At 32.0% G+C, this 71,459-nt stretch overlaps 1 protein-coding gene across 2 annotated transcripts; it reads right to left on the bottom strand.

Annotated features, from left to right (window-relative positions):
• Window positions 1-11,617: 11,617 nt before the first annotated feature.
• LOC110031878 (V-type proton ATPase subunit B 2) lies at window positions 11,618-62,001 on the bottom strand. 2 transcript variants are annotated; one of them, XM_020735304.1, is made up of 16 exons: window positions 61,815-62,001; window positions 61,621-61,723; window positions 60,424-60,495; window positions 27,454-27,509; window positions 27,226-27,324; window positions 26,693-26,752; window positions 17,584-17,695; window positions 17,292-17,500; window positions 15,983-16,111; window positions 15,710-15,847; window positions 14,542-14,692; window positions 13,962-14,044; window positions 13,491-13,538; window positions 13,331-13,384; window positions 12,499-12,582; window positions 11,618-11,959 (listed from the first exon to the last, which is right to left on the bottom strand). In XM_020735304.1, the coding sequence occupies exons 3-16, from the start codon at window positions 60,479-60,481 to the stop codon at window positions 11,774-11,776; spliced, it is 1,467 nt and encodes a 488-aa protein (XP_020590963.1). In that variant the 5' UTR covers window positions 60,482-60,495; window positions 61,621-61,723; window positions 61,815-62,001; the 3' UTR covers window positions 11,618-11,773. The 2 variants fall into 2 exon arrangements, with proteins under 2 accessions (XP_020590963.1, XP_020590962.1); XM_020735303.1 differs by lacking the exon at window positions 61,621-61,723.
• Between the last annotated feature and the right edge of the window lie 9,458 nt (window positions 62,002-71,459).

Genomic DNA, 71,459 nt, shown 5'->3' with positions numbered 1-71,459 from the left:
AATGTGATGGTTTTTACTTGCACTTTATTTACATTACAATAAAGGTCTGTTGTAGTGTTAAAATTTATTGTAATTTCATTGATCCAAAAGGACGGTGTAATTCTCAACAAAGTAGAACCACATTCAAATTCCATGGATGGTTAAGTTCATGGGAGTTGAGTGCAAATAAATAAAGAAATATACTTTGATGGGTGTAGAATTGGAGATTTTAGGGTGACCGATTAAAATCCCCAATTCGGTTCTATTGTTTGAGTACTGAAGCGGAGATGTTAGCCCTCAGGTAAGGGGAATGTGGGAGCTCCGAAGTGAGAGCCGGTATCCTCCCAGCCTAGCCACAGATTCAATAAACAAGCATAGGATTAGTCAGTGTTCTTTATGCCTGGACCAAAGGGTAAATAATAAGATTGCTCCTATTTGACACATACAATATTTAATGCATCTCATTCCTTTACGTTATCCGACTCATTGCATAAGAATACTAGTTTTTATTATCTCAAATTCTCCAAACCAAGTCCTCTAGAAAGGTGTCTCTTTAGAATTAATATTTGCATCTAGTTATAGTTATTATCTTTACATTTAACACTTGCATTTAGGAGCATTTGCTAAATAAAATATCATCTTAATCGACATTCCAAACTAAGGACTAATTGTAGTAGACTAGAATTTGACTATGGACCTCTTACCTCGCTTACCTATATGATCGATAAATGGGACTCCGCTAGAACCCTGTATTACTTGAGCGATACGTATACTTGCGTTTGAAATTGTGACTTTACAAAATTATTATAAATATATAAGTCTGGGTTCATAAATTCTTGCATATTAAAAGTTGCATCAAGTTTTTGGCGTCATTGCTGGGGGTTTAAATCTTCTAGCAGTGGTATCAAATTCTTATATTTTTAAGCATATATAAAGTCGTTGTCAGTCATCACCTTTGAAAGAGCAGGGAAACTAAAGGAATTTATTGTACTAGAAGCTATACTCGAAGGCAAGGAAAGACACCAGCCAGAATCAATCATGATAAACCAGTTCCTAGTATGATCAATCATATTACTGATGTTGTACCCATGATCTTCAGTCGGTATGGACCTAAAGTCACTAGAAGTTCAAGTTTGAAGCGGATGAAAGCATGATACTTTCATTATGCTAGCTTGACCAGAGTTGGCACTTCCAATTACTCACTGATAACTTTCATGGGAACTAACTTACCTGAGAGTGGGAACCCTTTTAATGACATTATAGTTATTATTTTAGTCATACCTCTTAGATTGTCCAAGTAAGGGACTCGAGCCTTGGCTCTTAGGCGTCTTGCGCCGCCTAGGCACTAGTCCTTAATAAACTCCTTTACTCCAAGTCCCCTCCACGTTTCCTCACTTCCATTACCTATTGTTTCTGCATGAAAAATAAAAAATATTTTTCTTTAAAGAGCAATCTCATCCATGATAATGTGTAAATCAGAAAGAAATATTAGCATATTTATCTACACATCACCCACTCATGGGACAATCATGAGTTTTCCCACTTCTAGGATAATTGTGATTTTTCTAGTTATCTTTGGTATAAGAAACTCTCAGGGACATTACATCTTACCCAAATAACAACTAAGACAGTTTAAGGATAATGTTTTAAATATTAAAGAGTTTTTAATTTTCAATTTTATTTTCTTTGAAAGTTTTGGACGTAGTGTGCATTTCAAGAGTTCAGATTTTGATTATTTTTAGTTGGATGATGTTTGAGATTTTAAAGTTTAATTGAGGTCGATTTCATTCAATTTTCACCCTCAAATCAAAAAAAATGATAATTCAAGTTTTTTTTTAAAGATTTAGAGATTCAGTGATTATCATACTCTTGTTAGGACCTTGAAAGCAAATTTTACTTAGTGGAATATCATCTTGTCTGGGTCTCAAAAATATGTCTTAAGGATTTTCCTTCATAAATTGATTTACAGTTGATTTTATATAATGAATGAGATGATTGAAACCAAATTTGAATTATCACAAGTGAACCCAGTGATAATGCAAGTTAGTTTTTTTTTTTTCACGAATGAAGTCAAGTAGTACTGCTCTTTAATTTTTTCTATTTTAATCAGTTTAAAATTTATGCTTTTTCATCATTTTAAATCTTAAAAGGACTTTTAAATTTTGTCAAAGATTAGAATGTAGAATATTGGTAATATTCTTGAGAAAAAGAGTAACCAACACAAGCGATATTATTTAAATGCTATTCAAACCTTAAAAGGAGTAATGGCGATATAGATGACAGACACCTATCACAAGAGTTTGGGATAAAATATTTTTCTTAAGAACACCAACTGATATTGAAATTATTTTTAAAAGAAGTTAAACTATTTGAACACTGAGTTTCTAATGTTATTTATATCTGAATAGGATCAACTTTGATCATACAGTGATACACTCAAAATCCTATAAACTTCTATAAGGTCAATCGTTGAAGGCATATTTTATGGAGTTAACTTTTGGATTTTAGTGATAAAATCGCTTTGCAAAGAGTTCTAAAATTACTAAAAGATGGTTTCCCTTCACATAAATTATCGATGAATCTTTTAATTTGATATGAACAAGCATCTCGAGTATTCAAGTCTTGGTCTGTTGGCATTTGAAAATAAACATTTTTAAGGCCCAAAAAGTATGACCTTAAGGCTATAAATCTTGATAAGAGTTTAACATTTAATACAAATCTCATCCTCTAGCATTAAATGACTCATCCGTGAATGAGCTTATTTTGTTCAATCTCCAAACACATACATTAAGGAACTTGCTTGTATTACAGTACACCATGTTGTATTTTGAGTTTAGGGACTATCATTTTTAGAGCAGTCTCGACATATTAATGAGAATTATATGATAGATTTTTCCAACTTTAAAAAATAACCTAACGAGTTTGTTGACTTCATTTTCACTTAAAAAGTGAATTAAATGAAAGGTTCGGGATTGTTTCCCTCCTTAAGCTAATTTATTTTAGCTCATTTCACTGTTGACATAGTTTTTTATTCAATAAATTTCATAGATTTGAAAAAGCTCAATTTTGAATTTTGAGATTAGGTTCAAATTTCAAAAAAATTAAGGGATAAATTTTTTTGGCATTCATTGGAAATATTATTTCATGGGAGATTTTAATTTCCAATCTTTGAAAAGGATTTGAAAATGATGAATTTGAAGAAAAAATTATCATATTGAATAATCCCATGAACATGAATGACTTATATTTGAACTTTTTTCATCCACAGGACCTTGTCTTTATTATCATGTATCTTCAGATATATATTTATCATTATATGATCAATGAATTAATTAAGACAATTTCTTTTCTCTTTTGTTTTCTTTTTTTTTTCTTTTTCTTTCTTTTTTTTTTTTGCCTGATTTTTTTTTGTTTTTTTCTCTCTTTTTTTCCTTTTCCTTTCTCCTTTTTTTATTTTCTTTTTTTATATATCTTTGATGAAGACGATTAATTTCAAGGACCTTTTGAAATGATTTCAAAGGATGTTTTTTAATCAAAATTTATTTTTAATTTAGTTCAAGAAACTTCAATTTGACTTGATATGTGAATGGATAGGTTCAAATTCATAGGAATTGAAGATAGCTTATGTGAATCATATTTATAGGAATGTAAAGTGTGGCAAATGGATTAGTTATCACAAAGAAGTAATTTTATTGTCAAACGAATAGGATTCCAAGAATTGTCATAGAAAAATATTATCACAATTTTATGAGTTAAATCATTATGTTTGACATTTATCTTTTGTAAATATATCTTATAGAGGAATATTTCATAAATATATAAGTTTTCCATCAAATAACAACCTTATTTTATATTTTAGCTTCCATATTAAGTGATAAGATGTTGTCTGACACTGTAAAGTTTGAATTTTATAATTCTCTATTAAGAGAAATTTATGTTAGATTTATTCAAAGCTAGCGGTACTCGAAGCTTCTCCTCAAGTATTATGATTATGATAATTAGTTTGCAATGAGAGATGTGTTTGATATATATACTACTTATAGAGTTTATACCATCTCATACTTATCTCATATCTCCTTAAATTATCATCAAAATTTATGGATTAAATTGTAAAATAAGTGCCTAAACATATTGCAGAAATCTAAACGGAAAGGTTTCAAACTTTATCATGGATATTATAGGTGGTTGTTCTTATTTTAATAAATATTATCTAGATAGTTACAAGTTTTAAGAAGAATAAAGAACAAATTTTAGTCCATTAAATGCCTGAAAACAATCTTATTCTTATAAAAAAACAAAAGAATTGTCATAAATTATATTGCAATTAATAAAACCTCAACCCAACTTAATGATAGAGTCATTAAGAAGATGTGAGCTAAAGTTGAGTTAAAATGAAGGATTTGGTTATGCAAAAGATATATTTTTTGTAATTGAACTAAAAATAGAATGCCAACAACCAACCAATTAAGATTTTAATTTTTTGGATTTATTCCACTTTCAAATCATCTTATAGGACGACATCTTTCATGTAATTGTGTTACAATGAAGATGCCAAAAAAAAGTTAACTCTTGAATCTTTTGAATCTTAATTAAACTAAGATTAAAATTATTTAAGATAAAACTCGATTATAGATTTTAAGGTTGGATGTTATCCACAAGCTGAATGGAGAAAATTTTTATTTTTTTAAAGATTTTACAATTTTTGTTTAAAGTTTTATTTTAAATTTATTTTTCAGAGAGTTTTGTATTTAAAGATATATCTTTACAATGGACTAGTAAAAAATAAAGCAAGATTTGAACAACTAAGTCAGAAGACCCTAACCAATATTAAGCTACAGAACCACTCACAAGGATGTCTAACATAGAATACCTCAACATGCTCATTATTTGTGGTCTAAATGAGAGATTGGAGGCCAATTCAAGGATGTTGGGTGGACCGATTCCATGACTTGATGAATGAATAATCCAATGAGAATGATGGGAAATTTTAGACAGTGAGGGGGACAAAAACATTATTAATGAAGAATAATATAAGCCAATACTGAAAATGAAGAGAGGATTCATCCCAAGAAGTTGCCAAAAAAATACTGGCGAGATTTTTGTCGTGTATTCACCAAAGATCTTGAAAGGTTTCTTTCTAAGTTATCAGATGTGTCATTCAAAGAAAAACATACTACCCCAAAGAATAGAAATATTACCTTAAAATGGACCTAAGAACTCGTATAAGGATAATCTTTATGATTTAGGGGTCAATGAAAACATGTTTTTCCCTTACCTTATGGGTATAAGATAAAGTTTACATTTATGGGATATGGATATCTCTATGAGAGGAAGCCCTCATAGTTAATTATATCTTAGGAGTTTTGGCTCTTGAGAATACTCTCAATTAAAGTTTTGACTTATATCATGCACGATTATCAATAAGTATTGTGAGATGATTGATATTAAGGACTCAGATTGATGAATTTGAGGTTTGGAATGATTTAAGTGGATTGGAAGTTTTGAATAATCTTGATCAATATTGATTCAATTGAGCTAAGAATTTGAGTTGGTTGAGTTTAATTTCATTTAAAAGTTTGAGTTGATTTGTTTGTTTTGATTAATTTAGCTTTATTCTAGAAGTTTTTTTGTTGAGAGTATATTTAAATTTATTTGTGGTATATTTGTTTAAAATTTTATTTAAATTATTTGAAATTGGTTTTTATGTTAATATTGGTTAAAATTATTAGGTTCGTTTTAAGTTCATTTTAGAATTTACTTTAAGATTATTTAATTTGTTAATGAAATTTGTTTGTGTTTAATTAAAGATTTAAGATTTGTTGATACAAGTTATAATTAGTTAAGATTTATTAAAGTTTGTTGAACTTAAGTTTGTTAAAATTTGTTAGGATTATTAAAGTTTGTCAAAGTGTTAAAATTTATTAAAGTTAATTTAAGTTTGTCAAATTTTGATAAAGTTTGTTGGGCTAAATCAAGGATAAAGTTAATTGAAGTTTATCAGATTTGATTAAAGATTATTAAACTAAAATTGATTAAAGTTTATCATATTTTAAAATTTAGTTGAAGTTGATTAAATTTGATTAAGTTTTATTTAAAGTTAATTAAATTTTATTTTATGTCATTAAAATTGAATAAATTTGGTTGAAACTTATAGAGTTTATTAAGAGGCATTTAAATTAAAACTGATTAAAATTTATTATCTTGTATAAGATTGGTTGAAGTTGATTAATTTTCATTAAATTTGAGTTTGAGGTTTCAAATTTTGGGTTTGAGTTTTAGGATTTTGAAATCATAGGGTTTAAACCCAACAGTTAGAGTGAAAATGGAAATTTCATGTTGACTTTGAGTTTGAGTTTTGAATTAAATTCTGAATTTGAAATTGAGTTTTGAGTTTGGATTTTGATTTAAGGAAATTGTATTTGAGTCATAGTTTGGATTTAGATTTTAGACTTGGATTTGAGTTTTGGACTTGACCCTACACTAAGGGTAGGATAGGTTAGAGGTTAAGCCTTAACCTAAACTAAACCTAACTATCAATGAGACTAAATAGGTAGACTACCATAAATTTTAGGAATAATGCCCCTAGTCAGGATGTTCAAGGATTTTCATCATTTCGAATGAATTAAGATCTCTAAACTATCAACCAACCAGATAACAAAAGATCTTCATTATTATCATGGCTAATGTAGACCTTCCTGCTATTTAGTGGTTTAGAGTGTCTTCATCTGTAAATATGAGACTTCATCCTAGGGCGCCTACATAGTCTTATGGGGCAAGGTTGTTTGTATTAAATGTCCTAGTCCTTTATACTAGCAATGGATACCTAGTAAATTATCCTAGGATTCGAGACTGGACTACTTTATAGTGTGTGTGGCCCTCATTTTTACTCCTTTGTTGGCTAACCTAGGGTTCCCAATTTGGTTCTACGTAAGTGATGGTTGTGATCATTAGAGTTAGTGAATTTTAAACTTTTTGGGATTTTTAATAATTAACATCGTAATTTTTTTTATTTATAATTTGTCGGTTATAATGAAAAAATTAGGGTTTATTTTAAGTTTAGAGTTTTGTTTCTCTTAATTTATCGATCGGTGTGATAAATTAGGATTTTCTTCTAAGTTTAAATTTGGTTTTCTACTCTGAGTTGATGTTTTTTTCTTATTATTTCTCCAAGGTTTGACTTCTAATGTTATGTTTACTATTATATGTTTGAGTTTATATTACATAGTACTTCATCTCTAATATTCATCCACATGCTTACAAAATATATTTTTATTTTACACATGAGAAAACTAATTTCATAAAATATTTTATCAAGTTAACAATGTTAGTGATATCACTTACTTACATATCTAATGTGTATACTTGAAATAGCTAAAGCTCTATGTGTTTAAGGGCAAAGCTTATGAATCACATGATCCTGGAAAGAACATGCTCATTTAGAAAAATTTTGGTTAAACTAATTTGTTTCAAAGGCTTTCCAAAGCTTATTTAGTCCTGATATTTTACTTGGTAAGCTCACAAGAATGGTTGCTTAGGATTAACAAAGAGTTCTTTTAAAGGACTTACTGAGGTTAGATATAGGATGGTTTCTATTAATAATTGTATTAGATATATTTCTTTAAAAAGTTTGAATTTTAGAAGATTTTAATTTATTTGGAAAAATTTTAGTTTAAATTTTTAAAGTATGGTTAAAATTGTTAAAGGTCTTGGTTTAGTATTGGTTTTTTTTAAAATGTTTGGTTGAGAATTTTGAAGTTTATTTAGAGTTCAGCTTTAGGATTAACAAGAAGTTCTTTTAAAGGACTTGCTGAGGTTAGATATAGGATGGTTTCTATTAATTGCTGTAATAGATATATTTCTTTAAAAAGTTTGAATTTTAGAATATTTTAATTTATTTGGAAAACATTTAGTTAAAATTTTTAAAGTATGGTTAAAATTGTTAAAGGACTTGGTTTACTATTAATTTTTTATAAAATGTTTAGTTGAGGATTTTCAAGTTTATTTAGAGTTCAGCTTTTATAAAAAGGGTATGTTTTGTTAAGTTTGTTAAAAACGGTTCATTTAGTTATTAGATTTCTAAAGGATTTTCTTATTTATGTTTAACTTGGGTTTGTTTTCAAAAGACGTTTATCTTGGGTTAAGTTTTATTTTAAAGAATGTTTATTTTAATTTTTTTTAAAAAGAGATTATTAAGTTTTATTTGGAAAAGAGGTTTGTTTTAATGTTACTTAAGTTTAATTTTAAAAAGGAGGCTTTAGTTTTGATTTTAAAAAATATTATTAAATTTAATTTAGAATTATTTTCAAAATTGTTCAAAAATGTTATGTTGAGCTAATCTTCATAAAATTTAAAAATTAATATCTTTCGAACTCATTTATTTAATATAGAAAATATGTTCTTTGGGGTTCGCATACTTTTAAAAAGGAAATATCATTTAGAGAACATTTAATTTATACATATTTTTTATAAAAATATTTCTTTTGTTTTTTTTTCCTTTTTCTTTTCTTAAGAAATTTTCACTCATAAGCTTGTTAAGCTCTCTCTCTCTCGCTCTCTCTCTCTCTTATACACACACACACACACACTTAGTTTAAGGAATTAAAGTATCTCTTATGTAAACAACAACCACAGATTTTTGGTTACCCAAATGCAAAATATTTTGTAAAAATAGTGTCTGAGTACCACCCAACTGGTTTGCATGTTTTTTATATGTTATTATGAACATCATGAAACTTAGAGAATATAATTGTGATCACGAGGTTGGTCTTTGGAGAAAATGATAATTTCAGCATACATGGAGAACTCTTCATGCATGGAAACTTCAAGAGAAGAGTTTTATGTGAAATATATATCATACAATCCCCAAACTTATTTGCATAGTATTTATATGTGAAAATAAACATTACAAAACTTTCATAATGAACTTTCAGGTTTGGAAAGAAACGATAATTTCAAGGTGTTTGTTTATTAAAACTGATTTTTAGGTCAATTTTAGGGTTTTAGGTGAAGTTGGTTGTATTGATTATGTTTTGATTTGTTTGATTCAATTTTGCTTTATAAGATTTTAAATTAGGGTATAGCTCAAGTTTTAGCTCCAAGGATGTTCAATTGGATATAAGTCAAGGAAAAAGATTGATAGAAAAATGAGATCAACATTAATTGAACATTAACATTTGCTAACATTTTGTCAGTCTTACTCGATGCCCACTTTTCTTAGTCTTCTAACAATGACCAACATTCAAAAACCGCTTTTCTTATTGTTAGTCTCTTATCTCATAAGAGGAACAATTAGCGAACTCTCAACTATCACTCACAGTCTTTTATTTATAAGTGACCTTGATAGAGCAAACCATTAAGTGTTCTTTAATGTTTGACATTTTCAGTCGATTGTTGTGTGGCCGCCAATAATTAATTGCTTAACAATAACTCAGGTTCTCAAATCTCTTACTTTCCACAATGGAAAGATTGTCTTCATAATTATGTCAACTGCACTTTATTAATGTTTCCCAGTTGTGATAAAATACATTCTCTTACAACTTTGTCGACGAAATCATTTCAACCGAACTAAGTCTCGAGATTTAATTCTTATCAGAATTTTTATGTGAAAACCACATACCTCATTTAAGTTGCTCAAATTTGTGTGCGTAAAATTTTAATTCAATGCTAAGAAAAATTCTTTCCATCCTTTTAAATATTCTATTAAACATTTAAAAAAAATGAGTAATAGTTCCACAATTAAAAAAGAAAGTATGCTAAAACCTATTTTATAAGAGTGACATTTTATTGGCTTAAAACCTTAATATCTAACTAATTCAATTAATACATGTTTAAATGCAAAATCACATATTTTAATAGTTTATGGAGTTACATAATTTTTCTTTTTTTAATGAAAAAAATGTAAATTTTTTTAGCTAAGTAAAGCATTACATCTTAGCTACCTATCCATCAACTCTAAAAATAAAATAACAGATTTTAATTACAAACTTGAGCTTTTTTACCTTAAAACAAATTAAATCATAATTCTAAGCCACATGATTAACATATCAAAGGCAACCCTCTTGCAACTTTTAAATTTATTTATTTATTTTCGTTTTAAATTCAATTAAAGGTTAAAAATACCCTAATTTTTAAAAACTAATTTAAAAATTATATGCTTATCCCAATAATGGTCAAGCTTATCAAGAGTAAAGATATATTTGGCATTTTTAATTTATACATGATTATATCACTAAAAAACAATTAAATTTATAAATCTTGATAAATTTGATACAGTAAACTAAATATTATGCAAGTTATGAGATGAAAATCAAATATTCATAAGAAAAGACATTTAATTGTTTATTTGATGTTCCCATCAATAATTAGACCTTTAGGTTTTAATGATCCTCATAATTTCTACATGTATATATAAATTATGCATGATTAAAAAATAAACATTTAAACCATAAATGTTTTATTAAATAAAAGCAAATAAAGGCCCGTTTGGGGCTACTTATTTGGTGCGGTGGCATCTTAAAAACGCACATGACCTGTTTGGGTAAACTGCATTTTAACAACTTATGCATTTTCAAAATGTTAAAAACCACATTTTTACGCCACACCTATCTAGGTGCAGTGACAGCTTTTTAGCAACAGTTTGACTTTTCCAAAAAAAATAAAAATTTATAATAACCACCAATCTTATCAATAAATTATTTTTAATCAGCTTATCAGCAGATTATTCAATAAGTTGCAGCTGCCCTAAACAAACCCTAATATATAAAAGAACGAGCAAGCATCAAACATATTCCATCATACAATAAAAACTCAAAATTGATTTAAATTTATTATATATAAATAAATAAACAAAAATAAATCTTAATGAATAAATATCAAATTATTCGTTAATACATTTTGCCAACAAAACATTTTTACATCTCAAAAGGTCCAATCAGCATAAGAAGCAATATAAAACAAAAGGGGCATTTTCATATATATACCAAACAATTCTTATGCATTTTCAAATCTAACACCTAAACTTTCATGTTTACATGCATGCCGCCCAAATCTTTAACATCATGTCCAAAACGTCACCTCCATCATCAAAATGGGTGTTAGATATGTAAATACATAAAAATTGTGACATGCAAGTAAATTTCCAAAAAAAAACAAATGTACTTACATCATAATTAAGGGGTTATCTGATTTTAACTATGAAGTAATATACAATAAATTGGGGCATTTACATACATATTACCCAATTTCTATATATTTACATATCTAACACAAAATTTACCTTTTACATTTATACCATCAAATCTTTCGTATCACATTAAAACTATCAATCGTTTTAACTTTTAAAAAGTGAGGCATATTTTCATGCATAACTAAGATGATATATGAATACATAGATTTTGAGTGGTATATATGTAAATCTTCCAAATAAATTCTTACAGAAAAAAAATACATTCAATGTAACAATATTCATAGTACATTAAACTGAAAAAAGGCAATATAAAACAAAATAAATCTACTGCAAATTATACAAACAATTTATTTCAGATTAATTTTTCACCAAACCAAGCCTACAACATAATAACATTTAACACAACCAAACAAATATGTTTCTAAATACCTCTAAAAAACAAACACATTTTAATAGCCTAACAAAAAACAATAATAATAGAACTCAACAGCTTGAAAGGGTAAAATAACTGGCTGTGTCAAAGGTTTGAAGAACAGCAACATGAGTTATTTTACTTATTTATGATTCATAATAATAATATTATTATTAATTAAACAATGTTTGGGGGCCTCAGTGGGATGATTCTCTGCTGTAGTATTGGTCCAAAGTCTTCGCAGGGATGCGGTGAAGAAGCTCTCGGGGGAAAATGCGCAGAAGAGTCCAAGCGAGGTCCAGTGACTGGAAGACGTTGCGAGTGTCATAAGCCCCTTGGGACACAAACTTCCTCTCAAACTTGTCCAAGAACTCAAGGTAGAGCTGCAATTCAAATATTTGAATTAGAGGGCATTTACATAAATACAACCAATTAATATGTATTTACAAATTTAACGCATAAACTATACTTGTTTACATTTGAGCAGTGCAAAAATAATCTCTTGCCTATTTACATGGGATCATTTCAGTTCCAGAGTCCATAAAAGTGTCAAACAATTTTAGGTCCCATTAGAAGAGTATGATGACTAAATTGACAATTTTATAAACTTTGGGATTAAAATGTTCTGACTAAATTGACAATTTTATAAACTTTGGGATAAAAATGTTCTAAAAAGAGACGGGATATTTTGACAATTTCCTTTTTTATATTTATAACACTTACATCCATATCACATAAAAAATAACAGCATTTTAACTTTCAAAAAAATGAAATGCACTGTTTCTAGCATAGGTAAGGTGATATGTATGTGTAGAAGTTGGAATTAAGGTGTTAGATATATAAATATATAAAAATTGAGTGCTGCGTTTGTAAATATTCCTTTGAATTAATATGAAAATAGGAGAGAGAGAGAGAGAGAAACCAAATCCTCGGATGAAAGAGCTTCTTCTCCTACAACAGCTTTCATAGCTTGAACGTCCTTCCCAATAGCATAATTAGCATACAGCTGTAAAAAATGATCGAGGATGAGAGATGTCAGCTTTGTTTTGCAAACAGTTGTTCACAATTAAAAATTTAGAAATTCTTTTGATGGGGGCATTTTTTTACGACTGGCTCTGCTCGAACATCATGCTTGAAAGATGTGAGATGTATTAAGTTCAATTTTCACAGCTTTGTTTTCAATTTTTTTTAAAAAAGCAGCATTTCTTTATAACTACTCTAACAGACAGCAGCACCTGTCTCAAACGGCAAAAGTTAGTTTGCATAGCAAATAATATTATTAAGGGTGTTCAGAATACAAATTGTAGAAGTATATGACAAAAGCAAAGCTTTTAAAAACTACCCTTGAATATTATATAAGCTCTCTCGTTGTAAGATGTTTAAAAACAACTTTTGTTTTTCCTTTCTTTTTTTATGCCAACCACGTTCTAGCAAATCTACTCATGAAATGCTCTTCCCACCATAAAATTTATAGAAAACAAAAGAAAAGGCGACAATAAAACAAAAATATGACCGTACAATAAGACTAAAAAATGATTATTGATCAAATACTGTGTATTAGGCATGATACCATCTTGGTTCAATGAGAATCAGAATCTAATAATTTAATTTAATCCATCGGAAATGTAGGGCAATTTGTATGATACAATGAGTCTCAGTAAAACAGCTCCCAAGGAGATTGCAGGTCAACATTAGTAATTAAAGGTTATCAAAATCAAAAGATGAACCTTCTGCCCAAAAAAAAAAAGGTTTACCTGGTTTGACACGTCAGCATGATCGCGGCGGGTCATGCCCTCCCCAATAGCACTCTACAAGAAGAACGAGACCAAAAAATTAGAGATAACCTGCAATAGTTGATATCGGTCCATATTCAGCGTGAGAAACATTTCTTTCTCCAGAACTGCAGAAGCTTACCTTCATCAACCGAGAGAGAGATGGAAGAACGTTGATGGGTGGATAAATCTATTTAGATTAAACAAAGGAAAACCTCAGAAAAAAGAATCTCATGTCTGTCTGATAATAAAAGTAAGAATGATTCACACAAAAACCACACAATTCTTATTCATTTACATGTATTACACTTTGGTGTCATAAATGCTAAACCTATGCTTTAAAAGGTGTATTTTACCTAAAAAAAGTAATTTTAAGTGTTATTTTTTTAATGCAATATTAAAAGACTTGAGTGTTATGCACCTAAATATCAAAGTTTAGGTCTTAGATATCTAAAGAGATAAGAATTATATGGCTTGTATGTAAATGCCCAAATAAGAGCTTTATTTTCTTGTAAGCCAAAAAAATTAAATAACTAGGGAAATTTGGTTTTATTATTAGAAAAACATTCCTGTCTGAAACTGACAATTTTACAGTAGAAGAAATTGATAATACCTGTCTATTGTAGAGTTGTCTATCAATGTATATTTGGCCCTCAGTGATGTATCCAGTAAGGTCTGGCGTGGGATGCGTGATATCTGTTCAAGCGAAAAGAACTTGTAAAGCAATCATAAAAAAGGGAAGAAATATTTACAAACATATCCCTCATATTCTATGTACTTACACATCTAGCACCTAAACTTTAATTTTTACATGCACCTTACCTCTGCACAAAAAGGTGTGTTCACTTTCTAAAAAGTTAAAAGGGTGGTATTTTTCATGTGATATGCAAGATTTGGGTGGAATAAATAAAAAAAGCAAAATTCAGGTGTTAGATATGTAAATACATAGGAATTGGGTGGTATGTATGTAAATGCCCCTTTAAAATACAAATTGTCTTTAGTATCCAGTGATTGGAAGCTTTAGTTTCCACCATAGAGATCATAAGTTTGATGCTTGTATATACATGTTTGCAGGCGAATTTGTAATTAAATTCACATAAAATTAAGAAAAAAAGTTTCTAACTATTCTAGCACCATAGGTCAGATAAAACTTTATGGTATAATTTCCACAAAACCTAAGTTGATAATATTACCATCGTTTGGCATGGTTAGAATAGGGATCTGAGTAATGGAGCCTTTTCTTCCCTCTATACGTCCAGCTCGCTCATATATTGTTGCTAGATCAGTATACATGTACCCAGGATAACCACGTCTACCCGGAACCTCCTCACGAGCGGCCGAAACCTAAAAATAAGCAAGTCAAGTTAGCTGCATATCAAAATTTCATCGTTTAGGTTACAAATATGCTTGTGGGCAATTTTTTTTAATATAATTATTTTTTATATTTTTCCCACCAAAGCGGTGGAGATTTATTGATATAGATGGGATTCGAACTGATGAATTTGACAAAAATTTCCAAATGTCTTTATCACTGGCACCTATTACCAGATAGGGAAACTAATTCGAAACATGGCATAAACAGTTAAGAGCTAGTTTTAAGGACAATTTTATATTAGCATATTGTTTCCAAATTTATTTCATTCATATAAAGATTCAGATCAAACTAGGGGGGGAAAAAAAGAATAATCAAAGAATTCAAACACACATGGACAATAAACAACTACCAAGGACTTATTTGAGATCAGTTTTGTTTTTAATTTTATTTTTTTAAAAATAAATTAACATGTTTTTAGATGTTTTTACTTTTCATTTCTAAAGTCAAATTAATATATTTTTGAAAACACTCGTGCTTTTAAATACAATCATACTTTAATCAAATAACCAAGTATGTTTTGTTTCAAATCAAAACCTAAACAAAATAAAATAAAAATAAAAAACAAAAGTGATCACATAACTTTGGATTTTTTTTTTCTTTCTATTTTGTTTTGTTTATGTTTTGTGGTATAACGCGTTTAAAAAAACTCAACAACATTTAAATATGTTCAGAATTTTTAAAACAAAATAATTGTTTTTAAAAATAAAAAATGTAAAAAAATATAAAAAATGCACTAAACAAATACATTTTTAAAATAAGTAATTAAAAAAAACAAAAACCAAAAACCAGAAGTGATTCCAAACAAGCCATAAAACTTTTTAATCGGCAAAAAATAACAATGAAATTATAGAGAACTGTTTAGTCAAAATCTCACAATTTTTATGCAAGGAAGCCATTAGATACATTACCCCAGGATATAAAAAGGCCATTCATGAAAAAGAAAGAATTAATCCACGTCCTATAAACAGAGTCAGTAGTGACTTTACCTCACGAAGTGCATCAGCATAAGAGCTCATATCAGTCAAGATAACAAGAACATGTTTCCCACATTCGTAAGCAAGATATTCCGCAGTGGTGAGAGCGATGCGAGGTGTAATAATTCGTTCAATTGTGGGATCATTTGCCTGTTTACGAGAGCCAATAGGATTAGATTGCATAAACGTTCAGAATAGAGTACCAACAAAACTCTGATAATGTTGAAACAAAATGCCAAAAAGTCCATAAATGGAACTTAACAAAGATGACAATAGTGAAAATACCAGATTTAGAAAAAGTGTCACCCTCTCCATCGAACCATTTTCTTCGAAATCACGCTTGAAAAACTGCGCTGTTTCCATGTTGACGCCCATTGCTGCGAACACGATTGCGAAATTGTCCTCTTCTCCATCCTGGGGAATTAATCATTGGAACAATAACATGCCATACTGCAAGAATATATGCAATAACAACCATCCAAAAACTAGAATGATACCATTGCTTATAGAGAAAATGACCACAGTGGTTTCTCAACAATTTGCTAGGGGCCAAAATGGTTCAAGATTATATAGAAGGCTAATTTAGCCCCTGAACTATTTAAATAAAAACATAAATGGGAACCTAGTGAGACTACTTTTGTTCCCTTTTAAAAGTTTGGGGACAATTTTAGTTACTATTTAAATGATCTGGGTACTGAATCGACCCGTAAATAGTTCGAGATCATTTTGGCCTCCTGCAAATAGTTTAGTGACTTTTTTGGTTTTTTTTTCTCATTGCTTTTATATCCCAAGTTTCATCATTGTTTGTGAACTATGATTAGGATCTATTTGGTTTCTTGTAAATAGATAACACATGCAAAAAATGATGAAAAAATCCATTATGTGGTTAGATTTAATTAAAAATTAACATTGGTTTCAAAATCTACAAGATCAGTTAATGCTAGATTTTCTTTCCACACAAAATAAGTGATAAAATCAAAACGAAATTTATTTTTATTACCTTAAGTCTAATAGTGGTTTAAGAATCCACAATATATTACTTATAAGCAATTGCATTGAATTGGTTTTAGAATTCAAACATTTCAGAGAAGAAGAGCTGCAAATACATATGGATTTTTTATCTACTCAACAAATTCAACACTTTGAAATATTTAAATTATCACATTTCAGATAACTTCTGCTTGTTCATTAATAGTATATAGAAAAACCAACCAAATCCACCATCCCTCCACCATCTAATCATAATAGCAAGCAGAAATTCAACTTATTAACAGATGAAAGAAGCCTAATCATTGAACAGTTAAACAGAAATAAGGATACGAAAGGTAAAGCCTCACCATTTTATGTCTATCAGCTTAAATTTAAGGAATATTTACATACAAACCACTCAATTCTAATGTATTTACATATCTAACACCTAAACTTCAATTTTTACAAACATGCCACATTCCCGAGACCAGACTGATATGAAAAGATTTGGGTAGTATAATTGTAAAAAGTAAATTTTAGGTGTTAGATATGTAAATACATAGGAATTGTGTGCTGCGTACATAAACTCCCTAAAATTTAAATGTCAAAATGTAAGTTACATTACCTCAAGTAGATTATCAGATTTCTCCAACCGCTTCACAAGACCAGCCTGCCGACAAATCTGGGCCGCAATTTCATTGTGTGGAAGCCCAGCAGCAGAAAAAAGAGGAATTTTCTGACCTCTGGCAATGGAATTCATGACATCAATGGTGGATATTCCAGTTTGGATCATCTCCTCCGGATAGGTCCTCTCACTGGGATTAATAGAGCTTCCTGCAGTGAAATTCAATGAAATGAGCAAATTTCTGGGACAAATAGATGCTTTACTAATTTCGTAAGGTAAATTTAAAACTGACCAGAAATATCCAAGTAAGCTTCGGGCAATATTGGAGGACCGTTATCAATTGGCTTACCAGAGCCGTTGAAAATACGGCCAAGCATATCCAATGACACAGGAGTTTTGAGAACCTAAGAAGTTAAGAAATTGTAAGAAGAAGGATTCAATCAAAGGCATGTTGTGAGAAAAGATACAAAAAATAATAATAATAATAGGAAGATTTACATAGATAGCACACAATTCTTATATATTTACATATCTCATAAGTAAAATTTCATATTTACATGCAGAACATTTTGGTGCTTTAAACTTAATGCATGAAAATATGTATTTCAATTTTAAAAAGTGATAATAATGTTATTTTTGATGTGATATTAAATTTTGTATTTTTGATGTGATATTAAAGATTTGAGTGTTATGTGAGTAAATATGAAAGCTTAGGTGTGAGATATGTAAATTCATAAAAATTGTGTGATATGGATGTAAATGTCCCAAATTTATATCTTCCTTTCACTACTTGTGTGCTATTGTAAGCAGATTTTTTTACTGCTTTTAAAGTCTAATAACTTTTAAGGGATGCTTCTCTTGTAAAGCTGCCAAAACCTTGATCTTCAAATTTATGCCTATTATCCTTGTTCTTTTATCTAAATTATATTTTTAGTCTGTTTGTGCTATTAAAATTTGTCCGTTTTGTATTTTTGATGTGAAACTTATTTGTTGAGAAAGTTATTGCAATTCTCTGATTTCTTATGGAACTTTAAATTTTGCCTGTTCCCAAATTATTGCTTGGAGCAAAACAAAAAAATGTTTTTGGGTTGTGCATCAAAGCGCCTAATTATTTTACGTAGTTAGAAGTTAGGAAACTGTTAATTTTTTATACTTCTGTGTTGTTCAATGTGCTTCTCATCTCAGGTTTATATTAGCTATCCTAGATCGTAAAACTTCCTTCATCGGTTAGATTTAGAAATATAAAAGCTAGAGGGTGATAATATCTATTTTACATAAGATGTGGAAAATAGACTCGATTGGGTTCGTAGATACAACAATGGGCAAGCATATGAACCAATACAATGAGTTGATAAAATAATTGTAAATAATTTAGAGGAAAAGTGACAAAATAAAATTATCATTGTTAAAATTTATGCAAAATAGAGTAAAAACTTCGCTGTTTTTTCACTGCTTGTGTTGCTATATGTGAATATTTTAGTTCTTTTTATGTTCTGATTACAATTTCCAAGGGATGCTATGCATCGGTGCCAGGCCTTAATTTTGAAATTAATGATTACTACTCTTTTCATTTTATCGTTTTTGGGGGATGGGTGGTTCGTTTGTGTTATTAAAATTTTACCTTGTTTTTCACATATTAATTTTCATTTTGTAATCTATATCTTAATTGCTATAAAATTTTATTGTTGTTCTCAGCTTTTTTATGAATTTCAAATTTTGGCAACTACTAAATTATTTTTTTGACCAAATCAAGTGTCCTTGTTGATCTTGCATGGAATGTGAATAGTATTTGTCTAAATTAAAGATTAGTGAATTGCAATTTCTTTTTCTTTTGTGTTTGTTTGTACGACTCATCTTAAGTTTACTTGGCCATCCCTAGACCTTTAGATGTCCTGATTCACTTAGATTTAGAAATGATAATAGTCAGATGATGAGAGTAGAATTTATTTTAGATAAGATAGTGAAAAATAGATTTGGGCGGATTAGCATGTATAGCAAAGGATGAAAAAATATACCAATATCAAAAATTGATAAAATTAATGTAGAAGAATTTGGAGGGAAAATGTTAACATGAATTTTAAATGTGTTATCAAAATTTTGTGTAGTTTTTCATACATCAATTTTCATTTTTTAATGTAAATCTTAATTGCTATAAACTTTAATTGTTGTTCTCAGCTTTCTTATGAATTTCAAATTTTGGCAACTTCTAAATTATTTTTTTGGCCAAATAAATGTCCTTGTCAATCTTGCATGAAAGGTAAACAGTCTTTGTCTAAATTAAAGGTTAGGAAATTGCAATTTCTTTGCTTTTGTGTGTTTGTTTGTACATCTCATATTAAGTTTACTTGGCCATTCCTAGACATTTAGATGTCCTGATTCACGTAGACCTAGAAATGATAAGTCAGATGATGAAAGTAGAATCTATTTTAGATAACATAGTGAAAAATACATTTGGGTGGATTGGCATGCATAACAATGGATGAGAAAATACACCAATATCACAAATTCATAAAAATTAAAGTAGCAGAATTTGGAGGAAAAATGTTAGAAGAAAGATAACATGATTAAAATTTATACAAAAAAATTTATGAAAAATATCGGCAATGATGATTATAATGACAACGCATTTTCCTTTTCCAAAAACATGGTTAAAAATATGATTTAAGTAACATGGGGGAAGTCATCTTTTATATTTAGTTACGTAAAAACTGTAGTTGATTGACAAATTTTATGAAAAATATCAGCAAAGATGATTTTAATGACAACTCATTATGCTTTTTTTCAAAAACATGGTTAAAAATATGGTTCAAGTAACATGGGGGAAGTCATCTTTTATATTTAGTTGTATAAAAACTCTATTTGTTTGATATAAATCTGTTTTATATGTTTGCAATGGTAAACTTTTATTGAAATAAATATTGGCTAAAAATGTCAGAACCAGAGAAAGATAAAAGAGGACAATTATGTGTTTTCTACCGTGAATTTTATGCTGATATATCAGCGAGTTCTAAATTATCGGCAATGATGATTATAATGACGACTCATTTTGCTTTTTCAAAAACATGTTTAGAAATATGGTTTTCGTAGTATGGAGGATGTCATCTTTTATATTTAGTTTAAAAATTTTATTTGTTTGATAAAATTTATGAAATATCGGCAATGATGATTATAATGACGACTCATTTTGCTTTTTCAAAAACATGGTTAGAAATATGATTCAAGTAGCATGGGGGAAGTCATATATATATAGTTGTGTAAAAAATCTATTTGTTTGATATAATTTTATCTTATATATATGTTTGCAATGGTAAACTTATATTGAAATAAATATTGGCTACCAGAGAAAGATAAAAGAGGGCAATTATGTTCTTTTTTTACTATGTATTTTATGCTGATATATCAGCGAGCTCTAAAACTATGTCCTCTTTGAGAACTGAAGCTATCTTTGTTTGGCAAGCTTTAGGTTTGCAGGCTTGTTATGTACACGTTGCTCATTGATTTTCCAACAAAAGCACTGGCCATGGTGAACAGCATACCGCATATCTTGGCACCTATTCCCAAATAAATACTTATACAAGTCATGTATTTCTGAATTTTAGCTTGAAATAAACTTTTATTTTCTGATTTTCAATCTTGTAAGTGAAAGTTGGATATATGATTCTTTCAAGTAATTGACAAGTGCAGCTATTTGATTTCAAGAAGTCATTTTTTTTATATTTTGTGAAGCTTGGGTGGGTTTTCTTAATTTGTTGAGCCATTTCACAATTAAGATTGGCTTAGTTAAGTATTTAAATTCAGTTTTTTCCTAGGATTTTATTTCTAATCGAGGTATAAAATTTATCAATTAGTTTTAAAAATATTTTAGAGAAGTAACATAGTAAATACTAAACTCGAGTTTCGGTATTTACTATGAACTCTTTTAATTAATTTCAGATTTTATAACCTCCACCGAACCATATCTTGTATGATGTTTTGTGATATTTAAACCCATCACATCTAGTAGAGAATAAGAACACCAAAATCTCTATCATCGAACAAGTCAAGTTAAGTCTGGCTTGAGATTGGCTTCTTACCTCACTGAGGAAGCTCATGAGCCACTTTTCAATGCGAGAATGAGCCAACTCAGGAATCCGCTTGGAAAAATTGCACCTAAACTTTCTTTATTTCATACATGCCACCTTAATTAGCTATGTATGAGAAAGAATATTAATTTAACTTTATAAAGGTTAATACGGTAATACTTTTTATGCAGTATAAAAGGGTAAGGTGTTATGTATTTACCTATCTAAAATGTAATTGTAATTGTTATTTATATACATATGCATGAAAATATTTATTTAACTAATGTGTTAAAATGTGAATGTGCTTAAATCTATAGGGCGCTAATGATTATCATAAATTTAAGATTATAGATGTACAATAGATTGAATCCAGAAAGAAAAAGTCACGTTGATGAGTTCTTGAATGACGCAAGTCTTTAGTACAAAGGAAGTCATAGCTTTTTCAATAATATTTATTGTGATCTCTTTTAATTAACGTCAATTTTTAGAACCAAACCTCAAAATTTTGGGGTATTAATACCTCGTTACATACAGAAGGCACGATCCCACAAAAAGAGTATGCTAAGAAAGATAGAATGAGTATTCAAAGCATCAAATTCATTTATGTAATTATTTTTTTTCTAATTTTTTAATAAGGTAATAGAGGCAGATGCTTGGATAGAAGCCCTCCGCCGCCGAGTTGCACAACCGCACACATCAGCATCGGTCGAACTAACAATGGGTTGATGAAAGATCCCAACGCATCCATGTAAGTTGAATTATTTATTAACTTATTTAATTTATTTTCAATCTTATTTTTATATTAAATACCCCTTACAATCTTCTGCAGGATGAGTACATGCGTCTGAAGAATGCACTGATTCAGAGCCCGACACAAGTTGGCAGCTCTAGTGGTCAATCTGACCACTCAGACTTTAAGATCTAGAGGGAATATGTCAAGGGGTGGAAGAACGGGAGGGTCTACGGCCATGGGAGGGTCTACGACCATCAGGTATGTGGTAATATTCAAAAAAGCATTCGAAGTTATCAATTCATTATGAAAATTTTGAAAGGCTATGCATCCAAATTAAACTTAAGAATGCAATACGAATCTTCACAATAGCGATAATATTTGTTTGGAATCATAATTTACCTAATCCTATTTACATATGCATCATTGATTAATTTTTATCAAACCTAATTAAAATATTCTCCATTTAGTTAACATGATGAAAAAAACATAAGCACTAAACACAATGCAATGCAAGCTAGCTGATGCCAAGCATTATTTAAAGCATCATCATTGAGTCTAGATGCCTTTCCGTTTAAGACGGGCTTATGTATTCCTTTCTTCAAATTGAGTCATTTTGTGTATTTTGATGTATTGATATATTCAGGCTTGTATTTATGCTATCCTAGCCCACTGCCCTCAATATGTTCACATTTGACCACTCCTTAGACCATCAACCTAATATTTGACTTTCATGGCACCTCTAAACTTCCACGTCACCTTGTTGACTTGCTAAATCGCCTCCTTCCATTTTCATCCCCTTCTCTCTAATAATTAAGTTATAAGTACTAAAATCTAGAAAAACGCCTTTTCTTTATGGACTTCCCCTTGGAACCCTACTTAAACTCTTCAATCTCCTAACATATTATTCAATATCCACATCAAAATGATTTCCCTCCCTTTCCCCATGCAATGAACATCCAACATTAGTCTTCCCTCAATATATTAGCCTAACCAAATGTGTAACTCCATAAATGTGAGTCTTTTAGTCCTTATAAATCACTTCTTGTTTGGTGAAAAAAAGCTGAGTCTCTTGCAAATTAGCATAGTTTCTTCTAGTTGCATTTTAGGTTGCATAAAACCATTATTGGTTGTGTAATTTTCTTAGCTTAAGTGAAATTTTCCAAGAGCAATTAGTGAAGTAATTCTTGTTCTTCGCCTTGCATAAGTAGTGATTCCATTATATGCATTAGGGTCTTAAGGTCTACGATTAAGTAATGCAAACCTAGGATGAAACAAACAAAGAGACATAAAAAAGGAAAAAAATGCATTTTCCCAGCATTTAATGTAAGACAAATATTAGTTTCTTTGATAACAAATAAGGAACACAAGTGCAATCCACTCCAAACAATAATTTGAGAATTGTGAAAATCTGAGATTTTATAAGAAATCCAAAAAAGAACACCAAATTTCACATCAGCTAAAATTCACACCACAAAAAAACGAAAGCACGTAACTAATGAATCAGACAATTTCAATCACACACACAAACTAATAACAAAATAATTTTGATGAAGAAATAAGGATAAGAATCACCAAGTCAATATTCAATTCTCACGCTAATATAAAGAAAGGTATCTACAAAAATCATTCTTAAGATTTGCAAAATGCTCAAAGAAAGACATTCAACATCTCATACAAAAATATTGAAGGAAAAACAAATATTTGCTGTAGACTAAATTAGACATGCCTAAAGACTTCAAATTAATATTTTAAAACCCAAAACAATAACTTCTCAAAATCTTCCAAAATCTTGCCCGCAAGTTTCCAATAAAAAAAATTAAATTTAAATAAGAACAAGTCTCTTATTTCAATTTCAGTTAAACAGGAAGTTTCCAATTTCCAAATCCCATATCCAACAATGTTCTATTTCCTACTACAGAAAAATTGAAAATAGGAAGAAGCAAATAGCAACTGAACACCTCTAAAATAGGAAAACTCGAGGTAACAATTTATGGGTTATTCAAGAAAATAAGGAATACATGTTTTAAGCACGACAGCAGCATATCCCGCCCCTAGTTACAGTGTCGCCATACAAGACTGGAAAAAAAATGAAGGAAAAAGAGTAATAAGACAGATTTTTCAAAAGTAGACGACTAGTGGATAGATAACAGGGAGAGCAAACAGCCTGTTGAATCAGGGAATTGGAAACAACTGAGCTAGAAAATCGAAGAGCTAAATTGAAAAAATTTTCAGCTGTGAACCAATCCCACCTAAGTAATCAAAAGATCAGAAAAAAACATTTCATTCTCAATAGATCATCCACAGAGTATGCATGCTTTAGAGGAAAATATTATTGTATGTGCAGTTTTCCGTGTTTAGCAATGACAACCAATTATTTCCTATCCCCTTCATACTAAAATTCATAGAATAGAATCTCTAATTGCAATTTAATAAAACTAAACTCTAAATGTTCATTTAAGAAATTTTTTCAATGCATGCTTTTTAAAATATTACCATACGTTCGTTTTCCCACAACTTAAGAAATGTATGTGGTGAGAAACAAGTTACAATTAGAAATGTTGGAATAAGAGTAAAGTGTCAAAATAGTCTCCTAGCTATTTAAATGATATTCTTTTAGTCTAAGAGGCTATAAAAGTGTCAAATTAGTTCCTAGATAATATGGGCTAAAATAGTCTTCTATGAAAGCTATTTTAGCCCCAATTAAAATTGTCTCGAGATTAAAATAGACTAGAAGAAAAACAAACCCCTTCAAAGAACAAAAGAATTATTTTGACACTTTTTTCGTTAGAATATGATATCATAGAAAATAAAATAATCGAAAAAACTCTCAAGGGTCTTCACTTTTATTTGTACAAAAGGGGATATATATATACATCTCCCAAAGGTGTTACAAAATAGGAATAAAACCAAAAAAGAGGAAAAAATAAATAGGGGCCGACGATCCTATAGGAAAGCACCCAAATTACAATACGAGGGTTATAGAGAAACAGATCTAACGGTTCAGAGCCTTGCATTGTGAGCCTTAAATTCTTAGCTATCCGAGGGTCATAAGTAAATAGATCCAATGGTATCATGCATTGATTCTTGCCTTAAGTTCTTCACTATAATTGGAGCAAAAATTTAACACTCACCCCAAACTATATGATAGAGATTTATCATTCCAAGTTTGCATATGATATATTGGGCTTTGGAGGTTTTTGGTAAATATGTCGATCAGTTGATTTACTTTGATAGTGTCCAATATCTACATCAACTCCTTCACTAAAGTCCAACTTTTGTCCTAGTTAAGTTGGAGTTTCACACGGCTTGCACTCTATCATCTTAGTTTCTTTCAGTAGGTTCATAACATATTTCTTGTAGGATGGCATTCCATAACAATGTCATGGAATTAGTATCGTCCCAAACTAAGAACTTCGGGTCTTTGGACTTCAGAGATAGATCCACAATTTGTTGCATCTTTCCCTTTCCAGCACTAAGATGTTTGAAAAACATAGAGTTCTCCTTTTGTCTAATTTTCACCATTAATTATAATTGATTCTTTTTAAAGGAAGTCAAAGAACATCGACATAGTGAACAGAAGAAAAATTCGAAAAGAGGAATAAAGTTCTAAGTGGAAACCCTGCCTTGGAAAATAAAAACAAAGGTTGGAAGTGAAAACTCTAATATGAGATGGTAAGAACTGTTGGAAATTAAAATACTAACCTTAGAGAATAAGAACAAATGTTTGAAGTATAAAACATAACCTTAGAGAATAAGAAAAAATGATAAAATGAATACTCCAACTTTACTCCTATACCATGCAAAAAATAAAATAATGAAAAAAACTCTCAAGAGTTTTTACTTTTTTTTACACAAGAGGGGAGATATATATAAAGATCTCCCATAGTTATTACAAAATAGAAATAAAATAAAAAAAATGTGGAAAAAATAAACAGGGACCGCAATCCTATAAAAAAGCACACATATTACAATCATAGAGAGTTAGATCTAAATGTACATAACCTCAATCAATGCGCCTTAATATCTTTGTTATCTTCCATTAATATCTTTGTTATCTGCCAGGGTGGGCATAAATAAGCAGATCCAACAGTACAATGACTTGATCGGTGTGCTTTGAGTTATTTGCTATGATTGGAACAAAAATTCAACAGATATCTATAAGTTCTTGTCCAACATTTTAAAAGGAACAACTCTCAAAAAACTTGCTTTCCTACAATAATCTTATAGCTATTTTAACAAATAATTCTAGCCGCCCAAACAAACCCTAAATCTCAATGACTTGTCTATCATCCTGAACAACTTTTGCAGCACTTATTAATCAATTTCTAATCTCATATATATTTCCAATTTAAATAACATGCTAGGAAGAGAGAAATAGTTGTTAGATTGATAAATAACCTTAAGGCGTTATACCAAATTCCATGGAATATGTACAGGTAAAATGGACTTTAAGCTTGAAAATTTCTATCTAAGTTTCAGCAGTGATGCAACGTTGGCAAAACTCTGACCCATAATGGAAAGGACACAAAAATTAAAAAAACATTATATGCGAGAACAGGAAATATAACCAAATGAAAATTTCTTCATACAGAGAAGAGCTTCCTTACCTCCCCTGTAAATTGTACGGTAGTATACTTGTTGTCAATACCGGAAGTCCCTTCAAAAACCTGATTCATAAAGCAATACAAAACAAAATAACGGATCAAAATTAATGGAGATACAAAATAGAACAAAAACTAAATATTTATAATGACAAACTTCACATAGAACACAGTTTAAACAAAATTACAAACTAATGAAATTTGAAGCCATCAGTTAATGAAGATAGCATTACAAAACAAAATAACAGATCAGAATTAATGGAGAAACAAAAAAGAATAAAACTTGAGATTTACAATGGCAAACTTAACATAGAACACAGTTTGAATAAAAATTACAAATTAATCAAATTTGAGGCCATCAGTTAATGAAGATGGCATCCAGCAGCTAAATAAAATTTCAAACAATGTGCATATGGATTTGAAATATAATTGGAGGAATAAAAAATCGATAGAAATGCAAAAATGGCATAATCTTTTTCAACTTACGAAATGCAAGCATTTTGCAGCAAACAATACCAAAACAAAGAAAGATCATTAACCTGTACAACAGCTTTCTCCCCATCAACTTCCAAGACCTGGCCACGCCGAGTTGTTCCATCTCCCAATCTAATATTAACAATCTCTTGATACTTTGGACCCTAAAATTCAGTTATTGGAAGTGAAAAACTAAGAAAAAAATAAAATCAAGCTTTATTAGAAGAAAGAAACTCCACGTAAAACCAAAAGCAGAATGAAGCTTAATACTATAAAATAAAATGAGACATTACCTTAACTTTGTCCAGGATAACCAGAGGTCCTGCAACGCCAGACACTGTCCTATACTCTGCAGAAAAAAGATGGCAAAAATAAGTGCAAAATTTCATATTCCAAGGATACAGTTTGGAGTATTGACAAAAGTATAAATAAGAAAATCTGATGCATAGCAAATCATCAAACATAAAAGACTAAACTATCACCAGAATAGTAACTTGGCATAAAACGAAGATTTTGATACTAATTTATGCTCATTTTCAAATGAAGTTTCCAGCATAGCACAGTTTTTCAATGGAACAAATTTACTAGTTTTAGATTAGGAATCCAAACCTTATTCTTACAAATGTAGGAGCAACACGCAATTATTTTTTTCTTTGTTTCCTATTTACATATTTAACAGCAAAACTTCAATTTTTACACACACAACCCTACCTATATGCATGAAAAGGTAAATTTTTACTTTTTAAACGTTAAAATGATGGTATTTTTCATGTGATATGAAATATTTGGGTGATATTAAGGTAAAAATTAAGTTTAAGAGTTAGATATGTAAATCCACAAGAAATGGGCGGTATATATGTAAATGTCCCGTTTTATTTTATTTTATTGCAGCTTATAGTAACAGCACTCATAGCTTTAGGCACCACCTCTGCATTTAACTTCCATTTTCTATACTTAAAATGGGATGCAAGGACAAAAGAGATGGAATATACAATATTGAATATACCAAGTATATGTGGGTTCCTTCACTTTTGTTTTGGTTAAGTCTACATCAAAACTGGTATCAGAGTCTCGGAGAACCCGAGCCATGGCCGGAAAATGGGAAGACAGTCAACACTCCGGAAATAAAAAGCTTGGCATGCAGGCCTGCAGACATCAATCACAGCACTAGAGAAATGATTTGACTTCCTTCAACTAACATTCATGGATACTCCGCGACATTGGAGTGTTGATTCCAATCTAACAACCACAACTTCTCTTGAAAAACTTCCTTGGTGACACAAGTATCAGTGTGAGGGGAGGTGTGCTATGTAGCAAAACTTCAGACGAAAGTTTGGATCAAACCATTGGTCCCCAATCTGAAATTTCCCAACGTCAAGCTAATGTGCATTGAGGTCTCACCGGTATTGATTCGGACAAAAACAGCAAAAATTTGAACTCTGGACATCCCTCAGTACACTTAGCCCTCTCTACACTTTCAACACCAAGAATATAAACATGAATTTGTCATTCCCTTCTTCAATGGTCATATGCACCTAAAAGAGCTTTTGGATTGGATTAAATATGTTTTGTCCTTTTTCAAAGACGTGAATATTATAAAAAACAACCAAATGAACCTGGTTTCATATAAACTCAAGGATAAGGCAACAACGAGGGCATCTGATCAATGAATACAGAGGAATTCTATTGCCTATGCCGGAATAAATGATAACAAATTGGAGTGGCGCAGAGTCTCCTGCAAACTTGACAAGTTGAAGGATTCACTGCATGACTAGCTAGCACTCCAATCAATATGGGAAGTCATCAACCTTGCCTATAAGATTGAAAGTGATGCAACCCAGAATTTTCAATGGTTATCTTCAAACAGTATTTCGCTAAGATGGGAATGTGGATAGGCTCCAACTCCCTTCAGGCCAAGTTAGTTCAGAAAAATTAGCAGCACCTGATACTTCTGATCCTCCTAGGATTACTGAGAAACGACCAATTATGCAAAGAAGACCAATCCTTGTCCTCGTCCAAGCCTAGGGTTGTAAATGAACCAATGCACTTGATGAGCAACTCAAACTCAACTCAATTAATAATTGATCATGTTTGTTCACATTAGTAAATAAACAAATTTGAAAATTTTTTTAACTCAAACGTTAAATGAACCAAATTTGAACATAGTTCAATTCTTTATCAAAGTTCACAAACATGCTCATCTGTCACAACCAAATATGGGGCTTAAAATAAACCAAAACAAGAACAGACAATCAAACATTATAATTAATATTTTATTTAGTTTTCACGGATTATCATAACTTCCAATTTATAAAAAGGAGTCACTAAGAATCACAAAGTACACTAAATAAAAATTTAAGTTAACCAAAGAAACATAACCTGAAAGTAACACTCACAATCTAATAAACAATAGTTCAACATTTCTCAGAATTAAACAGTAAAATAAACTAGAAGCATAATAAACCACTTAATATCTAGTATTAGTAGTCCAATAAGCCGATTTCCAGCCGTCAGTCATTTCAACCTAGTATTTTATTTGAAATAAACAATTAAATTCAACAATAATTTACACGACTTAATGAGCAATTATAATCTTATTATGCATTAAATTAATATGCAAATGTTATACTTAAATGGCTAAAAAATGTAATTCATTACTTATTTAAAGTGTAAGCTTTCATTTTAAATTAAACTTTGATGTTTCAATTTACATATTTATCATTTTAATCATTGTCCTTTTTTAGTAAGTCATATCAGAATTATCATCTTACCTGAAGATATCTCAAAAGTTGTACCTATATGGATCATCAAAATTTTACTTTTTTTATTGTACTCGTACATCGCATCCTCTGCCAGCACATTCTATTTGTAAATCTTGACTAACTTAATACTGCATATTTCATTTCCTTTATAATGTATCAATTCATAGCTATTAAACAATCATTTATCTTTCTTGCTTCATTTAATTGCACTATAAAGATTCTTTAACTTTCAAAATTCATATAATCAAAAAAATAGGTGTTTATAAGTCAATAATGCAAGAACTTTTTAAATAAAACTTTAATTTAATAGAAGAAATCAATTATTCACTTTAACTTTTTAGAGACTTTTGAAAAACTTACCCCTTCACCTTATTTTCTCTAGAACAAACAAATTTTAATCTCTCTCATACTTTAATTCAACTACTTTCATTAACTATTTGACAAATTAAAATCACTAAAATTAATTCATAAAATTTTTTATATGAGATTAACACCCCCTTTAATTAAACTAATTTATATAATTAAAGCATAAAACTTATAAATATTTATCTTATCCTTCTTTGAATGTTCTCTTTCGCCCCTTCCTCGAATCATAAGGATTTATCAGCCTTCAATTCCTAATTAATGTAAACCACACATAAATATTTACATTATCGATTATTTCCTTAACAAAAAAACCTAACAATTACCTTTTTATTTTATGAAATCAATAATTTCTGCCTCTCAATCTTATAAAATAAAAGTTCTTAAATTGAAGGGTCCTATTATAACTTAATAGAAACAGACATTAATACTTAAAAAATTTATTTAAATCAAATAATTAATTAAATCTAAAATTCGTATTTACCCTAAACTTAAAAGAGCTTTAGTTCACTACCCTTGTCTGTACGAGTACGAGTCGTCCCCGTACTTCTTCCTTCGAGCATGGCCCGACTTCAACATAACACGAGTCAATATCCTCCCTCCTTCCTTCAACTAAGGTCAGCACGACACGCCTTCCTCAGCTCGACTGTGATGTTCCACACGAAACTCCTCTACAAATTCTCTTTTGCTTCATTCTCTTCTTCCTTCTACTTATTATGGCCCGAGCCGGGGTTCAAAATTAAACAAGACGTGAACGGACAGTCAGACGGTGCAAATCAAATTTCTGTTATTTTATTTCTATCATTGACAGTTTAATGTTCAAATATTCATGAAAGAATAACTAAAAAAATAATCAAAATTAAAATAAGAAATTTGTACCTTTCTTATTATCATTTTCTATACACATTTGCTCATCTTCTATCACTACAGAAGAAGCTGGAATTAGCGTCCAATATTTGCATCGGAAATTTTCGATGCAAATATTAGTGTCAGATTAGCGGATGATATTTGCGTCAGATTATTCGTCAGTAAAAGTCTTCTAAAAAAGACGAAACTTATTTTAGACTTACGATGAATTATGTGCAAACTTTGCGTCTAAAAAATTGATGCAAATACTTTGCTTGTTTGTGTCGACAAAATCCGACGCAACTTCTACTCAAATTCGACGCAAATGACCTAAATTATTCGTCCCCTGGCTAAATTTCATTTTCTCTCCGCGCTCCCCACTCTGCACGAAAGCCTCACGCCTTCCCCTCTCCCCTTTCCCTCTCTCTCACGGGTTCACTCAAACTCATCACCTTCCCAAAACGAACCTTTGCAATATAATCGTCATTAGAGCTAGCTGGGAAGCTAACAAAGCATGTGTACAAAGACCACCGAAACTCCCATAGTTCTCATCCTTCTGCTCTGCTCCAGGGAGAAAACATTGAGAAAGGTAATTCCATTTGTGCCTGTCTTTGTCATTCAAATTTTTGTTTAGTGAAAATGACCTTTCATGGGTATGTTTAGGTGTTAAGTATGTTTTAAAATCTCTGTGTGATGTATGTCTTATCATAGTACATAGGTAATATGTTGTGCATGTACAAATTTAAGTTTAGGTTTTAGATATGTATATGTATAAGAATTGAGTGGTATGTGTGAAAATATTCATAGATAGGTATTGTGGTGTGTATGTATAGTTGAAATTTAGGTGTTAGGTGTATGTACATAAGAATTGAGTGGTATGTATGAATAACTTTATAAAAAATGATGCTTGGGTGTTAGCTATGTATATGCATAAGTAGTGAGTGGTATGTATGAAATCTTCATATAAGTTGAAGCATATGAGTTAGCTATATAAATACATAAGTATTGAGTGGTATGTATTTATCTATTAGTAGAATTCAAGTTAGTTGGTTGGTTGAAGTGAAGCAATATATGAATCGGGTGATATAGAAGGGGATGTTATTGCTAAAATTCAAGTTGATTGGTTGAAATAGAGGAATGCCACGATCTGGTCTATTGCTCAAAATGATGGTGATATAGTTGGGGATGTTATTGGTAGAATTGAAGTTGGTTGGTTGAATTGGAGGAATGAATCGATCGGTCAAATGTTCGAAATGAAGGTGATATAGATAGGGATGTTCTCAGTTGAATTCATGTTGGTTGAAGTAGAGGGGTGCATTGGGTCTTGTTCAAAGTGATGGTGATATAGAGTAGAATTCAAGTTGGTTAGTTGACCAAGTAGTGTCGACTTCTTACTATAAATATTGAATAATTTTTATTTTCATAATAGTTGCATTGACCCGTAAAACAACATCTATGTTGTAGATTAACAGATTATATCCATGACGGAAACGACTCATAGATGAGTTATTAAATGGCGTTGAGAAATTCATGTAGGTGGCATCACAGCTGCCCATTTATCGTTCTGAGGGTATGTTCCAATGTCCTTGTGTAAAGCACAAAATCAAGCACTTCCGCCACCCGAAGAAGTTAAGTTGGATCTTTATCGTAAGGGATTCAAACCTAATTAATGGTAGTGGACTGCACATGGGGAGCAAAAACCTGAAGTTCAGTTCGATCAAGAAGGTGCCTCGACAAGTTATGCCCCCCTTGCAAACAAATTTGATCCTGACACTTATGAAGAAATGGTTCATGATGCTCAGAGCTCAATTTGTCAGGAGCATTCAACACAAAGCTGAAACACCGAATAATGAATTGTAACAGTTCTAAGGCTTACTAAATGCTTCAAAACAACCTTTATGAAATGGTTGCACCACACATACAGAGTTATCGTGACGCTGAGAATGTTAACCATCAAATTTGATTTGAACATATCCAGAGAAGCATTCAATCAGGAGGAAACTTTATTAAAAAATAGGGAATTTAGTGTTGGATGACCTGTACAGAACGAAAAAGTTTGTTTCAAAGTTATGGTTACAATGTGAGAAGATCAATTGTTATGTTAATGGATGATAATATATTACATGGTCGACACAGCCAAGATGACTTACAAATTTTATGGTTCGGATAGATTCAAACATGGGGGGAGAGAATAAAAATCAGAAAAGTACTACATACAAGTACATTTTATTTTCAGTCATACCCCGGCTTCAAAGATTGTTCACTTCCATGCATACAACCCCACACATAACTTAGCACAGTATTGGATTTGTTAATGTTAACTCGATGAGTCATCGTCGCATGGTGAGGCCTGAAGATATTTTGATCGTACTTACTCAGATTTCGCAGCTAAAGTATGCAATGTTGAACTTGGGTTTTGTCCAAATAGCCTGACCCCATATAATCACGCTACAACCCCTTACTCATGCTGGCTAGTAATCATTACACCATACAATTTGCCCCCAAATATGCGCAAAGACGTGTCGTTCTTATTTCTAACGTTGATCATACAAGGTCCACATAGCCCAAAGGGGGAAATCAACGTCTATTTACATCCTTTAATTGAAGAGCTTCAAATGTTATAGCAATCAGGTGTGCTTCCGTATGACATCGTACGAAACAGAATTTTCAACTGAGAATAGCCCTTATGTGGATAACTAATAATATCCAGGACTATGGGATGCTAGTTGGTTGGAGCGCAGCCAATAAATTGGCTTTTCCTTACTGCATTGACATGTCAAAAGCATTTACTCTGAAACATGGTAGGAAAAATAGCTGGTTCAACTGCCACCGAAGATTTCTAAATCGTGATCACTCATTTAGAAAGAACAAAAATGAATTCTTCAAAAACAGAGTTAAGAGATCAAGTCCACCCCCCAGAATTATTAGAGTTGAAATATTGGAGATGATCAGTGAACTGTCAAAGATCACCGAGAGACCAAAGCTAGCTTCAACTCGTCTTCCTGATTTCGGTGTCACGCACAACTAAACGAAGCCTAGTATGTTATGGGATCTTCCGTACTGAAAGACTAATCTTAGTAGACATAATTTCGATGTTATGCATATTGAAAAGAATTTTTTTCATAACATCTTCAACAATGTGATGGATATCAGGGGTAAGGCAAAAGATAATACGAAAGCTAGAATGAACCTAGAAAAATGTTGCAAAAAGAGGACCTTATAGCTTTTGAAGGCGAATAGAGGTAAATTAATCAAGTCTAAAGCAACATAATGTCTTATACCAGATCAACGGAAGACAATTTTTGAGTGGGTGAATTCTTTGATGTTACTCAGTGGTTGTGTTTCAAATTGAAGTCATTGTTTTGACTTGGGAACATGTGAGTATTTGGCATAAAGAGTCATGACTGTCATATATTTTTATAGTGCTTATTACCCATTGCATTTTATGCGATGTCAAAGCTGGTGCTCGAACCCTTGAAAGAAGTCAGTATATTCTTTAGAGAATTGTGTGTGAGGATACTGAATGTTGACTCGTTGAGACATCCTGATGTGAGTGTTCCCCTACTATTATGAAAGCTTGAGCGGATATTTCATCCGAGTTTCTTCCACTCTAAAGAGTATCTGCCTATACATCTATATTATGAGGTTATACTGGGGGGTCCAGTGCAAAACAGATGGATGTATCCTTTTAAGAGGTATGTCTTCCTGGTGCAAATATTGCAATTAGCATTTCATTTCACACTAAACGACCACCATATTCAATGTAAAATTTATGCACTGCAGATTTTTAAATAAAATAAAAAAAACTGTTAAGAATAAAACACATCCCTACATATCGATTTACAAAGCATATCTGTTGCAAGAGACGATAACTTTTTGCTCGTATTATTTTGAGCAAGACCATCAAATAGTTCATATTGAAAGTGGCATGTCCCCACAGCCAGAATTATCGGTAAATCAAATATCATGTAGGAGGCATGACACACAATATCTAAGCAATAAAGAGTTTCGAGCAGCTACATTGTACATCATAATGAACTATGACGAAGTCCGACCATTTATACGGTAAAATTCACAGTCTTCAAACTCAATGCATATTGTTATTTATTATCGAGAATGTTAGTTTAATACTGACTAATTCAATAATACAAATAACAATATTGTGAACAAATTATTTATCGAAAGCTTGGACATGGAAAAAAAATCTCTGATAAGCAGAAAAGCCAAATAAAAATTTCCAACATGGTTCAAATTAAACATACTTATAATGAACACTTTTAATCACATGTGCATAATATGATCATTGTATTTAAAGTTACACTAATGTTACCTCTCTATTTGTTAAAGGTTCACAATGAACGAAATCACGAATCAAAGAATATTAGAACTTGTCTATGATAAGCAGAAAGGCCAAATAAAAATTTCCAACATGGTTCAAATTAAACATACTTATAATGAACACTTTTAATCGCATGTGCATAATATGATCATTGCATTTAAAGTTACACTAATGTTACCTCTCTATTTGTTAAAGGTTCACAATACAGTCAACGAAATCACGAATCAAAGAATATTAGAACTTGTTTATGGGCCTAATCGTAGTGTGACTACATGACATATATTTGAAGTAAACGATTATACATTCCATAAGAGTTTCTGGTGTGAAAGGAAAAGAACATAACTGTAGTGTCATTGTTAAGGGAAACACACACAGATGACGACATTTGCTATTACGGTGTACTTAATGAAATCATTCAATTATAATATCCGAATAATATCAGCTACATTGTATACTTGTTCAACTGCCTGTGGTTCGATCATGTTCCAAATCAAGAAACCCGAACACTCACGCCTTATGATATCACTTGGGTCAAATTGAACAGACGATGTGGGAAGGTTGATCGTTTTATTAGGGCGCACCGAGCTACACAAGTTTATTACTTTCAATTCTCTGACAGAGTAAGGGATAAAGTTGATTGGGTCGTGGTTGTGAAGAATAAACCAAGGAAAATTATTGAAGAACCAATTCAGCAAGAGCAAAATATGTTAGATTTTCAAATTCAGGGCGGCACAAATGATGAAATGTTTGTGCTGGAGGATGCCACAAAGATTTTTAAAGAGGTTGCTCAAAATTTGGATGAGGATAATGAAGAGAGTGAAAAATAAATTATAGGTTCATCTTCGACTGCGAGTTCTTTTAATGAAACTTTTAAAAAAAATGTATGCAGATTTAATATTAGTTGTTACTACTGCTACTTTCTGTGTCTTTTATTATTGAGGCATAGCTCTTTACTCTCATTTTTTTTTATGTTTCATACATGGTTGCTATTTATGATTTATCTTTATTGCACTATTTTTTTCTATTTATGATTATTTTTTTTGTAAGTACTAATCATTTTAATGTCATTCCTATGTAGATAGTCACAACTGATGCAGGTGGTCAGCCACATCATTGACCCCGTGTTCTAGGGACCCTTGAGACAACCTACCTTAGCAGTAAGAGGAGGTCGTCAACTCCTACGGATGCTTCCATTACTGTTGTACCTCCTCAGGCAGCACCTCCCCCACTATTGCTGCTACACCTCATGTGGCATCTCCTCCCCCACCGACTATTGCTACACCTCTTACGACATCTCCTCTTGCACCTGTTGTTGCCACCCATCCTGTGGAACCTGCCCCCGCACCCGATGCTACCCTCTCCTGTGACGTCTGCTGCTTTCATACCTACTCCCCCACCTGTTGGCACAGCACTTGATCCAAGCCTGTCGACTCCTGCCCTCCCCCCTGAGGTTACACTTACTGTTAGAGCGGAACTCATAAGTTACTTCTACTAGTGTATTTTGTTTATTTTCATGCTAATTTGTTTCTTAGCTGATTCATTCCTACAAGTTGTTCATCACTTGCATCACAAAGATTATCACGAGCAAGTATGATGAGTCCTATTTGTCGTGGAAGCAGATACTTGTTGTCACTTGGAATATGTGATTCAGGGAGTTCAAGGTACGAACATGAAATGTGAATCAAATTTGTAAATTTGGTTTAATTTTTTATACTAACACATGGATTATTTTTTACATTGCAGAGGTCCTTCACCTGGCTCCCAGAGTATCACCACTAGATCCGTTGAATCTTCGAGATTCAAGGCAGGCACTACCTTGCCGAAATGTTCACTACAACTCGCCGGAGATGCAAGCGGCCTGCCTGGATTTGTCAGGGGATCTGGGGTCAGTTGACCGCATCTTGGGCCTCTCTTGATTATGAGAGGCAGACAAACCGGGTGAACAAGGCGATGAAGGGGGCCAAGAGAGTTGTGCTCCATATTGGTGAATCAGTTCCCCATACAGAGCACTACAGGAAGCTGGTAAGATTTTTTTAGATATTTAAATATTAATTCAATTTTTGGAATAATTATTTCGCTTACCATTTTACTACACTACACAAGCCAAATAGTTGAGCCATATTCCCTCCATTGTAGAACTGTATGTCAACTCATGGACGCCCGGGGACTCTGCAGTGGATCTCGGAGCATTCCCGGCGGGATGTTGTAAATTAAGAACTTTAAATTAGAAGTTTATTTTGCTCTGACTGTTAAAAGTGTCAATTAAACACTGGCTTTGGTTATGCAGGAGTTTAAGCAGCTCTGAGAGAGTCACTTGACCATTCAAGCCTAGACTAACGTCAGCAGCAATGGTAGTCAGTCTATCACTGCGTAGTCCGAGTACGAGCTTTGGACCCAGGCAACATGGAGAAGAGAGAGTTGATGGATTTGGAGCGATGGGCATAGCCTTTTAAGTCGAGCTCTCCCGTGGTCCCATTTTTAATTCCCCAAGTTCCTCACAGCCAAACCAGGAGTCTCTTGCCAAGTAGGTGGCAACAATGAACAAAAAGATCCGTCGGTTGCACGAGCAGATGTTATAAGGCCAAAATGGAGTGGAGGACACCATAGCTTGCGTGGGATAATAGTCGAGGTAAGCAACCAATGACATCCGGCATGAGGAAGAGAATAGAGTAGTTCTTTTTTATTTATTTATTTTTAGTTGTAAGCATTATGTCAAACATTTATTGTGGAATTCTTTTGACTAACTTTACTATTTTTATTTGAGACGATTTGTGACAGTATCTTCTTTTTATTAATGATAATATTTAAAAATTTGATCTGTGAAATGACTATGCTTAATAAGGTCAGTGTTTTTTATGCAGGTTGTGAAAATGTAATTGATATTCTATTATTTTTTCTATGTTACAGATTTGCATTGGATTTATGTCCTTTTACGATATTTTTCGACACAAATGAGATGGTAATTCGATGCTAAGATTCATCATCAAATATTTTAGACGCAAATTTTGGCGCACCTTACATATAAACAAATTTGACGCTAATACGATGCAACAACCAACACAAATTATGTGTCGGAATATTTCAACGTAAATTAGACAAAAATAAAATTACCGACCCCAATTTAATGTTGGAAAAAATCAGACACAAATCTGAGGCTAACCTTTAAATATGGTCGGATTTGCCTCTCATTTGTTTGTAATATATCCGACACAAATATGTTAAATTTTTGTAGTATATTCATCTTGTTCAAAAACATAAAACCTAAAAACATAGTAAAACAACATAACGATTTATCTAAAGATAACCCAGAAGTAATCAAAATCACATTAACCCAAGGAAAAAAAAAATCAATATTCATGCTGGCAATTCATATCTCTATAATAAATCTTAGATTATGTTAATCTTTCATATTTTTTATAAAAAAAACTTCGGATATTCTAATGCATGTATCAATGACTCAACTCAATGAAAATACTTAAATCTTGTATAGGTATTTACTTTAAATTTTTTACATACACATCACTCTTTGAGAATCATCGTCAACAAAACTTAACACACCCCTGATCGATAGTATACCGCTGGCACTGTGGCTAGTGATCTAAACGTTATAATTATCTGAGGTGGAAAGGTCTTCACTTGCCCAGACCAATATTCACTCATCGGCATAGTGGTTAGTAACCTAAACAACATAATTGTCTAGGTGCTGAGTTGTCTACTTGCCTCTGACCGATATTCTCCCATCGGCACAGTGGTTAGTGATCTAAATAATATAATTGTCTAGGTGTTCAGTTGTCTACTCGCCCCTAACCGATATTTTTTTGTCGACAGAACAATTAGTGATTTAAACACTACAATTGTTTGAGATAGTAGAAAAACTACACATGTGAGTACACTAGCATCTCCTGCCTGTAACATATAAAGGAACACTCTTAACATGCACATACAAACATTCATATGAATGAAAAGAAAATGCAGAGATAACAAAGATGTTTAAATCGCTCGTCAACAGTTAGATATTTTTCTACCACCTCAAATAATTATGATGATTGGATCATTAACTGTTGTGCTGACGGAAAAATATCGATCAGCGATGAGTAGACCAAAACTTACCTCCCTAGACAACTATGATGTTTACATTACTAATTGTTGTGCTGACAAGACAATATTAGTCAAAAGGTAGAAAGGAGTCTTTCCATTTGAGAGAATTATGATGTTTACATCGCTAACTGTTGTGCCGATGAGAGCCGAAGGGGCTATATCAGCTAAAGGTGTGTTAGGTTTTAATGACGGTGATCCTAACAAAGACAAATGTGTATAGAATATGAGAACAAACGGAAAGGTACAAATTTCTACCTGTTAATTTTAATTATTTTTTTAGTAGCTCATTTTTATATTTTTGAATGTTAATTTGTTCATGATAAAAATAGGATAACATATAATTCATTTTCATAGTCTAACTGGTCGTTTCCATTTTGGTTAATTCTAAGTCTCGGGACGGGTCGTGACATTATTTAACGAGCTTCAAAAAACATGGCATTTTGCAAGGGATCGCAGATGAACTACTCACCAAATAACCATTCGAGTAAGGCTCAAACCTTTTGGCGTACATACCTAATTGGTTCCAATGAAATATAAGTATTGCATGGATAACCGAGCAATCAATAAAATCATAATAAAAAATTATCTTCCATCCCACGATTGGAGGTTATACTTGATAAACTCAAAGGCTCGTTCTTTTTTCTCCAAACTTGAACTTAAGAATAGATACTACCAACTCTACGTTCAGCTTGGAAATAAGTGGAAGACAACTTTCATAAAAAAAGTCCTCTGTGGATGGAAGGTCATGCCATTAGGGCTCTAAAATGCCCCGAGTATCTTAATATGCTTGATCCAAAGTACTAAAACCTTTCATAGGACACTTCACCATGAATTATTTTGATAACATTTTAATATAAAACAAGAAATAAGGAGAGAAACTAGAGCACACAAGGCATGTATTTGGCACACTTGAAGCCGAGCATTTGTACATGAACCTGAAACAATATAAAATCATAGTTGATTGAATATTATTTTCTGGACTTTTATTAGCAACCAAAGGCATCCAAGTGGATGATGTGAAGACTCAAAGCATCTGAGCTTGACTAACCTCAAGAATCACTAATGAAAAATTAAGTTTCCATGGTCTTGCTATAATTTAACACTGTCAAATAATTGACTCAACAAAGGAAAGTGTAGATCGGGTGTTGAGCAAAAAAAACACCTTCTCATTAATGAAAGAGAAGCTATCTTCACTCCAATCCTTGCCCCTTCAAATTTTGAACACATCTTTAAAGTTATAGTCGATACATGATAATGGGAACTAGAGTCATGCTTATACAAGAGCGCATCCATTTGAATGGTTTAGTGAAAAATTAAATGATGCTAAAGATAAATAGATGAGTAGAAGCTCCATGTGATTGTATGTGCCTCACAAAATTGGCAACACTACTTTCACTAAAAAGAGTTTATCCTACATGGCAAACATTAACACTTATTTATATGAACTTGTAGAAGAGTCTTTCCTATATTCATTTCTATTAGGTAATCTATTTTTCCTATCTAAACACTGAGCAATACATTACCACATCTAGAGACTCAACCGAAGGGTACAACAACTCATCACTTATGTTGCACGGAGACGGACATTGGGACACAGTCAAAACACAACGTCGATACTAGATAAATCTACTATTAAAATTATAGTATATGAACACAAGTCGAACACGTCGTTAAGAATAATCAAAGAGAAAATAAAAAATTTAATAAAATTAACTTTCAAAAACAAAGAAGTCTATAAATAATTGTTTAGTTTGACATACAAAAAAGTATATATTATTTTGTATTACATCAGGGCTTAAATTGTCTTAATCAACTATTCAATAAAGGAAACAAAACGATCACTGGCTTCATTGGTATTGAATTCTTATGCATTTACATATCTAACACCTATATTTTAATTTTTGCATTTATGCCACCCAAATCTTTCATATCACGTCTAATATATCACTAGTTTTAGTTTTAAAATGTGAAATACAATTTTTCATATATCACTATGTAATGGCTAACCCACGTTGGAGCCATTTTGAAGTTGCCTGTACTTGATACATATCTGAGGCTGCAAGACTCCATAATTAGGAGTGTCCGCGCATCATAGCTCATCACATTCGCAACAAAAATTATTGAGCTTGCAGCAATCAAGGAGCAGTGTGCTAATATTAATGATTTTAGCAGCATTTGATGCAACTACATTCAACAAAACCATCCAAAGGATTTTTCAAATTCAAAAGGGATATTTATTCAAAGGTAACATATTATCACAGCAAAACCTCCTTGTAAGAAATTAATAATTCATGGTTTACGAATAACTAGCCTTACCTCTTACATAGATCATGAGAAAACTATACCAACTAAGAATTGGTTCTACTGGACAAAGATCTCGAGGGATATTGCAAATTTTGCACTTAAGTGCAACATCTATCAATCCACCAAAAAACAAACCCAATACACCAGTATTTATATGCCTTCCCCACACCCGACACGATTTGGGAAAACCTTATTAATGATTTTGTTTTATGACTGCCCCTTAGTGTGGGGAAATATTTGCGTACGCAATACGCAAGCAGAGCAATAACCCCGCAATAATCTCTATTTCGCGGTTATTAAAGGGTTATTGGGAGGTTATTGAAATATTAATTTCAATGACTTATAACCCTAATAACCGTCGCATGTTCTATTTCGATGATATTCATAGGTTATTATGGGGGATATTGCGAGGTTAACGGAGTACTGACACAGAATTGCGTGCGTATTATGTAGCAAATATTTCTCCTTAGTGTGAGAAAGATTTGGTGTTTGTAATTGTCAGTTCTAAATATGCCTCACTTTGCCCCTGCAAAAAGACCGAAGATGTTGTCACTGTTACTAATTTTTTCTTCGAGAAAGTGATTTGGTTGCACAAGGTCTCGGAGGTAATCACATCTAGTAGTATCATTAAATTCATTGGTCACTAAAAACCGTACACAACCAAAAAAACTATAGGGTTCGCTACTTATATGTAGGAAAAAACTCAAAACATTAATCTCCATTTCAAATCAAGTTGTCGCTTCTCAAAATTTTATCATGATTGATCTCACAACTATAACTCATGCAAGATTCTATCAATATTCTAAATTAACTTATGATGCTCAATCACCAAACATCTAGAATTTCTTTTAACCAATTCTAACTCACTAATTACGAGAAAAAAACTATCAACTTCACGATAATTCATTAGTCTCATTATACATCATTGACTTCAAGGTAATCTACTGAAGTCACTAAAAAGGATAACAGCACATGTGGTTTGACATCAAGGGAATTATACATATAAGATGAATGCCAATGACAATATGATCCATACATAGTGCTTCATATTTTATAAACACAAATCAAAAATAGAAAATGAAAAGGTCCATTTAATAAATAATAAATAATAAATTTAGTACAATTCCTAATTCAAGAAGAAATATAATAATGCCAAATAATTGATCTCTTTTCTTTTGCATAACGTAAAACAAAAGTATAGAAAAGAAGAGCGACTTCAAGTTGCACAATCTCCTTTTAAGATATATATTGAGTGTTTTGCAAAACCCTCAAACTTGTCATACAAAGATAAATAGCACCTCCTAGTATGAAGTAAGACTTAGTATTGAGAGCCACTTCTCAAAGGAGATCTCCTTAATCAAATAACGAAATATGACATAGACTTTTGCAGCTATTTGTCATATTCAAAGCCTCATAAAATCTTTTTAATAAGGCCATTTTGAATAATAGCTTTATGACTTCTCGCCATAGATCTCAAACAATGTTGTCTTTATGCAATTCAATGAGGTGAATTGCAATATGCTAGATTAACATTGCCCCTACCTAGTTGAGGTGACTCTTCTTACTCCCATGTGTGTGCATCTGTGTACGATTGCACGCATGAGCGTGTGTGTGGGCGCCGTGTGGATGGATGAATGCCCGCATGCGTGTATATGTGTGGGTGTGAAGTGAAAGCTTTCTGCTTTCCACGATCCCAATCATGGGATCAAAGCAGAGCTCTATCTTCCAACCCTATTGGCTAATTTAGCAATGCGGGACTCTCCTTATTAATATTTTAACATTACCTTAATTTAAATTAGGTTTGTTTCTGCCGGAGATATGTTATTATCTTCTAATTTGGGAAGACTTTTGGCAATAGTATGTTATTTGGAGATGTTTCTCCTAATTTTTCCCTATTGGAGTGATATATCATTGAATTTCTTTCAAGCGGTGTCTCTGTGTCTGTAGCCTATTAGAATCAAAGTGGTTGGAGGGCTCCTTTATCGTCCAACTTGCCGTAAATTGCTCTTAGCAGCAAGGTACCAGTTGCTTTCTGTTCCAATTTGCTGTCCAGACACCCATACCTCACCGATTCATCCTTTGGCTGCTGCTTTCAGGCAGATTAGCCATGGAAGTCGCCCAACCTGTTGTCACACCGCATATCTCACTTCCTACAGCCTTTCAAACACCTCCACCTGCTATTTACAACAAGAAACCACCCCTTTTCTGGTTCCGGTCCACTGTCCCATCACCACTCACGCTGGTTTCAGCCGCCCTCCAACCCTCCCCACTCACGTAAACAATTCTAGAACTTTTCCAACACCTTTTGTGCTTTATCACACCGACTAAGAATCCTAGAACGATGTTAGCATGCACATAAGTGCAGGCGGGGATCAGACCTTAGCACCAACTTCCAAAGACCTTACCAACAGATCAACCAGCACCATCAACCATTATCAAGCCATTTTTATAAGTAGACCATAAAATTTAGTTACATCTTCTATATCATCAACAAAGTTTATAAGAAGACCATAAAATCGAACATATATGATGTTTGGCCAGTAAGCCAATCGCTGACTCATTATAATGCTTATGCAACTTCAGCATTTTGATAACAGTTCCTAGCTGCCACATAACTTGTAAACAGGAAACTTGCACTTTAAACTTGGGGATAGTGATCTGCACCATCTGCTCGCTGTTTGCTAACTCTACTCATTGATTGCTAAATTTTTCTTTAGTAACTTCAAAAAGAGAGCTTGGAAATGCTTTCTAAACTCTTTTGTGTATTTTTAGCACAGGTTGGGGAAGAGTGTTCAGTCCAATAGTGAGAAGTGTAGGGCTCCGAGTAAAAAATGGTCTACAAATTACATGGCTTACCACTCCATTCAAAGGAACTTGGCCCTTCAGCATCTACCCCATAATGTTGGGACTTGTAATAGAGGAACTAACATTCTCGTCCACATCGTGACATTACACATTGCCATGACATATCGCGATAATTACGGAATTTTTTTGCCAAGCAGCCATGATCTTCCCTTACCTAAACTTGATCAAATGGCAAGGATATTACAAATGTTTGTCTTCCTCATGATAAATACCACTGAAGGAAATGCGCATATTAGCGTCAGACATTAGTTTGACGCAAAAATAGCATCCTCTTTGCATCCATTTAAGGCCGCATGCGGTCCAAAAAAGATATTGTCGACGCAGATAGGGTTCAGTCGGGGCGCAGACATTAGTTCGACGTTATAGCGTCGGAAATAGGCGACGTTTTACTTATTAGCGCCAGATGCTAATGCCATAAAATACCTTCTTCCTTTGTTGCAACCAAAACATTTCATTTTTCTTCCCCATCGCAAGGTCGCTCCTCATCGCCGCTCCTTTGTGTCTCTGCACATTTTTCGGCATCTCCAGCTCGTTTTCTCCGCTCATTCTTCGTCCAAGGTGAGAAAACTTCATCTACAACTTCGAGCTTCGGTTTTGCGTAATTTTTTTCATAAATTTGCATAGTTGTTATATTTGGATTTCAGATTTCTTTGTTAGCCATGCAATGCATAGGGATTAGATGATTTTATATAAGAATTAAGTGCTATGTGCCTACATATATAAGTTTAGGTGTGACATACGTAAACAGAAGAATTTTGTTCTATGTATAGAAATTCCACAAATAAAATTTGATCGATTTGATTGTTATGTGCATATGTATAAAAATTTGGGTGTGAGAAATGTAAATGTATAAGAATTTTGTGCTATGTATAGGTGTGAGATACGTAAATACATAAGAATTTCGTGCTATGTATGTAAATGCCCAAAAAAAATTTATTTTAAATATGTCAGTGTTATGTATCTAAATATACAAGTTTATGTGTGAGGTATGTAAATACATAAGAATTTTGTGCTATGTATGTAAATGCCCAAAAAAAATATATTTTATCTGAAGATTTGAGTGTTATCTAACTAAATACGAAAGTTTATGGGTGAGATATATGTAAATACATCAAAATTTTGTGTTATGTATGTAAATGCACCAAGAAAAATTTTAATTTAAAAATTTGAGTGCTATTTATCTAAATATCAAAGTTTATGTGTGAGATATGTAAATACATAAGAATTTGTGCTATGTATCCCCAAAAAAATTTGTGTTAGCCATGTTTAGCTTAGGCTTTGTGTTTAGGTGGTGTTAGTGTTAGTTTCGATGTGATATAAAATATTTCAGTGTTATGTGTCTAAATATAAAAGTTTAGGTGTGCAATATGTAAATACATAAGAATTCGGTGATATGTTTGTAACCGTCCCAAAAGATAGTAAAGATTTGAGTGCTATGTGTATGTTCATGTGTGAGATATATATATACATAAGAGTTTTGTCCTATGTAGGTAAATGCCCAAAATAAGTTTGTGTGCCTATGTATTAGTTTAGCGTTGGGCAGGTTTTTTTTTTTGTAAATTATGAGTTTAGGTGGAAGTTATTCAATGGTTTTCTAGCAACGGATTTAAGTAGAGTGCAATGACGTTGAACTAAACTATATAGCTACATCTATGATACAGATGGATATCCAAAATATGAGATTATGAATATATAATAAATTATATTGACTTACTGATGAGTTCTTGGCTGAGGCTAACGAGTTCGTGCAGACGGCTTTGCAACTCCCTGTTTAACTTTCAAAAGGCAGATTTTGATGCCCATATGCGAAGCACAAGATCAAGCTTTCCTGACACCTGATGAAGTGAAGTTGGATCTATATTGTAGGGGTTTTAAACCCGATTATTAGTATTGTACTTCACATGGTGAATTTGAACCAGATGTTTAGTTCGGTCATGCTGGAGCCTCATCAAGTTATGCACCTAGAACGGTTCACAATTATGACATGTATAAGGAAATGATTGTTGATGCCAGTAGGTCTCAATTTGTGGGAAGATGTGTGACTGATGATGATTAAGAACCGAACAAAGTGACACAACAAAATTCTTATGCATTTTGAGTGATTGTATTCTTTGAGTGGTAGCATAAGAATTGGAATGATATGTTGATATTTGATCAACGAAAAACTACCTTTAAGTGGTTGCATTATTTGAAATTTCCAAGATGTTGTGTTTCTAACATATGTCGATATGTTGATATGGGGATGAGAAAAATATTTGGTATGAAGAGCCACGATTGTCATGTTTTCATGTAGTGCTATTACTTATTACATTCAATGCCCTACCAAAGCTAATATTTAATTCATTGATCGAAATCAGTACAATCTTCAAGGAGTTGTGCGCAAACACTTTGAATGTTAATTCTCTAAGAAGTCTTGTCGCAAGTATTTTGTTAAATCTATACAAAGCTCGAACGGATATTTCCTCGCAATTTTTTTGACTCAATGGAACATCTGCCCATACATCTGCGTTATGAGGCTATATTGGGGGTCCGGTGCAATACAAGTGGATGTATACCTTTGAGAGGTATGTCTTTTATTTTAGAGTTAACTAATATTTTTTTTCTAAAATAACTCAATCGTGCTGATTTTTTAATAAAATAAAAAAATTGTTAAGAATAAAATACATCTGAAGGAATCGATGTGTGAGACATACATATTACAAAAGACAATTAATTTTTATTCTTATTACTTCGATCAAAAACAACATACGCGTGAAACTGTCGCTGAGATGTCTTCGCAACAAGAATTATCCGTATTTCAGATATCAGATGAACCATGAGGTTGGTATGGTACGCGCTACCTTAATGATAGAAAGCTTCGAGCAGCTACATTGTATGTTCTACTGAGCTACGATAAAATGCAACCATTCCTACGATAAAAAATAATTTAATCAAAAAATTTCTAAGTTTTTTATCTGGAATGTTCTACCAACAACCTCAAACATACAATTCACAATAATATCCGTCGGTTACTTACCGAGAGTTTGAGCATAGGGGATGACAAGCTTGTAAGCAAGAAGATCAAAGAATAATTTTCAAAAAGGTTCAATTCACACGTATGTTAAAGTATCTTTTCAATTTAACGATGTGTCAACTAATTGCACTCTACAAAGGAAAACTAATTATACTTTAGAACTTCTATTAGATTCATGATAGAAGCAACAGAATCACAGACCAGGGCTCGTTAGAACTTTTGCTTGAGTACCTAATTATAGTGTCTAGACATAGTAAATATTTCAAGTGAACGGTTACAAATTTCATATGAGCTCCTGGTGTGAAGAAAAGCAGACTTATGATTGTAGTGTTTTTATTAGAAGAAACACACATACAAATAATGAGATCAGCTATTACGACATACTAAATGAAGTAATTCAATTGCAATATCAAGGTTATGTTGAATGCAATGTCAACATGTTCAACGGTGAGTGGTTTGATTATGTTCCTAATCGAGAAACACAGACACTTGACTTGTATGATGTTACTGAAATTAAAATGAACAAAATATATGCAATGTATGACCCATTTATTCTGGCACGTCAAGCTAATCAAGTTTATTATCTTCGATATCCTGGTTGAGCAAGGAATAAACTTGATTGGGTTGTTGTATTGAAGAATAGACCACAAAAAACTGTTGAGATGCAAAATGATATCAAACTTATTCACCAAGAGTCAGTTACGTATGATTTTCGTATTCAGCTTAGCTCAATCGATGAAGAGATACCTCTAAAGGATACCACAGGGCTTTATGAAGAAATTCCTCAAGATATGGATGAAAATGATGATAAGATTGGCGAAGAATTTTAAGTTCTTCAATATCTAGATCACCGAATGAAATGGTCTAAAAAATGGTATGTATGCTTAGATGATTAGTTTCTACACCACATTGCTTTTACTTTCGTTTCTTACACTATAGTTGTTCTGCTTACTTTTCTTGATTGATGCGTACACGTCATGTTTCATGTTAGCATTTTACATTATTCGGTTTTTACTTCGATCTTATATTGCATACTAATCATGCTTACTAATTATATTTTTTTGCCTATTACAGATGGCAAGTGCTCAGCTCCCAGAGAGACCCCGCATTCGAGGGACATTGGAGAACACATATCGGACATTGAAGAAGGTCGTTAGCAGTGCTGACAAGTACGACACTCATGCAACCACTCCTGTTGCCCCTCCCGCACCATCTCCCTTCCAGGCATCGCCTCCCACTCATGCACCATATTTTCGCACAGAAGCCTCATCTAATGAGCCAGGCCCCTCGACTCCAGCACCTGAGAAAACTGACACCGCCGACAGAGTTTGTATTATGTCAGAGAGTGGCTCGTAAATCAACTTTCTTCTTTACAATAAAGTAAATTCAATTTTTATTCCATTTTATAATATAGCTAATGTTTCAATGGCAAGTTCTACCCCTCTAGGTCATTCGTGATGCAGATCACGAAGAACATCCGGAGCAGATACGATCAGCCATATGTCTCATGGAAGTAGATTCCAATTGCGAGTCGAGATATATATTTTAGAGGGTTCGAGGTATGATATTTTAATTTGAAGTAGAAAGCTAATTTCTACTTTTTTTATGCTAATCAAAATTAATTTATAATTTGCAAACGTTGTTTTACCGGTTTCCAAAACATCACCTGCAAATCCGGCAGATTTTTGAGTTCGTGTCAAGCATAGGCTCAGGAATATATTCACAACAACGCAGAAGGGGAAGAGGCCCTCGTGGGTTGGTGAGGAAGTCTGGGCTGCATTAAAACAAGCATGGGCCTCTCCAGAATATCAAAGGAATAGAGACAAATCAGCAGAACCAGACGACGGAGAGAGACAGAGGGGTCGCACTCTACATTGAAGGTTAGATCCCCCACACAGAATACTGTCGGAGATTGGTAAGATTATCTCAAATTTTAGAAGCTTACAGATTTATGTAATTATGTGATATTTATATGATCATGTATATAGGCGAAGGAGCTTGACCGAGAGTCATCCACTGCAGAGTTGCATGTCCTTACACATTGGTGCTCGGGCACACACTAGTGGGTATCCAAACACCCTCGTTGTGTCAATATAAATTATAAAAAAAATCTTTTTATTATTATTAATATATCAATTATATTTAAAATGTCAATTAATGTTTGAATTTTGTTATATAGGATTATGAGCAGCTCCAAAAAAGACAGAGGGAGATAGCTAGCCAGACCTCGCCGTCCACCGGCAGAAGTGGTGGTCAGTCTGTCACTGCTCAATTTGATTTTGAGTTGTGGACGCAAGTAGCGGGGAAAAAAGAGAGAGTGCATGGCCTCAAAGCAAATGAGATAGTATTTGAGGTTGGGCGTTCCCGTGTAGTTGTGGGTGGCCCTAGAACTTTACAGGTTTAGCATGAGGAGCTTGCCAGGCGGGTTATGATAATGAATGAAGAGCTCCGACAGGTGTGTGAAGGCCAGTAGATGGTTTCAGATAGTCTAGCATGTTTGATGGAGAGTTTTAATCGCCGAAACAAGCGACAAATGAGTGTTGTCGAGGAGGATGAGGAGCAGGATAACGATGAGAAACATCAGGATGATGAATGAAGAGCTCCGACAGGTGTGTGAAGGCTAGTAGATGGTTGCAGATAGTCTAGCACGTCTGATGGAGAGTTTTGATCGTCGAAACAAGCGACATATGAGTGTTGTCGAGGAAGATGAGCAGCAGGATGATGATGAGGAAGATTAGGATTTTTATTATGTGTTTGATGATATTCCCCTGACAGAGAGGTTGATTATATTTTTTTTTTTTTCATTTTTGTTTAATAGAACTTTCAGTTTCTATAGTTGCGAACATTTAACACTTTGATCCGTTTGGTATCATTATTTAGATATGTTGGAGATTTCTTTTATCACTTCTGGTGATATATAAATTTTCTATTACGTTGTTTGTATTTTTTCTGTGCAAGTATGTGAAAATCAAATCATCCTGCTATATTCTTTTTTATTTCTTATAGGTTTGTGTTGGATTAGCGCCAGAGTATTCCGACGCTAATGACTGAATCAAACGATAGATGATGTCGTTAATTCGACGCATTAAGCGTCGAACATAGCCGACTCTAATTAGCGTCTGATGTGGTCTACACTGATTAGTGAGATAGACGCTAATTAGCATCGGCTAAGGTCGATGCTAATGAATCGTTAAGCTAACATCGACCGTTTTTTTGACATAAATTTATAATGACAGATTTTCTGACAAATAGTTTACACAAAATCAATTAGTAATGCCTATATTAACCTCAAAATTATTTAGACGCTAAACTGACGCTAATTGAGCATAGCATCAGAAAAATGCCTAATTAGCGTTGAAAATGTCTGACGCAAATTAGGCATTTTCCTAGTGTCCCTTGATGATAAAGTTTCTCATTGATGACAACTACTAGTGTCGACACTGATCTCCCTTCTCTTTACCATAATCTGCAATCAGAACATCAAGAATGTTATACTTATTTTATATGAAACGATGAAAAATGCTCAAGAATTACTTGGTGGAGATATAGCAAAAAACTAAGATCACACAAGGAAAAAACATCAAAGAAGAGTATTGAAGAAAGAGAAATTTTATTACTCAAGTAATTCAATATAATTTATGAATAGAAGAATGAATACTAAAGAGAAAAATAGGTCCCAGCACATGATTATTCAAGCTTAATGACCGAGCAACCACTTAAGCCCAAAACTAAAAGAAAGGGTCATAGCCAAGATAGTATATGTAGATATATGGCAAATGATGTACATATATAGGAATACAACGATTCTAGACAGCCAGAACAATACAGGGAGATATACGATGAATGATATATTGATACAAGCATATAACAATTCTAAACAGTAAAAGTAATAAAGGAAGATATATGACATACATATACCAAAATACAACAATTCTAGACTACAATTCTAGACTATGTAATCACGAGTCTTATAGGGATATTTTGATTAAAGCGTGCTCAATTATCTATGCATGTGCACGCATACATGTTCTTATGTGAATACATATCAAGATAATTAATTTATATTTAGATGGTGACAAGAACATTCACCATGAGCACTTTGCAGAAACAAACAAGAACATATAGGTTCATGCTCATAAATATAGAAACTTACTACTTTTACATACTTCCAATCATACATAAGTTGCAATAACAAAAAAGAAAAGGCAAATAAAAACCTTGAAAGTGACCGATCATCATAAATTATAAATCCCATCCACCAAAAATAGGAGGTATAGATCTTAAAAAATTATAAATAAAATATTTTATTAGGCACATTCAATGCATGAACTAACATTTTTATGCATGACAACTTTAAAAATAAAAAAGCAAAGTTAGTATAGAAAAAGGAAAACATAAAAATGTTTGATAAAAATCAGTGATGAGGAAGAATTACAACTGTAAAAGGATGACCTCTCCTAAAAGGGGTTCAAGTCTCAATACGCTAGAATGGATGAAGAATAAGCCTTTACCTTCAAAGTTGAATATTTTTCATGCCATAAAACTATCTTACATTAATCAAAATTCTCATTTCCATTTTTAGAAAAAAAATATCAAACTGCTACAAACTTAGAACTAACAAACTAGTAATAAATTAACAAATTGCCAATAAACTGTTAAAAACTTAATGATATTAACTAAAATCATTCTAAAAAAATAATGAAATCTATAGAACATAAGAAAAAAACCTCAATATCCATGAAAATTAAAATTCAATAGCTACGTCCTTATCATTTCTCCAACCACAAAACACTCAAGTTTAGAGAGTAAAAGCAATAAAGCACTTCAAGGAATCATTAGGATCTATCAATTATGGATGAGCGAATGAATATGGTAGATTAAAAAAAAAAAAACTCATCAGGAATTTGTTGAAGCTATTGAAAGATAAGATAAAAACACAATTACCAGAAAAGCATGTGGATGCCTTGACAAAGGGAATTGTCATGTATGATAGTTTATCTGTGAAAATCTACTGAATTCAATTTCTTCCTTACTATTCGATAATTCTCCTTTTAGGGTGAGGAGTCTAGATAAAGTTGGCAAGGATAGAATTATAATCACCATATATTTTGACAGTTTATTGCTAGAATACTGAGGAAATTAAAAAGAAGGTTTGGGGTAAAGGATGGAGGCATATGGGACTTTGAACTAAAATAGAATAATAATTTAGGGAATATGTAGTTTTAGTGAAGGGTCCCAATAAGAGGAAAACAAGTGTCGCCATGAAGTTACCATTCACATGAACAATAGTTTTATTCTTCTATGAAGAATAAATGAACAAACTAGAAATCATCAGAACCATTGAAATATCCATGAAGGAATTAAAGATGGTGATTATATGATTCAGCAAAACAAAAAATTGCGTTCAAGATAGCAATTTTGTACATAAAATGAACCAAAAGCATGATAATTATACCAATTTTATGTAAGAAAACACTGAAAATAAAATATAAAAGATAATAGAGAAAATTGAAAAAGAAGAAAAGATCAATAAAATCAATAAAATAAGCAAAACTTGCACATGAAAAAAGAGAGGAAAATCAATAAAATAGAAAAAAAAAATCTATGTTCGTCCCACAAATCAGCTATGAGTCTTTAACAAGGTAATCCATCTTCTTCCACAGTACACCATATTTTGTTCAATAAATTTAAATCATCTTAAAAGGCATCTACTTAGATTATGTACGATGACTCTTTTTCTTCTTCTTCTTCCATTCTAAAATTTGATCTTTATTCAATAGTGAGACCTGAAACATTCTGAGAGAGGTTATCAGTTTGTTCAAGCATAACGCTTACTTATCTTGCTACTTTTTGTAGTTTTGGGATGATAAGAATAATTATTCCTCTTCAATTTCATATGAAAAAATTACAAAATAAATAGAGCGGGAAGGCTCCCATATTAGGAACATCATAAATTAGTCATAACTCTCCACAACAAAAAACAAAAACAAGAATTAAAACATATCAATAATACAAATCTCTAAAAAAGAAAATAAAAAATCAAACTTCCTAAATAATTTCAAACCTCCCCAAGTTGACGAATAGATATCATGCCCACCTTGTATATAAGGATCTCAAAGTTAGGCCTTAACAGTCCCTTGGTGAAAACATCTACTATTTGTTGAGTAGTGGGGATAAACGGCATACAAATAGCTTCATAATCAATCTTCTTTTTATGAACTATCTGTCAATCTTGACATGCTTCATGCAATTCTGTTATACAAAATTTTTTGCAATGCTTATAGCAGTATTATTGTCTATCAGAATTTGTAGCTCCACAAGAACTCTTTCCAGCCATAATATCTCGAATCTGAAGCTCTACAAGAACTCTCTTCAGCCATAACAGTTCACATACTCTATTAGCCATAGCTCAATATTCTGCTTCGGAACTACTCCTTGTGACCATATTATGTTTCTTACTTCACTAGATAACCAGATTTCCCCAAACAGAAGTACAATATTCTCAAGTCGATCTAAGCAACACCAACCGCAAGATGCTCCAAACAAAGCAATTTTTATGAACTTTAGAAAAGTTTTATTTCTACATACACCACATGAATGTAATAGGGTTGCTCATTTTTGGGTTAAGTTTGTTCTTAGTGGTTCTTTTGTTTTGATGAATGTAGATGGTGATAGAGAACTCTCCTCTATATGTCGAGATGACATGGCTCACTTTTGTACATCATAGATGCATACATGCATAGTTTTGTGCCTTTTTTATTTTAAATGCAAATGCATATTTAACAAAACTCAATCTCCTGTCAACAACTAAGCTTATCCAACAAGCATCGATATGTATCTCTATATTCTTTTATGTGGTCTTCTGAAATAACAAACCCTTACCCAATGTACTTTTTAGGTATTTGAGAATAATGAAGCGAATATTTCAAAGTGATTCTCAATGGAAGAATGTATAATTTGACTTATCAAACTTACAGCAAAGGCGATATCAAGTCATGTAAGTGATAAGTATATCAACTTTCTCGCCAAATTTTGATATCAAGTTGTATTCACTAGATCACCTTCCTTTTCATCTCCCAGCTTTTCATCGTGATCAATTGGAGTGTTTGCAAGCACACAACCAATCATCCCAATTTCCTTTAAAAAGTTAAGAATATATTTCCTTTGGGAAACAACAATCCCTTTTTTCAATCTACTACCTCAAAAATCCTAAATCATTTGTCTCAAAGACTGATGAGAGGGAAGTTTTCAACCGGATCTTTGGTGAAAATTATATCATCCATATATATGATCGGTATGGTTATCTTCTCATCCTTTGAATGTCTAAATAACATTGTATGATCTCCATACCCTTGAGTATACCCTTGACTCTTAACAAACAGTGTAAACTTCTCAGACCATGCCTCGGCCCTTGACTCTTAACAAACAGTGTAAACTTCTCAGACCATGCCTCGGCGACTACTTCAACTAGTACAAGGATTTTTTTAGTTTACACACTTTTTTTAACAATGTCATTGTTGGGTTGCAATCTGAATACCAAAAGTGGATTGTGTTAGGTAGAAGATAGCCAGCATAAAATTTTTATCGAAAAATCATAACATGAATCCTTTAAATCATTATGTAAATGTTAGGGCGTCCTCTGAAAGTGACGCTTTGTATGACCTAAATACATTGAAAATATGCAAGGGTCGCAATACCAGTGCCCAAATGTAGTGTCAAATAAGAAATAATTCCAACATTATGAATGGATATGGGCAAAGAAGTCACAAGTAAATTAATGCAAGTAAATTAATGAAATTAGTATTATATATTATGATTCATAAGAAGATAAATATCTTATGCATTCAATAAACTAAATGGATTGGTAAAAAGGCTAATGATATTGATAGCTTAGGTTTTAAACTTTGGCACTCAGGAAAGGGTCACACTAGAAATGATATAGATGAAATTATAGATAAGAGTTTGAAAGATAGTGTCACAAAAAATCAATAGAATTAGAGATAAAATTATTATAGCCCTAAAAATTATTGTTGATGCTAAGATTTTTAATGTTGTAAGTGCTTATGCTTCTCACATAGGTTTAAATATAGGTTTAAAAGAAAAATTTTAAAATGACCTAAAAGTATTAATACAAATGATACCTCTTAAAGAAATATTTTTTTTGGAGAATATTTAAATGGACGTATTGGTACAGTGCTAGAAGATTTTAGGCATGGATTTGGAGTGATTAATGAAGATGGTAGAATCATATTAGATTTTGTTTTAGGTTTTGATTTTGTATTTCTAATAGTTTATTTAAGAATAGAGATAAGCATATTATTACTTATAAGAAAGCATCTCATAAAACACAAATTGATTATTTTCTTATGAGAGATCATCAGAAATGTAAAGATTGTAAGGTCATTTCAAGTGAAAATTTAAGTCATCAACATCGATTATTAAAAAATAATTTGGTCTACATTGTTAAGAATGAAGGGGATACACAAGAGTGCTCAAATTATAGAGGAATTAAGTCAATGTGTCATACTTTAAAATTATGGGAGAGTAATTTCATATATGTTAAGACATGATAGAAAGATTTCTCATAATTAGTTTGAATTTATGTCGAGCAACTCTACCATGGAAGTTATACATTTATTGAGAGGTTTGATAGAAAAGTACAGAGAGAGTAAGGAGGATATATAAGATTTTTATTGATTTGGAAAAAGCTTACAACAAGATTCCAAGAGAAGTTCTTTAGAGAGTTCTAGAAAAAAAGGCGTTGAGATGACTCACATTCAAGTCTTTAAAGATATGTATTCTAGAGCTGCTACTTGTGTTCAAACAGAAGGAGGATTGACAGTATTTTCTTATTTTAGTTGGATCATATCAAGGATCGGCTTTAAGCCCGTATCTTTTTGCTTTAACTATGTATGCTCTTACTAGACATTTGCAGGATGAGGTACCTTGGTGTATGCTTTTCGCTAATGATATCATTCTTGTAGATAAGATTAGAGAAAGAGTTCAGGAAAAACAAAAACTATAGAGGTCTACATTATAGAGTCTAAAGGCCTTAGTTTGAGCAAATCTAAAACTGAATACATGGAAGGTAATTTCAGTAGTAGTAGCTCTAGTCGCAGAGTTGTAACTATGGGTGATCAAATCATTAAAAGATGCGAACATGTTTGATATCTCAGGTCTATTGTTCAAAGTGATGGTGAGATGGTGATATAGTGGTGATATAGTGGGGATGTTATTAGTAGAATTTTGGTTGGTTGGTTGAAGGGGAGGAATGCGTTAGGCCTATTATGTCATAGAAAATTAGTGTTTAGACTTGAGGAAAATTTTTATAAGATGGTGGAGATACTTGCAATGCTTTATGGTGCAGAATGTTGGCCATTAAAAGAGAATCATAAATAAAAGTTAAGTGTTCATGAGATGAGAATGCTTATGTGGATGAGTGGATTGACAATTAGAGACAAAATGCGAAACGAATCTATCCGTGAAAGGTTTAGTGTAGCTCCAGTGCCAGACAAGATTAGAGAAAATCCTCTTAGATAGTTTGGTCACATTAAACGTCGATCCTCTGATGATCTAGTTAGGAGAGTAGATTTTTTAGATTTGATTTATGTTAAGAAACGCAGAAGTAGACATAAAAAGACATAGGCATATTGTACAAAAGATGATCTTAATCTATTAGAATGAAATGAAAATATGACACTCAGTAAGACGCAATGGAGAAAAATGATTCATGTAGCCGACCCCACTTAGTTGGATAAAAACTTGTTGTTGTACACACCTTTGTGTCAAACTTCTCATTAAATCCTGGAAGTGAATCCATATACACTTCTTCCTATAAGTCACCATTGAGAAAGACATTCTTTATATCTAACTGTTATTGAGGCTAGTCAAGACTAGCTGCAAGTGAAGAAAATTCCCTTACAGATTTTAGCTTTACAGCTGAAGCGAATATTTCTAAATAATCAACGTCATATATCTGAGTAAATTCTTTAACAGCCAACCTAGGAAAGTTCAGTTGTAAAGAGCCATCATAATCGTAGTTAATTTTAAACACCCATTTGCATTCGACGATTGTTTTTCCTCTAAGTAGATGAACTACTTTCCATGTCTCATTTTTTTCAAGAACTTTTATGTCCTCAAAAATAACATCCTTCCACTTAGGCACTTTCAGAGCATCTTGCATTGTTTTAGGAATCTTCATATAAGATAATTGTGAGGTAAATGCACAAAAATTATGAACGATTTTCATATGACACATAATTCAGCAATGGATGTTGGGTGCAAGCCTTTTTCCCAATAGGAAGGATGGACTCGTTAGACTCGGGATTCAAACTATGCTCAAACGTAGGACTAGAATATTCTAAATTTGAAGATGAAATGGAATGAACATGAGAGAAAGAATTAGTGAGGACATTACCTAGGTTTACAGATTTTGGGCAGTGTAAAGAATTCATAGACCTTTTCTTTTAGGTTGTCCTTGGTCACGAGTAGACAAGATCAAACGATGTCACTGCTATTGTTCTTTTTTTCTACTTCTCTGTCGTTATGAACATCATTAGATGGGATTGTAGTAACTTCAATATCTAAAAAACTTGGCGCACTCTCTCCTGATATATTACATGGGTTGTCAAGTTGAACAATTGCGGTTGGGGACAATATTTTGATATTCTTCGGTTTGAAGAAAATCTTAAAACTCAGTATACAGATATTTGTTTTATTCTTTCCCAAATAAAAAAATTGGTAATTCAAAAAAATAACATCCATGGCAACAAACATTTTTAGATTTAGGATCAAAACAATTATACCCTCTTTACAACAAACATACATTTTTTAGCTTGGGGTTCAGTTTTTCGTTGATTATGAATGTGAATGCATGTAGTTCACCCAAATATCTTTAGAGGTCAAAAAAAAAAGAGTTTTTTGGGAAAAAAAATTGAAAAACAACAAAGGTGTTTCAATGTTTAAAACCTTATTGGGTGTTTTGTTTATGAGAAAGATAGCAGCAAGAACGACTTTACCCCAAAGATATTTAGGAGCCTGATTGATAAATAGCAACACACGAGCTAGCTCCAATAAGTGCTTATTTTTTCTTTGAGCCAGCCCATTTTGTTTAGGAGTGTTGACACAAGAGCTTTGAAGAATAATTTCATTTTCAAGGAAGAATTGACCCAATGAATTTTTGAAAAATTGTCGGTCATCGTCACTCCGTAGTATTTAAATAGCTGTTTAAAATTTTGTTTGTACATAGTGTAAAAAATTTTGAAAAATTATTGCTACTTCAAATTTTTCCTTCATTAGATAAATCTAACTTTAATCTAGTGTGATCATCAGTGAAAGTTACAAACCATTCTTTTCATAATGTGAAAGTGATTCACAAGGGCCCCAGATATCAGTATGAATCAAAATAGATGGTATAGTTGGTTTGTATATTTGTAGAGAAAATGATATATGGTAACATCTTAGCAAACAGACACACTTTACATTGAAACTGCATATTTTTATCTTGATATAATTTGAAAACTAAGTATTTTAGATAAAGAAAACAAGGATATCCTATAATATCATAACATAATTTCATTAACTTTAGAAATATAATTTAAAACGGTACTTTGATATTGTCTTTCCGAGCCAAGTCTATCGCCAAAATAATAGAGTCCACATTTGTCCTAAGCACTGCCAATCATCCTCCCTGTGATTAATTCTTGAAACTTGCAACAAGAATAGTAGAAGTAAACTTGACATTGATGATCAACAATGATTTTACTGATGGACAACAGGTTACAAAATAAATTAGGAATATAGAAAACATCGCAAAGAGTTAACAACAGGAAGAGTTTTACAGTTCCTATCCCAACAACTATCAAGAGGGAACCATTGGCAATTTTTACCTTTTAATTACTTGCACAAGGTCTATAAGAAAACTTAACTTAGAAGAACCAGTCATGTAATTGGTTGCACAAGAATCAATTATCCATAAATGAGAAAAAATAGGAAGAATTAAAAAATAGTGACCAAAGAGTTCCCCTTTATACTAAGGAGTAGGAAGGAGTGAGGAAAAATTTTAGATATTGAAATAATCTATGCAAGTTCTTTAATTATTCCTTAGTAAAAGAATTTTGTTCAAATCAGCAGGCAGCTCATAAGTTTTTTCAGCAATGGCTTCTTAAGCTCGGCCTTCAAACTTGAATTTTGATTTCTAATTTGCAAGATTAGCATGAAGCTTTCAAGATACTTCTTTCATGTACTATAATTTTTTGCAATGCACGCACTATGATTTTTTTCGGCCTTCTTTGTGAATGTAAGCCCCTTGTGACACAAGAGTTGAGTTTTGCACTTCAATATTAATAGAATATTCAGTGTTGCACAACATATTTTTCTCCTTGCCTCTTGATAAGCTTCTCAAATTGAAGGTAGAGGTTTCCTACCGAGGATGGGACCTCATACTTCATCTATACTCCAATTGAGACCAGCTAAAAACATGTAAACGTGATCATTTTCCTCTTTTTTTCTTGTGGCGATCATAATTATTGTTGTGCTTTAAGCACCCCAATGTAACCTTGCAAACCTTTGGAGCTAAGCAGATACTCAAAGACCCAAAAATAAAAACATTGAAATATCTAGGTAACAAGCACATAGTAAAAAACGAATAACTAAAATTTGTCATGTAGCATACCCATGCCAACTTCTAAAGTTCCTTCCTCCATATCAGCAAAAGCTTTCACCAGACCCATCCTCAATCAAAAATCTGAAAGAATGGCATAAAGAAAGTGAATGGAACTTAAAACATAATCTCAAAATATGCTAAATAATGAGATGAACTGAAATTTTATTCTTGAAGATCAATAGTTGCTATCAGAATCACAATAAATACAATTGGGGAGTTATCAATACAAAAAGGGGACAAAGTTGGGCTAGACAAACCAAAAGTATAAGCATGTTTTCAATCCTTAAGTTTAAGCTCATGGGTGGGGATCAACCAAATGGCATGTTTACAAAAACATATTTCTAATTAGGGGCACCAACAAACATAGCACACAGTTCTTATTTATTTACATATCTCATACTTAAACTTTCGTATTTACACACAATGAACTCAAATCCTTAATGTCACATCAAAAATAGCACTATTACCACTTTTAAAAGTAAAATACACCTTTTCATGCAAGGGTTTAAAGCACTCAAGTTGTGTATGTAAATATGAAAGTTTGGCTGTGAGACATGTAAATACATAAGACTTGTATGCTACGTATGTAAATTTCTCTTTTAACTATCCCATGTGAGACTAAACTCAACTCCTATATGCCTTGATAAGGTCCTGCTCATATGAGAGCTAACAACCCCTCAAAAAGAAGCAACATCAAAGCTTGCTCAACCATGTGTATTTATAGTGAAAGTCGCCTTCTCCTTGATCCATGCAAAACCATGGTATTCAAGATTCATGGGAGACACAATACTTATGTATTTACATCTAGGCTTTCATATTTACATACATAGCACTTGGTGCGTTAAATGTATGCATGAAAAAGTGTATTTCACTTTCAAAAAGTGTTACTGGTGCCATTTTTATGTGATATTAAGAGTTTGAGTGATATGCATGTAAATATGAAAGTTTAGGTGTGAGATGTGTAAATACATAAGAGTTGAGTGCTATGTATGTAAATATCCCTTTTAACTGTCAAATCAAGAACTAACCACACCATACTCACGTGATTTAACAAATATAGAAGCTTTTAGCTGTTATAAGAGACGATCAAAAAAGTTCCTAAACAAAATAGAAACCAAAAATAAAAAATTATAGGTTCCACCAACTACCAAGTTATGCTATCAAAATAACTGATTTTATCCCTCTAGATAACGGATTAGCACCAACCACAATCAGTGAGCACGAAAAGATCTAGGCTGGCAGGAAACGGCGGTCAGTTTGGGCAAAATAAATCCGCCACTTTGATAAATCTGGATTTCGCAGATTTCGGCTGTAAATCCCGGATTTACTAAATCCTGTGAATCGGCGGAAAGAGCAAATCCGGGATGAGCGAAGAAGAACAATGGAGCCAACAGGCTTACCTTCCTCAATGGTTTCTGGTTTCTGGTAGGAGCGGAGCGGGAAGGATGAGAAAGATGGGAGTTTATGTGGTCTGTAAGCCGCGATCCGGAGGTTGCCTCGTTCGCGAAGGCGATGTTTCTGGGAGAAATGGGGGGTTGAGAGCGAAAAGACCGGGAGAGGTGCTGGGCGAGGGTTTCGCAATATATGATGGTTCCATAGTTCTGTACATTTTATTTATTTTAATTGAGTGATAATTAATTTTTATATTGCCAAATTAATTACAATTTGATAAACTTTAATAGTTATTTGATGAATAAATACATATTTAAAATTTTAAAATATCTTATTTAAACTTTAATTAATTCTTATTTAGTAAGATTATTTAATTAGTTAAAATTTTATTTAATGTTAAATTATTGATTAATAAGTAATTCGTTCAATAAAAAATTATTAAAAATTAATTGGTTAGGTAAATAATTAAATATTTATTAGAATAATTAGAAATTAAACTTAAATTAAATTTAATGAATGTTTTTCATCATAATAATTAAATAATCAAAATTAGATGTGAATTTGAATTCTAACAAATATAGTAATTCTTAAATCCTCATAAATGTTGTCAAACAGTTTTACAGAATTTATTGGATTCATTAAATTCATTGTCAAATAATTTTTTGATTTAATTGTTTCATTTAAGAAATTCGGATTAACAAAATTTACTAAATACTACTAACTTAAGTCTATCTTTTTTGTAATACAAAAAAAAAAAATCTTAAAATGGTGTTTATTATGTGCTTTTCTACAAACATCAAACTAATGAAAAATAAGAATAAAAAAATCTGTTAAAAAACTTACAACACCATGTATTGAACTCTTAACACAATCAATAAGTCAAAGAGGATGCATCATAGCAAAGAATCTAAATGCTATTTTTTAAGTTTTTTGTATATCTAATTATAAAATTAAAGCAATCTATATGCTATAGTGTAAACTTTCAGCAATCTCAATATCTTCTGGAGTTCAAAACTAAAATGCCTCTCTCATTGATCTTTTTCATAATTATTCTAGTTTTATTCATTGAAAGATCTAATTGTTTCTCTCATTTAATTCACAAAATAATGAAACCACTTTAGTTATTTCAATCTTTCATTCCAATAAATCGAGCAACATTAACAAAAATTGAGATGGTTTTGATTAAGAAAAATGAAAAAGGGATTGGAATTTTGACATAAAACTTGGCATATGTTGAATCGAGTTAGCTAGTGAGAGAAAGAGCAAAATGGACAGCGGAGAGAGAGATAGAGAGAGGGAAAAGAAGTTTGAGAGCTTGAGAGGAAGCGACTGATTTTTTTCCTTTTCATTTCAACAAATGTACAATTTTCAAATAAAATTGAGCCCAAATCATTAATAAATTCATAAAAAAACTTATGTCATCTAATCATTATGTAATTGAGTCCATGCGACTAAACGGTGATTTAACACATCGATTTGATTTTAAAATTCACCCAGAAAGGTGGATGTGTATATTTGAAACCGAAAGTATGGGTAAAAATATCATTGCATTACTCTCTTATAAAAGAAATTGAAAAAGCAAATTGGTGCTTATAATCCTTAATATTTTAAGAATTGTCTATAGAAAAAAGAAATAAGATTTCTCAACCTTATGTAATTAGAGCTATTTCTTTGGATTTTTAATCATCTTTGAATCAAAATTTTCATTATTTATCATAGTAAGAACTCTAAATATGTCGATTAAAATAATGCCTATAGTAAAAAGTTCTATAATAAGGATCATGATTTTCACCGCTATTCGTCAAACTTTAAATGAAAATGACTATTAAGTGTATGTAGATTTGTCCATTTTATAGAAGTGCCCTATCATTAGGGTTTTGATGGATGATTAGCTCACCTATATACCTCATCCATGAGATACAAAAAGAATAATTTAAAATTAAAAGAGGTTAGTGAGAGATTTAATTATTTTAAAAAAATATAAATTAGTTTTAGGTTGATTGATAAAGTTAACTAAATGGTATGAATCCTAAACATTCTACACATTAAAAGCAAAAGAAAAAAATAACCAAGTGAACAATAAAAATTCTATTTGAGGAGAAGAGTTCATTCATGGGACACCTAGGTCAGAGGACCACTTGAAACAAATTTCATGATTTTTTTAGCTATATTTTAATTATTATAATTATTTATTGATTTTAGTGATTAATTAAATAGAAAACATAATTTAACTTAAAAAATTACTCTTTATATTTTTTTTAGTCTCTCTAAGTTCAGAGAACTCAGACGAACAAATTTTCCATTTTTATGATTTTATTTTATTTATTGTAATTATTTCAATGAAAAATCAAGAAAAAATACATTTATACATTTAAAAAGGCATAACTTTATTAGGAAAATTTGGAAAAATATTTTAAATGGTCTCAAGTGATCAGGGAACAATTTGTGACATTTTGATGCATTTTATATTTTATTATTTTTAATTATTTTTAATTATTTTTAATTATTTTTAAATTAAAAATTAGCTCAAAAATGAACTATTTATTTTAACACTAATTTAGTTTTTTCTTGAGTGCCCCTGGTCACAAGGATCACTCCAAACCACTTTTCATAATTGTCTTGATTATAGTTTATTTATTATAATTATTTTAGTGCAAAAATCTCATTTATCTTGAAAAACAAACTTTGATATGAGATACATTTCAAATGGTTTCAAATTTTTACAGAAGTTTAACATGTTCATTATCTTCACTGTGAGTCAATATTTGGGTTTTATTGAATTATATTTTTTTTAATTTTTATGAGTTTTAATGACTTAATTACCTAAAATAATACACCCAATTATTCAAACTCATTTTATATTTTTCTAGGGTCCTTTGACCATAGTGAACTTACCAAAACAAGTCCCATATTTTCTAATTTTTATTTTAATCTATATAATTATTTTAAGAAAAAAGGTTGACTTAACTTTGAAATTTTGAGTTTTTAGGATTATGAATGCTCTCTGGCTTTAGAAAAATCAGAGAACACTCCTAATCACATGTAGAATAAACCCTCTAAATTTTAACTCATGGTGATTAAAATTTAATTAAATGGAATTAAAAAAGCCCTAGAGTATTTAATTAATTAAAAATAAAATACATGACAAATAATTTTCATTTTTTGTTTATAATTTTCTCCTCTGTCCATTAAGCATCAAAGTATTTTTATTTTATTCTTTTGATTTTTCTACACCAAGTTATGGATTTTTTAAGTTTTGGAATTAATTGAAATAAAAATACCTTTTTTTAACTTATCTGACTCCGCTCAACGCAATCCTACGACTTCGCGCCCCCATTCGACGCTGTTTTTCTCATCGGCACTGACTCGGTCTGTGCTTTACGCACCATCCTCTCTTCCAATGCAATCTAGAGGGTCCATTCAATACACGCGGAAACGGACGTCATCCATTCATCGTCCCCATCTGTTATAAACTGAGAATTGTCCATAATAAAATGATTCGATCTCACTCGATACTCAACAAACACACTCACGGTTTGTTCTTATAGCTTCATCTAATTGAGACGAATATATCCATATGATTAAAAGCATATAAAATACATGTTCTCTTCATAATTGGTGAAATCAAGCCAAGAAATAAGGAATTTGAGTTATTCCTTTGCCCACGAGGTGACACATCAATTGGGTAGTTGCAGAAGCTTCCTTGGAGTCCCACGAACGTGCACAAAGCATCACCTTCCTCTGGTATGGGGTCTAGGTATGAGTTCAACCAACAGGTGGCGCGACCTTCGTCTAGGAGTCGGTTAGATGCTCAGAAAAGAGGGCTTTTGATTGGGGAACTGTTCTTATGCTCTGGTAAAACTTAAGAGCATCTCAATTTGAGGATTTGGTGAGTTTTGTGAAATGGCCACAAAAGGTCCTATTTTTTAGCTCTGAATTTGAGCTCAGGCAGGGGAGATGGGTCTTTGAAGACAGTTGGATTGCACTTAGGAAGGTTGTAGGGAGTTCTGGAAATAAATTGGCAGAGGTTCCCTAAGAAATTGACACTTCTTTCCATTTGGTTGTGAGAGGGGTCTTATTTATACACCAGGCCATGACTGCCAACATGGCAAGCCAAGGTGGCCAAAGTGTAGCATAGGTGGAGGGGAAGTCGGCACAAGTGACCAATGTGAGGTTGACACGGTCGATGGGTGTAATTTAGGTTTGGTCCATGAGGAAGGCTCCTCAATTTTGAGTTTCCGGTGACTAGGCCGGTCGACCAAGGCAAGAGAGGTGGTTAGCTGGCTCAGGGAACTCAGAGGGAGGTTTAATGGTGATCATGATGGAGGTTTAATCATCTGATGACAAGTTTAGGTTACTTAGCAAAATATGGGAAGAGATCCCCAAATCAAGGGACACTTGGTCCATGGCTTAGCTAGGGCGGGCTAGGTGGATCTAGGTTGGATCTTAGGCTCCAAAAGGTGGTTGTGGCCGCCATGATTGGGCTAGAACAAGGGGCTTGAGGTGAATTTGGGGTTTGGGATCAATAACAAGGGTTGGATTTGGAATTGGGTTTGAGCTTGGCTAGAGTTTGATTTTGGGTCAATTGAAGGTTCAATTTGGTGTAGAACATTGTCTTGAGGCATTTAGGTATCAATTGGGTTGAAATTGAGATGTCATGAAGTTCAATTTGGGAATTTTGGATTTTAGGTCAAAATTAGGGGTTTTGGCTTGAGTTGGATTTAGGCTTGAGGGATCAAATTAGTCAAAGGGAGTGTTATGAAGAGTTTAGGATTCAAACTTGGGGAATTGGGTTAGTGATGGGTTAAATTTGATGAAATTTAAGGGTATGGTCAAATTGGTGATTTTTGCAAATTTTGGTGAATTTGGGCACAATTGGGGTCAATGAGTGGTTCAAATTGATTTTTGGGGACATTTTAGAGTGAATTTGGAAATTTTGGGGATACTTGAAGCAGAGGGGGTTTTTGGTAATTTTGACAATTTTTTAGGGTATTTTGGAAATTTTGAGAATTTGGGGTGTTTTTGAGCAATTAGAGTGATTTGAAATGGTTTGAAATAATTTTTGAAGGGAATTTGAGAATTTATGCAATTTTGGGAAAATTAGGGTTTGAGGGTCATTTTGGTAATTTTAGAAAAGTTTGAGGGTAAAATGGTCAAAATTAGAGTTTAAGCAGATTTAATATCAATTGAAGATGCCAATCATAAAATCACCCTCTTTGAGCCATAAGACTAATGGGAGATCCCATTTTAGATCCTCCACATGTTGGGTCTAACCATCGTAGCCAAGAGCTAAGGGTTTGGGGGACCACCCACATGAGTTTCTAAAAGAGCGGGGAATCAGGTTAAGCATGTTTACTTTAGGGTTTAGTTTGTGAGTGAAGGTGAAGTGTTCAAGTATTTGTGTGCAAGAGTGACAAAGGCCACGCCACCCAACCAGACAGTTCTATAGGGACTCCTCTTGAGCTCCCCCATGTCGGTTTCATCTTACTAGGTGCTAGAGGTCAAAACCAAGCATGTGGAACTCAAAGAAGAGTAAAGAAGTCTTCAAAATTTCTAAAGGGGTAGAATCTATTAGCATACCTCTAGAATAGTCAACAGGAAAGTCCCATAGCTAAATTCTAGGCTTCTAAGAAAGAAAGACTAGACCTTAATAAAAGTGAGGTAAAAAAAGAGCATTTCATTTCTTTTAGAAATATTGTCTACTTTCTAACATCAATCACATGTTTTATATATGCATTAACATTCTTAAATAATGTAGGCCAATAAAATCTAGATTGTAAAATTTTAAATTCAGTTATATCTATCCCAAAATATCCCCTAAGTTTAGATTCATGATATTTTTGAATAGTTTCTTGGGTTTCTTCAAATGGCGCATCTTTCGAATAATATAATCCTTACATCTTTTATATATATAAGGGTCATCATATAATATGATCCTTACAACTGCATACCACAAAATTTGCTACTCATTAACATCATATAATTGTTCATCAGAAAAATTTTCATTTATTTTATCATCAAAGTTGTCATTATTTTCTTGTTCAAACCTCGATAAATGATTAGCAATTTAATTATCAATACCCTTCCTATCTACTACTTAAAAATCAAACTCATGACTCAGAAGGACCGATCTAATTAATCTTGGTTTTACATTCATCTTCAGCATCAAATATTTAATAGCAGAATGATCAACATGCACAACACATTTTGCTCCAATAAGATAAGGTCTAAATTTATCAAAAGCATATACTATTTCCAATAACTTCTTTTCAGTGGCAGTATAATTAATTTAAGCTTCATTAAGAGTTTTACTGGCATAATATAAAACTCTAAAAATCTTATCATATTTTTGTCTTAATACTTCTCCAATTGCATAATCACTCGCATCACACATTAATTCAAATGGTATTTCCTAATTAGGTGATCAATAATAGGTGCAGTAACCAACTTTTCCTTTCATAAATTGAAGGCATTTAGGCATTCCTCATTAAAATCAAATATCACATATTTTTCTATAAAATGTCACAGAGACTTAGCGATTTTAGAGAAGTTTTTAATATAACGCCTGTAAAATCCAACATGTTCTAGAAAACTTCTAATTCCTATCACCGTAGTAGGAGGTGGTAGTTCATCAATAACTTAAATTTTTGTTGGAACTACTCCCATGCCTTTTTCAGAAATTCTATATCCTAAAGCAATTCCTCCTACGACCATATATTGACATTTTTCCCAATTAAGTACTGAATTAGTTTCTTCACAATGTTTTAAAACCTTCGCTAAATGATTTAAACATGAATTAAAAGAGGTTCTAAATACTGAGAAATAGTCAATAAAAACTTTGATTCCTTTCTCAATTAAGTTGCAGAAAATAGACATCATGCACCTTTGAAAAGTTGTAGGTGCATTGCATAAATTAAAGGTATCCTTCTAAAAGCAAAAGTTCCATACGAACTTATGAATGTAGTCTTATCTTGATCCTCAGAAGCTATGGGTATTTGGCGGTATCCAGAATATCCATCCAAAAAGAAGAAATATCTATTCTCAGCTAGTTTATCTAACATTTGGTCCAGAAAAGGTAAAGGAAAGTGATCTTTCCTCATGGTGAGATTTAATTTTCTATAATCAATACAGATGCGCTACCCAGTGACATGTCTTGTTGGAGTTAATTCATTCCATTCATTTACAACTACAGTCACTCTCCCTTTCTTAGGAACGTAGTGAATAGAACTAACCCAAGCACTGTCAAAAATAAGATAAATTATTCCAGCATCCAACCACTTTAAAATTTCTTTATTTACAACTTCTTTCATAATAGAGTTCAATCTCATTTAAGGATTAACCCAAGACTTTATGATTATCATCCATTAATATCCTATGCATACAGATTGAAGGACTGATTCATTTAATACCCATTAATGTCCATTAAAATGCTTTCTTGTAATTTTTCAAAGGTTCGATTAATTTTCTTCTTGAGCTTCATTTAAATTTGAGGATATTATAACAGGTAATGTTGACGAGTTCCCTATAAAAACATAATTAAAATGAGTAGGGAGCACCTTCATCTCAAGTTATGGAGGTTTTTTAATAAATGAAATGAGAGGTTTACTGTTTTTAGTATTGTCAAAAATCTCAAAATTTTCCTGAACATAATTTGAATCCTCAGTGTTTATATTTGTAAATATCTCAAAAATTAATTTTGTTTTCATCATCTAATTCTTGTTGATTTGCTTTGACTTCAAATCTTTCTTGAAAATTGTTAATAATCAAATAATCAATAATATCTATTTTATAAAATTTATCATTTTTTTTTCTTTTAGTTGAATACTTCATTGATTTTAGCACACTAAATTTAACTTCCTAGTCATTAACTCTCATGATTAGCTCTCCTTTTTGCACATCTATTAAAGCTCGTCCAGTGGCAAGGAAATGTCTCCCCAAAATGACAGAAATTTATTTATCTTCCTCCGTATCTAAAATAATGAAATCCACATAGAAGATAAAATTATCCACTTTTACTAATAAATCCTTAGGAAGTGTAACCCTGTTAACCCATTATAAAATGTTTAAATGATTAACCAGTCGAGCAAGGCATGACATGGACACTTCTTGAGGATTTATTTGAATCTTTCCCAAGCTTTGTATATTGATTCACCTTCATACTGAGTAAATGAAGTAATATTAGTTCTAAGCTTAGCAATTTTAAAAAGTAAAAAATACTTAGCTAAGAATTTCTGCACTAAATCTCTTCAAGTTCTAATAGATCCAGGTACTAACGAGTTTAACCACATCTTAGCTTTATCCCTTAAGGAAAAAAAAAAAGTCTAAGTCTAATAACGTAATTTGATACGTCATCGTATTTAAATGTAGCACACAGCTCTAAAAAAGTAAGAAGGTGTAAATTTAGATCCTCAGATGGTATTCCCCCAAACTGATTGTTTCATATCATTTGTATAATAGCAGATTTAAGTTCAAATGAGTTAGTTGCTGCAACATGAATTTCATCTGTTATAGAGTTTGCATAGTCCCTTAAAGATGTTCAAAATAATGATGTTCATTTTCAACAGTTTGATTATCAAAATTGTTATATGATGTGTTTGTTATTTCTTGAAAAATTTTAAGTTCATTTTATTTTCTAATTTTTCTAATAGTTTGTTCAACTCAGAATCATAAGGCACTAAACTTTCAGATCCTGAACCACACATACAAATTAAAAAGTTCAGAAAATAAAAATTAATCTAAGTAATAAAATATATATATAATTACACTAAAATAAATATTAATATAGGAAAACTACACAAAAAATTTCTAAAAATAATTCCACACTTCAAATATAATTCCTAAGTCAAAAAGTTCTATCGCTTCTCTGACAACGACGTTAAAAACTTGATTGCCCCATATAATGTGCAGATGCAAATATATGTAATTCAATTTCAATCTCCGGTGATGACACCAATTAATTGATTCGACTTCGCAATTACACAATTTTTGAAGTTCCCAAAAAATGACCAATAACTCGACTTAATTTATATTTAGCGGTTAGTGCGAAAAACGGATATGTTATATAATTTAGAATTTGATTTATAGTTTTGAAATTAAGGGTTCAATGCAAGTATACATATCGTTTCAAGTAATATCGAATTTTCTTTAAAAACCTCAATTTTGATCTCACAGGAAAGATGCAACTCTTTATATTGACTTAGTGAAATTTTTACTTAAAACTACAGAAATTAATCTAGGAAACAAGATAACAAGTTCAGATGTAGAATAAAGTTTCTAAATTCCTACAAGTTCTATTTTAAGATAAAGAAAATGTAGAGATTATAAACTAACTAGATGCAAAAGAGTTCAAATTATGTAAAGAGTCTTTCCCCTTGCAATGAGTTCATAATCAGTGTAGGATTCAAATGTTTAACAGTTTAAATGTTGTTTTGTGATAAATTGGAGCATACATATCTTTTACTCTCTCATGTGTGCATAAAGAACATTAGCTAATCAAAAGTTAAGTTCATGATTGTATGGTTATGCTAGGTAGATTCTAGTCTCTGACTTCTAGATTGCCCATTGTGCCCTCTCTATAGGACTAATCAGGCCTCAAGTTCTAACTCTAGATCAAACTGGTTAAGAATCTAGCATGTCATCCTAAAAACCCCAGT

The sequence above is a fragment of the Phalaenopsis equestris genome, unplaced genomic scaffold (genome assembly GCF_001263595.1).
Source record: "Phalaenopsis equestris unplaced genomic scaffold, ASM126359v1 Scaffold000857, whole genome shotgun sequence".
NCBI classification, from domain to species: Eukaryota; Viridiplantae; Streptophyta; class Magnoliopsida; order Asparagales; family Orchidaceae; genus Phalaenopsis; species Phalaenopsis equestris.
This window is presented reverse-complemented; position numbering and strand designations above follow the sequence as displayed.

Bases quoted from the DNA above. Each gene is read 5' to 3' on its own strand.
- LOC110031878 (XM_020735304.1), bottom strand. From the start codon at position 60,481: ATGGGTCTGGTGAAAGCTTTTGCTGATATGGAGGAAGGAACTTTAGAA. The intron at 27,510-60,423 runs GTATGCTACATG...TTTTTTCTGCAG, and splicing joins AACTTTAGAAGTTGGCATGG to AGTATAGGACAGTGTCTGGC. The intron at 17,501-17,583 runs GTCAGTTTTAAA...ATTTCACTGCAG, and splicing joins AGCTTACTTGGATATTTCTG to GAAGCTCTATTAATCCCAGT.